This window comes from Nansenia antarctica (assembly GCF_963989245.1).
Source record: "Nansenia antarctica genome assembly, chromosome: 15".
NCBI lineage: Eukaryota > Metazoa > Chordata > Actinopteri > Argentiniformes > Microstomatidae > Nansenia > Nansenia antarctica.
In genome coordinates, this window is record NC_137685.1 from 31,177,822 (window position 1) to 31,231,097 (window position 53,276).

The 53,276-nt window shown below is 43.3% G+C and overlaps 1 protein-coding gene across 1 annotated transcript; it reads right to left on the reverse strand.

Annotated features, from left to right (window-relative positions):
• Positions 1–6,305: 6,305 nt before the first annotated feature.
• On the reverse strand, positions 6,306–17,115 carry LOC308171324 (neuronal acetylcholine receptor subunit alpha-2-like; the record flags this gene model as incomplete). Its single annotated transcript, XM_080546157.1, has 7 exons — positions 6,306–6,431; positions 7,403–7,633; positions 7,852–8,238; positions 8,556–8,772; positions 9,379–9,413; positions 10,687–10,838; positions 17,100–17,115. 7 exons carry the CDS (start codon positions 17,113–17,115, stop codon positions 6,306–6,308), a joined length of 1,164 nt encoding a protein of 387 aa, XP_080402283.1.
• Positions 17,116–53,276: the final 36,161 nt, after the last annotated feature.

The window sequence follows — 53,276 nt, forward strand, 5'->3', positions numbered from 1 at the left end:
CTAAAACTGCCATCCCCCCTTTCTATCCCTTATGTCATTTTATCAATGAACGTGGTGTTACTGCTATTTCAACATTTAGTTTTGCGCATATTGAGTAAAATACTGTGGGCGAGGGAGAGGGCACGCACACATGCAATGACATTTTTACCAAGTCACTGACACTGAAGTCACTGACGCTGTGGGGATGCTAAAATTGTCCCCATATGATCAAATCCACCTCCCCCCTGATTTTCTTTTACGACTTGAGTACTGAGTAAAGGAATGGAGCTTCTAGGGGGGCGCTTAGGTGGCATAGCGGGTTAAGCGTTGACCATGTAACTGCAGGGTCCCCGGTTCGATTCCGTCCGGGGACATATCCTGCATGTCATCCCTCCTCTCTCTCTCTCACCCATCCTTCCTGTCTAAATCTTCACTGTAACTGTCAATAAAAAAAAAAAAAAAATATGAGTGGGATATGAGCCACTCAGAAAAAAATAAAGGAATGGAGCTTCTAGATCAGTGGTACTCAACCATGTCCTAATCAGGAGCCACATTGACGAAAAAATATTTTTGCAAGAGCCACAATCCAAAAACGCTCCTTTCCTCCCTGAAACCATTACGCATTTGAGAATATGGATAATAGTAATATTGTTAGGCCTGAATCAAGCGGTCAAATGTGGCAGCACCCCAGAACAGACGGACACAGAGACTAGGGTAATAACAAAGGATATTTATTAAAGGGGTTAGGCAGAGAATGGTCGTAGGCGTAGGGCAAGCGGGGGTCAGGCAGGGGGAGTAGTCGGCAGGCAGGGGCTTAGGCAGGAGGAGTAGTCGTTAGGCAGGCAGGGGCTTAGGCAGGAGGAGTAGTCGTTAGGCAGGCAGGAGGGTAGGCAGGGCAGGCAGGCTGTCCAGGGGTTGTTCTGGTCCTTGTGAGCGTGGCCTCCCACACGGCCAGGCCGTGGACGGGCTGGTTCAGGTTCTTGTGCATGTAGAAGACCAGGGAGATGCGCGTGGGGTGGGAGCGGTCGGGCCTCTTCAGCGGCGTGGTGGCATGCAGCTCGCGCCGGGCAGGATGGAGCCATGGGCCGGGGCCACCGCCACGCCGCCGATGTTGGGGTCCAGGAAATTGTGTGTTTTGACGACCGCGGTTTTCTTCTCCGGCTCGGGGAGCTTGCGGACGGCGCGGCAGAAGTTGTCCAGCACCTGGATGGCGCCGGACTTCATCTTCTGCCGCTGGCCCTCCTCGCTGCCGTGCTCGTCGGTGAGCGAGACCTTGTAGAGGGGCAGCACATGGAGCTGCTCGTCCTCGGGGATCTCCCCCACCTTGCGGTTGTCTTCTTTTGTCAGGGTGCACACCTGGGAGAGAGGCGGTGGTGGGGGGGGGGGGAAGGGGAGAGGAGAGAAGAAGAAGAGACAAGGTTTAGTGTCTGCTGAGTCATCGTGGCGGTGACCGGGCAGGGGGACGTTGTACTGCGGACACACACAAGTCTCTCTGGCAACTACCCCCCTGAGAAACAGACGAACGACCTAAGAACAACATAGACATGCACAGATAGAGTGAGAAGGAGCGAGAGAGAAAGACAGACAGAGAGGCAGACAAACAGAGAGACAGATGGACAGAGAGAGCAGTGTTTCCTCTATATGCATTTATTGGTGATTCAGACAGTCCACTTTGATTCAGGCTGCGCAGAAAGGCAGCGAGTTATTATGACCGGAGAACTGAAAAAAAGCATGTGTCCCTGAACGCTCCGCCAATCACTGTGAGTAAACTGACTGAGAATGTCCTCACGTCACATTTTACCGTAATACCCTATATGTTGGTTGAAGTGCAACATCTCAGCTTTCAGTGACAGTTGGATTTTTTTCGATAGCACAAACCGTTTAGAAATTACGGTAATTACAGTCGGGTGCGGATTTGTGCCGGTACATTCGGCGCAGAAGTCGTATCTATACCAGATAAATAATAACCATTTGCTTACGTAATTTTTCGTTTGTTTACATAGTCTGAAACTACAGATGGTAAGCTTTCAAATGATGCGTCATACATTGAAATCGAAAAAAAAATCAAGACGACACAAGTATTTTAATGTTTGTTTGTATCATGTTTTGCTCAAGAATGGTGACTGCTAAACGCTGCTAGCCTAACGTTTCGTTCTAAAACGAAAGTATTGTAACGTCCCCACTTGGACAGTGGTTGAAATAATGACAGATAGCTTCTCTCATGTAATCTGTGCGTTTAATTGTAAACTCTCTCATACACAACTTTCTTAGTTCACCGGAGCTCTCTCTCCCAACGGTCTCAATAACACACACAGCATCACAGGGGTGCATTGGCACACAACACAGTAACAGTGCGAACATGAACATGAACTCAAGCATTAATGAACATTAATGAACAGGGTTGTTCTATCTAATTTATTATGTTTGTGTTATGCTAATAAATGTAGATCCACACAGGTATACAAACTGAGATCCGTTTACTGTCAAGTGCCATTCATTCTGACAACACACACACACAGTCGTAAAGCTCTAACAGAACGTGACGTCGTAAAGTGCAACAAAGTGCTGCAATGACATACTGTCGTACATAACAATATTGGTATTTGATCACCTTCTATATAAAATCACCTGCTCGGCTTTAATGACTTAACCGCTATTTTCTCCGCCAACTTGGAATGGATCTCTTATCCTTTAACACCCTAAGGAGAGACATGCACCATGCATGTCCATATGCAATGTTGGACCAATCAGACTTACAGGGGATTTTAAGTTAATTTTTATAAGTTTGGCCAGATTTTGCACCTTCAGAAAAATCCATCATGGCGGACCTTATCGGTTCTTGAGGCAAATATGTTCCCCATGAGGAAAGACACATACGTACCAAGTTTCATACATCCGGGGTGGAAATGCCAGCATTCTGAAGTGAATTATTTACTTTTGGTTATTATAGCGCCACCTATGGTTTAATCATGGTCATTCTTTCTGCCATAGTTACTGATGCTCTCTAGTTGTGGCATGCACATTTATAGCATTTTCGGTCAGGGACTGAGCTATTTGACCAAAGCGGGGAAAAAGAATAATAAGGAGTATACCACCAATAACAATACTGTTCCTACGTAGTAGTAGTAGGAACACTAATTAAGACAAGTATCCCAGTTCTAGTGGCAGCTGTCATGTGAAAAAGATAGGATACTACATGAAAACCATTGTCTTTTTCAACATATTTAAACATATGGACATTTGATTTTCATTTGAACAATATTGATGGATGGAGGTAATATAACTAATCAAATGAAACAGAAATTATTATTTTCTTAAATATTTAATCTATTTGTAAAATGGAATTAATGGAAATGCAATTTTCTTGTGAGCAAAAACAAGACACCCCCCACATGTATTGCTACTTTGTGTATTGCTACTCTGTGTGTAAATGATTAGAACATTGTTAGAGAGGATTTTGGAGGAGCCTGTCTTATTTAAACCTCAGACATTTAGTTTGGTTTGCTCTTGATTGTTGAAGTGAGTGGTGTCACCATGGAGAGATAAATCGAGCTCTCTGAGGCCTGCAGAAAGAGGGTTGTAGATGTGTATGATAGGGCTTTCACACCGGTTCGAAGTCTGGAACCGGCCGGCGCGTTCAGACCGAAGCTCAATTGGTTCGGAACCTGAAAAGTTGGTTCGCAGCGGGCACCCAAAAATTGTGGTTCTCAAGCGTGAACCAAAACGTAGAACAGTCACGTCGTCAGTGGGTGTCATATTCTAGGCTGCAGAGACCAGCAAGGAGGAAGTAGACAAAATGTAATCTAATGTAAATCTAATCATTGGTGATCAAAAACAATATCAAAAGTGTCATTATTCTCTCTATCTTCCTCACATGCTCAGCAAACACACACACGCACACGCGCGCGGACATGCGCGAAGGCGAATTTCGTAAGCCATTTCTATTCCAGTAACGGAGCAGCTGATTAGTAAAAGAACGCGTGTAGAAAGTGTCTTTTGTTTTGTTTCACAGAAAATTTTGTTTATTTCAGATACTGTAGTGGAAGATATTATCTTCATTTCCAGTGAAGTAGCTGCCATCTAGTTGTGAAATGTTTGTTTATCCCGCCCCTTCATCACCCAGCGTTGATAACGCGGATGGTTCAGGTTACACTGGTATGAACGCGGGCTCGTTCGCCAGACAGCACCAAGGTTCAGAGGTTTCCGAACGCGAACGCGAACCGGCACGGTTCTTTGCCGGTGTGAAAGCCCTATGAGTCTGGGAAGGGATTTTATATATATAAAAAAAATAAAATAATGAAATGAAAAATGAAAAAAAAGCTCAAAAAAGCGTATCAATTAATCGATAATTGATCGTTAATTCTTGCGATTATCGAAAAAGAAATGTTGATTGTTTGCCCAGCCCTAGTTGTGGAGTACCCTAGTGGTAAATGTCTCCACAACCCCCTGCCCTCGAATGGTTAATTGCTTTTCTACAAAAGCTACCACATATTATAAAAAATACACAGATGTAACATTATTAAAAAATACACAGTTGTAAGTTGTAACATTAAATTCATTTATTTACAATCATTAATCATTTCTTGACTTACTTGACTTAGGTCCTTTTTCTTCGGGTGTGAAGAGTAGGGCCTCCAACGAGTTGACGCCGCCGGTCTCTGTCCCTCGCCACAGCGGCCGCCACCTCCCGGGGTCTCAGACCCGGCATGTCCCGCTGCCTCTCGACGGCTCTCCTCCAGGTTTCTTTGGGGCGTCCCCCTTGTTCTTCGTCCATCAGGGGTCCATCTGAGGGCTGTGCGTTGATGGTCATCCGGGCTTTTCCTCAACACGTGGCCGATGTACTTCCATCTTCTCTTTCTGACCTGCGTGCTTACTTACCATCTCTATACCAGCACGTTCTCTCACTTCTTCGTTTGACGAAGACTGACTGCTGTTCCACAACTTCTATCATTTCAGAATACATATATCCTTCCGCCACAGAATATAGTCCCATAAAACAACATTAACGATTGCATTGTAGGCGTGGCCACATTCACTTGGCTTTGAGCCAACTTGGAATGATACTCCAGATTTGTCGACAGCTATTGGCTAAACAGTGGGCGGAGTCAGCACAGGTGTTCTTAATCAGATTGATTGGGAGGCGCATTGATACTGGAAATGCGGTCGGAGCTGAACTGAAGGGAGTTGGGGGTGTTTACCACTGTTGCTAGCCAATCAGAATCCAGTATCCAAACATGAATTCTATATTGTATCACAGGGTGCTTGAGGAAAATGTGAGACCATGCAAAACTGAAGCTAAAGCAGATGTGGACCATGCAACATGACAATGACCCAAAACATGCCAGTAAATCCACCAACGAACGGCTCAAAAGGAAGAAATGGAGAGTTCTGGAACGGCTGAAGTGAAAGCCCGGATCTGAATCCTATTGAGATGCTGTGGGGTGATTTGAAACGGGCTGTGCATGCAAGACAAGACACCCCTCAAACACCACACATCTGGAATAATTCTGCACGGAGGAATGGGAAAAACTGTGTCAGAGATTTAATTGAGGTTATTTCAGCCCAAAAGTGCAATACCAGCTATGAGGGCAAGTTATTTTATTTTTTTTTTGAACACATTTCACTTACTTTCAGAATGTCCTTTTGGCCATTTATTTGTTATTTATAGCTCATGGACCTCAATATATCCTGTGTATCAACAGCCAGTCCAGGTGCGTCCCAATGATCTAAAGCAGCAGCGTCCTCCTCTCTCTATCTACATATCCTAAATACAAAGGTTCCATCTCACAAAACATAATGGAATGTAACAACGTTGACGCTCAATATCTCTGAACTACCCTAAACAGAGATAGAACCTTATAATTCTAAGCTCACGATACTGACCTGGAAACACAGGACAGAAGAAGACAAGAGGGAGGACGACTTTCAGCTGATGGTTTTAATCTGTTCAGGTCTATAAGGTCAGTGCAGAAGAACAGTAGGAGACAAAGAGATAAGGAAAGGCAGCACTCAAGTTGAGGGGGGGTGGCATGGCCCCCCTGAAATAAAAACAGTCAAAATCATCCCCCTTCTAAAACTGCCCTCCCCCCTTTCTATCCCTTATGTCATTTTATCAATGAACGTGGTATTACTGCTATTTCAACATTTAGTTTTGCGCATATTGAGTAAAACACTGTGGGCGAGGGAGGGGGCACGCACACATGCAATGACATTTTTACCAAGTCACTGACGCTGTGGGGATGCTAAAATTGTCCCCATATGATAAAATCCACCATCCCCCCTGATTGTCTTTTACAACTTGAGTCCTGAGTAAAGAAATGGAGCTTCTAGATCATTCCAGCCAGCCAGGGAGGCAGGAAGAGGCCGACGGTCCCCAGGATGCACACCAAGATGAACACACAGAGGAAGATGCGGTCGATCACCATGGCGACATACTTCCACTCCTGCTTGACCTGGAAGGCAATGGACACAACAATACATCCGTGTCTCAGTCCAGTCAGAGAATTAGCAAGACAATGTTGATTATTAGTTCTGTTATTATGATCATAATGTTTCCTATTATGTGAACCGGTTTTAACTCTGTTGTAGTGGTCATGTGACCTTGAAAAAGGTAGCCACATCATGAACTCACTGGCATCATTTATGGTGTGTGTGTGTGTGTGTGTGTGTGTGTGACATAGATGGTCAATCATTAAATACACATTTCATACAGACAGTAAAAATGATTGGGCTCTATTTTTAGCCGGCATATAACGGAAGCAGGTCCAAGCGCAGGTGTATTGTTTAGTTTGCGTCGGCAGTAACAGGTGAAATTACCACAGTCCTAGGCTAGGGGGCGCTGTCTCGCATGCACTCAGGTGGGCTGAATAGCGGTCAGGTGAACACTGAACAATTCTGGCCTTAAAATGAGCACTAATATTACAGACACGCCCCCCCCTAACACCAGCTCCCACGTTCGCACTAGAACTAGTTTTTTAACGTAGAACAGCACAGAACCCATAAGGTTGTGAACTAATTGATTTCTCTTCCAAAGCATGTTAGCGTGCAACACAAAACATACACCATACTGTTATTAGTCAACCATATTCTTATTCAGTCACTCATCCACCTAATGTAAAAAGGGTAGGCGCATTAATATAGTTTTTTGTTTGGTACTTTTGAGTTTTCTGTTAAGATGCGTAAGTGAAATTTTGTTTATAAAAGTTGCAATGTTTTGATTATGTACTCATGGGGAAAAACCATACATGTAAAAAGGGTAGGCGCAATAAGCCATGGCTTCAGCCTACACCTTTTTGGTCCTGGTGTTACGCATTGTGACTGTGTAAATTTGTTATGTTTTTAATGTTTTTAATGTTTAATATCTGTATTATGAATTGACCAAAATAAACATTCTCAATCAATCAATCAATCAATCAAAACCTACAGAGAAGTCCATGTCCTCGGCTCGGAGGTGGTCAGCGATGTACTGCACCCCCTCCACAGCCTTCCACAGGGAGGGGGACAGGGAGAGGAGACCCTGGACGTCCCCGGAGTTGCTGGAGCCTCCAGCCTTGGTGACGTCTGCCTGGTATGGACCCCCGCCTCCACCTGTGTGACGCCTACACAGGACAGGACAGCTCTGCCTCCTCTCCTCCCCCAGGGGGTGGGGCTGGTTCTGGGAAAGAGGAGGCTGTGGCTTACTGAGGCTTTTACCATTCAAGCTCTGCGATGAAATACAATGAAAATAGAATTGAATAGAATAGAATGAGCATTTTCGATGTTTGGGGGGACAAGCTGATATTTGTCTTCTGCCTTTGCTGACCCTCCAACACATACGCACACACACTCATACACACACACACACACACACACACACACACACAGTGTGTGCACGTTGAGCACGAAGATGGTGATGATGATGGAGAGGGTGACGAAGATCATGTTGAAGAGGAGGTACTCGCCGATCAGCGGGATGACCAGCGAGGTGGAGGGGATGATCTCGGTGATGAGGAGGAGGAAGACGGTCAGGGAGAGGAGGACGGAGATGCACAGGGTGATCTTCTCCCCGCAGTCGGAGGGCAGGTAGAAGACCAGGACGGTCAGGCAGGAGATGAGGAGGCAGGGGACGATGAGGTTGATGGTGTAGAAGAGAGGGAGCCTCCGGATGAGGAAGGAGTAGGTGATGTCGGAGTAGACCTCGTGGCAACACTCGTACTTTTTGATGTTGTAGTTGGCCACGGCGCTGACGAGCACCCACTCTCCGCTCTCCCAGTAGTTCATCTGCAGGTCCGGAAAGAGGGCGGGGAGAGGGAGAGAGAGGAAGGGAGGGAGGGAAAGAGAGAGAGAGAACAAAAGAGAAAGAAAGCAAGAGAGAGAGAGAGATGAGAAATGAGAAAGGCATTCCGTTCATATTTACCCATAACAGACGATGTGTCCTCAACGTCACAGCCTGGTGTAGGCCCACTCACCTGGTCCACAGTGCTGGTCACTCACCTGGTCCACGATGCAGGCCCACTCACCTGGAACATGTTGCCTGGCCACTCACCTGGTCCACAGTGCAGGCCTACTCTCCTGGTACACATTGACTGGCCACTCACCTGGTCCACATTGCTGGCCATGCTGACCAGGTCGATCTTGGCTCTGTCGTAGGTCCACGAGCCGAACTTCATGGTGCAGTTCTGCTGGTCGAAGGGGAAGAAGGTGACGTCCATGCTGCAGGAGGACTTGTAGATAGCCGGGGGGACCCACTTGATCCAGCCGTCATGGAAGAGGTGGGCCTTGGTCAGGTGGGTGACAGTGAAGTCACCGTCGGCACTGAAGAGGAGAGAGAGGGGAGGAGCCAAACGAATCACACATTGTGACGTTAGAATTATAAGGTTCTATCTCCATTTTTGTCAAAATTGAGTTTTTTTACATTATCTGATCCATTAGGTGTTTATTAATGCCTGTGTGGTGTTATTTTTAAAATGTTGACATTTTTGAGTTAGTAATTCATAAAATACAAAGGTACCATCTCACAGAACATAATGGAATGTAAAAACTTTGACGCTCAATATCTCTGAACTACCCTAAACGGAGATAGAACCTGATAATTCTAAGCTCACGACATGTACTGTACATTCAAGCTACAAGCACGATTCGATTGGAGTGAGATTGTATGCAGATGGAGAGGTAGAGTATCTTAACTCCATGGTTAGTATGTGGATGGAATGTATATGTACAGCATTCTGTATTTAGGGTATTTGGATGGAGTTTATGTCTATTAGGGGAAGCTGGTTGAGGCATCAGCTACCTCCACCAGCCTTCCCTCATATGTATATACTGTATATACATATATGTATTTGAGGGTGGTGGGTAGCCTGGAAGTCGGGGGCTATAGTGGATCAATAATGACACTTTGGGGTGAAAACCTAAACGTACTTGTTGTACAGAACGATGTCCGGTCTCCAGATGAGCTGTGAGGGGATCCTCATGGAATTATAAGGTTCTATCTCCATTTTTGTCCAAATTTAGTTTTTTACATAATCTGATCCATTAGGTGTTTATTAATGCCTGTGTGGTGTTATTTTTAAAATGTTGACATTTTTGAGTTAGTAATTCATAAAATACAAAGGTTCCATCTCACAAAACATAATGGAATGTAAAAACTTTGACGCTCAGTATCTCTGAACTACCCTAAACGGAGATAGAACCTTATAATTCTAAGCTCACGAGTTGGCTGTTGGAAGGGGATATGTACTGTATGATCACGGTCTTAAATGACTGATAAAGTGCAAATTCACCCCTCGAAAAGAAAGGTCACATGTTTCAACTGTCATACTATACTATTAGCACCACACCAATTCATTATAGTAAGGGAACGTAGGATCCCTGAAGCAGGGGAGGCTGGTGGAGGTAGAAGTCGGAGGACGGGCTCATTGGAATGCATGGAACGGATTCAGGAACAGTATCAACACATGTTTCATGCATTACACTCACTGAGCACGTCCACCGATTTCTACCTCCACCAGTCTCCCCCTGTCTTAAAGTCATCTGTATCTCTAGTATGATGATCATGCATCATATCACATATCAATAAAAATAAAAATAAATAATAATAATATATATATATATATATATATATATATATACTGTATATAACCGCAAACGGCAATGGGGCGTGTTCCTACAGATATGCCTCCATAACCATAAATGGGGTGAGATTGACAGACAGGGGGGTAGACCACTCACCTAATATGGGCCAAGTTGAACACATGAAATACTAAGCTATGATATTACGAAGTACCCTAGGACCACGGGCCTGGAAGGTACCACCTAATTATAGCCTGATATACATAGGCTACTATGCTATGATGATAATATACACTAAGTGTGAATACGAAAATGCATTGTGGATTAACCTTCCCCAGTTATTGACCCTGTTGTATAGTTTATGTCAAGCATTTCATTACTTATAATGCGGTTACACTATATTCTGCAAGCCTAGCATAGTATGCCACCCCCATCTGACTGAATCAGATAAAGTGTGAGACAGAAAACATAGCTAGCTAATTGCGACCTGCGACCTCTGTCCTCGCATAGATTACTTTTTCTTGTGATGACTGATAGACGTTTCACTTACTTAGACAAATATATATTTGTTGTAAGTTGCTTTGAATAAAGGTGTCTGTCAAAAAAGTGTAAATGTCAATATCACAGGAGTGAAATCAATGGGTTATTGTCCCTCACCACGTCGATGAGCTGAGCGATGGACAGGCCGAAGCGTACGCTGACCACGTCAGTGGTGTTAGCCACGGGCCGCGCTAGATTGTTGTAGCGGCTGAAGAGAGTGTTCAGCAGCCTGTCCTCCGCCTGAGCCCTGGCCCCGGGGTGGGAACACTCTGGAGGAGGGGAGGGGGGGGGGAGGAGGGGAGGGGGGAGAGGGGAGAGAGGGTAGGAGGGGGAGTAGGGGAGAGGTGGGAGAGGGGAGGAGAGCAGTAGGGGAGGGGGGAGAGGTGGGAGAGGGGAGGAGGGGAGAAGGGGGAGTAGGGGGGGGGGAGGGGAGGAGGGGAGGAGGGTAGAAGGATGTTGTTTAGGATGAGTAGGATAATGATGAGAATTAGGGGGAGAAACAAAGGGGAGGAAGAGAGACAGAGAGACAGAGATCCAGTCGGAAATGAGAGGAAGATGGAAGATGGAGGGATGTGAAGAGGGGAAGGTAAAAGGAGTGGTTTTAGAGGGAGAGGGAAGAGGGAGAGAAGGACGAAAAACAAACATTATTTTACATACAATTACACATCACACGTAAACATACATTCTTCATTGTAAAGTGTATATGCACCTGCTTGGATTGTTTGACTAACAATACAGTACACGCTTCATGGTTCAATCCCATTTTATGTCCACCATTGATCAACCGCAACATCCAACATCCAATCTCCATCTGCTTCATATTCCTCCCCTAAAATATAATGGATCAATACCCGCACAATGGAGCTCTTCATCTTTTGAGTTTGCATGCAGGGAGCATACACTACCTTCTCATCTATCCTTCTCTGGCCCTCAATGTAATCCCTGTGTTCTCTACTAGAGTAATCCCATAATGGTAATACCAAGATGCCTTTCCCGTCAGTAAGATCTGTACATGAACTTGAATGACCTACAAAACGAAGTCATATAACCATAGCAGTGGAGGCTGGTGGAGGTAGACATCGGAGGATGGGGCTCATTGAAATGCATGGAACGGAATAGGGAACGGTTCCTTATTCCATCCCATCACATTACAATGAGCCCGTCCTCCGACGTCTACCTCCACCAGCCTCCCTGAGCCATACATCCAATTGCATGACGCAAGACGTGTGTTCTTTTGGCTACATCATGTGGCTTATACATTTGATCATGTGTGTATCATGACTTGGTTGTTTGAAAAGATCTCAAAAATAATATCATTGATGGTATAATTTGGGTTCATTCACAACTGAGACTACCTCTTCCCACTAGAGGGCACTGTTACAACATAGAGTCCAACAGTTTCTACTAACCTTATGTGTGCGTTCTGCAACGTAAGATTAGATCAGATTCAACTTTATTGTCATTGCATTGTACAGAGTACTGAGACAACAAAGTGTAGTTTGGCATCCAACCAGATAGTGGCATAGTGCAAAAGACATGATATTATAGACAGTGCATGATACTACAGTGAGTATAAATAAATGAGTATAATATATACATGAGATGAATATCAATATGATATGTACAGCTGAACAAGGGCAATAGGTATTGAGGTATGTTACATGTCATGTAAGTTGTATAATTGGAGACCAATAATTATGACCATAATAAATATGGTATGTGTAAACAAGCAGTAGTGCAACAAAAAGTTCAATTGAAGTCCTGAGTGTGCAGCCAGTAGAGGTATGGGGGGGGGGTACACTGATACTGGGAGATCATGTTCCTCTTGTTGGGGGGTGGAGGGAGGGTGGGGGGTTCAGCAGAGGAACAGTTGCAGGGAAGAAGAAGCTGTTCCTGAGCCTGCTAGTGTGGGAACGGAGACTCCCGTTCCTCCTCTCGGATGGTAAGACGCAGTGGCGGCTGGTGCTAAAATGTTTGGGTGGGGCACAGTCTTAATAACCAGGGTTCCCTTTAACACATTCAATCACCAATCATTCTGATCGTATTTTCTCTCTTCCCCTCCTAGACCCAAACTCACAGTGGTGGTTGTGAAGAAGCGGGCCAGTTCCAGGTTCTTTGCCCAAATTGGCGGCAAGATGGCCAACCCACCCCCTGGAACAGTCATCGACACTGAGGTCACCCGCCCAGAATGGTATCGATTCAATACGCAATTCAGAAAATATGTTGTTTTTTCAGAGATGTGCTATGTCTGCTTTATCCAGTCTTAAAACGGTGGCTACAGTTGCAATTTCCCATTTTCAGGTACGACTTCTTCATTGTCAGCCAAGCTGTTAGACAGGGAAGCGTCTCCCCAACCCACTACAATGTGGTGTATGACAGCAGTGGACTGAAGCCTGACCACATGCAGCGACTGACCTACAAACTCTGCCACATGTACTTCAACTGGCAGGTATGCTGGGTTGTCTTACCATTAGTAGTTTTAAAGGGGAGGTTTACCCGAACTTTCATTATTTCGTGTGCAGCTGCATCATAGCCATCAAAACGTGAGGTCTGTTGTGACGGGGAGAGAGGGGGGGATCTTGGGAGTTTGGAACATCAGGGCATTCAAAGCGAGATATAATTTTACTCAGAGATTGTTTTATAACATGATTCTTTGTGTGTGGATATGTCTACTTTAGAATAATGAAAACAACAAATGCACAAAATTACAGGGTAAAGGTCTGCTTAAACTATTCTCTTGGTCAGTAATTCAAATGCAGGCATGAACAGGGTGTAGTTCACATTGAAACACATCTTAAACCTACTGATGTATCCATATTGGTTATGAAATCAAACATACTGTATTTACATATGGTTTTCCCATTTCAGGCATGCAAGTAGTTTTTTGATGCATAAATTGTCGTTGATTTTGTCTCCCCCAATTATTTCAGGGGATCATCCGAGTGCCTGCACCCTGCCAGTATGCCCACAAGCTTGCTTTCCTGGTGGGACAGAGCATCCACAGAGAGCCCAACATGAACCTGGATGACTTCCTCTACTACCTGTGAGAGGGGAGCAGCTACCTGAAGAGCACTTTGGAGTGAACTTGCCTGCCCTCTCTGCCTGCACTGCCCTGCCCTGCCTGCCCTCTCTACCTACCTGCCCTGCTTGCTGACCCTCCTGATCTGCCTGCTTCACTATAGAAGCTCTGCCCCTATTCCCCGGAATCAATAAATACACCCAGCTTTGGGTTTTACTCTCCATCTGCCTCTTGTGTTCTGCACTAGTCTGGTTGTCACAAATAAAGAGAGTTGACTCAGTAGTAAGAGGGCATTGGCTGGCAACCATAGGTAACATATATGTAGTTTTACTGTCTAAACTTCCTTCCATTATCCTTATCAGCCAACATAGTGAATTCAAATCATATCTTTCATACAAGCACAACATTGACTTCAGAACATCAATTTCTGGGGCAAAGTAACCACACATTTCACTTTCCCCTTTGAACATCCAGAGGAAATTAGATGCAGTATGTCCATCCAGAATCCATGTTCAGCTCTGTTATGTGCTTTTCCACAAAAACAGGCATTTCCCATTGATCTTGGCTACATCAAAACAAATGATGTTGATGAGACGGACCAGAGAGGGACTACGGAATGCAATCATAAGCAGCATCAAAACATGTCTTCTAGTTTAATGCTACTGTACATCTTAATACATAATACATAATACATAATACATTGGTATCTTGTTTTTTCCATCCACTCTTGTTCTTGTGCCCGTTCCTCGCTTCTGTCTTGTCTGGGACTTTAAGCTGTTTGCTTCATAACAGTCCCACACCACATCCACTCTGTCAACACTTTCCAAGTAAGCTGCAACAACTGAAATACCTACATTCATAGCCTAATAGACAATTCTGGACTTAGAGAACTATAGTAAATAAATTATTATATGAAATATATTATGAAAATTGAATATGCATATTCTCAGATACTGCGATTTCATTTTAATCATTCTCAGTCACAACGTCACTGATTTCACCACTAACTATTCACCAGAACATTTTATGATGTTGTATATGGTATCATTGTAATCCTTGACCTTCAAAACATGGGGGTAGACATCATTTGTTCAGTGTTAAGTTATCATGTTTGGTTGAGGAGATATGAAGCAAAATACACAATTGGGCTATGGCGGAAAGGAAAATGCCCGCCATGGCCACTAGGAGGAGTTTTTGCGAGTGCTCCACGTCTGAAAATGTTCATGTTCAAGTTCAATGCCCAAACTGTACAAGTGTACCAAGTGTTGTGCTTTTATGAAAAAGTGAACTATTTTTTCACATATTAACCGGACTATACCAACTAGTGGACATATTTTAGATTGGAGCAAATCGCATGTGACTATTATGAAAAGGGGAGGTAGAGAGCTCTCCCCGAAATGTCCGTGGTCGTAGTGATTACTGCGCCATTACACTACCAAGATATAGTTCTCTCTCCTACCCAACTGTATAGCCTACTATATAACTATACAACGAGTATGTGTACAGTGTCTAGTAAGACATTTGTTTTACTTCCTTTGAGTCGAAAATGCTGCCCGTGTATTCAATAAATAACATATTTATAGAATTCAGTATTCTGTGAACCAATGAATGACACGAGAATTGTATGACGTGCGCAGTGATACTCAGGGGTGAGAAGCCCTACAAATGACCTGATACAATTCGTATCGCAGACAGTTGATCAGATTTGAAAGAAGTCACTTCTATGTAAGTACATCTAAGGCGTTCTGTGAGGAAATAGAGCTAGCTACACGATGTTTATGACCTTACATGCTGCCAGATAATCACTGTCAAAGTAATTAAAGAATATAAGCTTTTAATTGAGCCACATGAGATGGTTTCAAGTCCAGTTGCCACCAGTTGTGATTTTAGCGAGCTAGTTTAGACAGGCCGCCTGTTCTAACGCAATGTTTAAATGTTCAATAATATTAGCCAGTTAGTAATTAATACATCTAAAGCAATGCATTTTAACTGTAGACTACAGAAGCAACGATGACTCTATTAGCTAATGTATGAAGTACAAAGTGGTTGTTAGTTAGCTAGCTAAGGCTGGTCTCTTGCCTCGTGCAGCACTTTGCGCCAGTATGTGGTCACGACTGTGTAAGTAAGTAAAGTAAGTAAAGCTTTATTTATATAGCGCCTTTCGTACATGAAATGCAACTCAAAGCGCTGTGGTCACATAGACATGTGCTCGTGACTGTCTTTAACCATCTATGGCACCTTGTTGCCTCTAGCCATTATTGGCCTTTTACATTCACACAATGCATCCCCAGTTATGATGCAATACTTAGAAAAAGAGGCAGGGCCATAAGGAACCAATAGCAGTGTTTGAATTTGTCACTCTGGAGGCCATGCAGCATCCCTTTCTTCCAGACCTTCCCACAAGAATTAGCTTAGACATTTCTGTCCACAAAAATCGATTAAAAACATATTTTCCTGGCCTTTTTCAACTTTGAAAAAAATATATTCACAATAATAGGTAAGTAAAGCTTACTTTCTAATAGTTTAATAATTTACTTTATTTGCTAATTAAGTAATGGAAACAATCCTAGTCCCTAAAATTAACTACTCTGTCCATTTACCTCATAACCATAAAACCAGACTCAACAACCTAAACAACTCCATTGAGAAACTTAGCCACATCCCCCAAATCCCCCCACAGGACTTTCACACCTACCAAGATCTGATTCATTGGACACCCCTTACAGGAACTAACATTTGGACTCTCTGGCAGAAGTCTTTAAACTAGTGACCCTCTCTAGCGCAGACCAGCGGGAGAGCGGTACTAATCCCCATCACCTAGAAACGAGTGTCAAAAGCATCTTCAACCTCTCTAAGTCCTTCCGACCTACCCCAGCCCAAATTTCCCTACTCAAAAGGGGCCTCTCCTTTATCCCCACCCTCGACTTAACCAAGAGGTCTCGCACGCGATTACAAACGGAGGCTCTCTCCTACCACAGGCGTCTAGAATTAATAGCCTTCTTTGATAAAGACCCCGAAAACACAGTAGAGATCCCCCGGTTCCTACCCAAATCCACCTGGGAACCTTCCTACACCCAACTCCCCCATTTACTATCCTGTCTGAGGCAAGCGGATGACGAAGCCATCTCCTCCATGCCCCTTCTCCGGGAAACCCCCAACCTACTACCAGAAGAAGTCTCAGCCCTCAAATTACTCCAAAATGACCCACACATAATCATCAAACCGGCAGATAAAGGCTCAGTGGTCGTCGTTTTGGACAGAGACCAATACATCACTGAAGCCGAAAGACAATTAAATTTACCACAATATTACACAAAACTAGCGGCACCTATCTTCCCCAACACTGCCTTAGAAATCTTTGACATACTGTCAGAATTACACGGCACAGGCCACATTAATGACAAACAAATACGCTACCTGGCCGGTGAGGTAGATCCACAAGCCAGATGCTTTTACCTCCTCCCTAAAATCCATAAACCCCCTTCCTCGTGGCCTAAGCCCCTTGAGATACCAGCGGGCAGACCCATAGTCTCAGACTGCGGCAGCGAGACCTATGGTATTTCAGAATATATTGATCATTTCCTTAACCCCCTAGCTACTCTTCACTCTAGCTATGTTAAAGACACTTACGACTTCATAGCCAAAGTTAAATCAGCCCAGTTGGGCCCCAATGACCTACTCTTTTCAATGGACGTAGACAGCCTATATACTAACATCGAAACTGCACCAGGGTTAGAGTCAGTCCGCAAATGCCTATTGGAGAATCCGGTAGTGGGTCGACCGGACTTTCAAATTATGAGACTCCTGGAAATAGCACTTACCAAAAATGATTTCAACTTCAATGGCCAAACCTACTTGCAGATCAAGGGAGTAGCCATGGGCAAAAAATTTGCCCCAGCCCTGGCAGACATCTATATGGCAGAATGGGAAAGGACCATCCTCCCCCTCTGCCCCCTCAAACCATCTTACTACCTCCGGTACTTAGACGACATCTGGGGCATTTGGCCTTACTACAGGGAAGAATTCAAGGAATTCACTAATATACTAAATTCCCACCACAAATCCATTACCCTCAAACATAGCCTTGATTTTAACTCCATTGATTTCCTAGACACCACAACCTTCAAAGGAAATAATTTCCCCCTAACAGGTAAACTGGATATTAAAGTGTTTTTTAAGGACACTGATACCCATTCCCTCCTCCACCGAACTAGTTTCCATCCTCCCCACACCTTCAGAGGCCTAGTAAAGTCCCAATTACTTAGATTCCACCGATTCCAGACCTTCCCACAAGAATTAGCTTAGACATTTCTGTCCACAAAAATCAATTAAAAATATATTTTCCTGGCCTTTTTCAACCTTTAAAAAAATATATTCACAATAATAGGTAAGTAAAGCTTACTTTCTAATAGTTTAATTTACTTTATTTGCTAATTAAGTAATGGAAACAATCCTAGTCCCTAAAATTAACTACTCTGTCCATTTACCTCATAACCATAAAACCAGACTCAACAACCCAAACAACTCCATTGAGAAACTTAGCCACATCCCCCAAATCCCCCCACAGGACTTTCACACCTACCAAGATCTGATTCATTGGACAGTATGGACACCCCTTACAGGAACTAACATTTGGACTCTCTGGCAGAAGTCTTTAAACTAGTGACCCTCTCTAGCGCAGACCAGCGGGAGAGCGGTACTAATCCCCATCACCTAGAAACGAGTGTCAAAAGCATCTTCAACCTCTCTAAGTCCTTCCGACCTACCCCAGCCCAAATTTAGAAACAGAAAACATCAAAACACAGACATGCGTGATAGAAGCCTCTCCATGGTAGAGGCAAGCAACCATACTTTGATTAGAGTCAGTTTGAGGATAAATGTAGATATATTCTGACAGATTACATCTCCATGGTAACGCCATCGAGGTAACATCAACAGATGATAAGGAAGTGGTGGGCGTGGTCTCAGGGGGGCACAGGAAGTGCTCAGGGCATGGTGACATCACATCCTCTCTCCTCCGATAAACATTGGCTGTGTTCGGAATAGCGTACTAGCATACTCAATGAGTATATACTGCATACTACCTACTAAATTCATAATAATACTGTAGTATAGTAGTATCCGAAAACCAGCCGACCATTATGCATCCGCCGGGAGCGGCGAATTTAAACCTCCATTTTAAACCTCCATTAGCTAAAATATGTAATTTTGGCTTTACAAGTGTTAACATGTCATTTTATGAAGTTTTAATATGTTTTCAGGCGAGAAAGTAACCACATATATTCCCAAAATGTGTCCAGTTTACCAAAATAACACGTTTATATATCTGATCTGACGATTTTTTGCGCCTTCTGTTCGCTAGCTGCGTTCGTAAATTCGCCCTGGAAATATGATCAGCACTCATGGAATGCCTCTTGTCCAATCAAATGACCTGGTCCCTTTATGACGTTGCACCCAGTGTGCGCTCCGGCGCTCTCAGAGCGATTTTAACTTCTCCCTTCATCCAGGACACCTTGTGCATAGTCTACCCACAAATAGAGTGCTTATATAATAAAGTTCCATGAACAAGAGTGCTCCAGGCACAGGCATATGGATGCTTAGGGTCATGGTCCTGTTGCTCACGGCCATACTAGCCTGAATACGACCTGTCGTAGAGCGGGATAGCAGCGGGAGCGTTTTGAAAATGATTGTGTGCATGAGAGTTTGGTGTTTGAATATTTGCGTAGTTTGTGTGAGTGAAAGGAGAGTCAGTGTGTAAGAGTTTATTCCCCCAGCAGCTTGCTGTTAGGGGGGATATTTTTGTTTTTTCGTTTTGTTTGTACAAGGACGGCTCAAACATGGTAAAAGAACTCGGAACGACAGACGACACGACTAAGAAAACGGACACCGGCATGGCGAAAGAAGGAGAGAAAGAGAGAGGAGATGGAGAGACAGAGAGGGAGAGATGGAGAGAGAGAGGAGAGAGAGAGAATAGCGAGGAAGAAGCAGGCGGCGGAAGCGAGGGCGAATGCGGAGAGAGAGGAGAGAGAGGGAGAGAGGAGAGAGGAGAGAGAGGAGCCGGCCTACAGCAAGGAGTTGACGGTGGCGGTGGAGCTGGTCGGCGAGGAGAAGGTGACGATGATGGCGCTGCTCCGGGCGACGAAGGAGGTGTGCGGGCTCGTCGTGGGCTGTCGCTACATCAGATTAAACAAATACGAAGTCACGATGAGCCATCCAAAGGGGAAAGAGAGGCTGCTCGACGGCTTCAAGATCAAGGAGACGAGGGTCATGGCGAGGGAGCTGTGCGGGGACGAGATGGTGGTTTCCTTCATCGGGCTGCCGGTCTACACCAAAGACGGGGACATTTTACGGAAACTATCGGACTGGGGGGTGCAAGCGGTCTCCCCGATAAAGAGGAGGATGTGGCCGGGGACCAGCATTTGCGAAGGTACACGTTTTGTTAAGGTGAAATTCAATGATGTTGTTAAGTCACTGCCGTACTCGACCAAGTTCGAGACGGACAATGGGTCTGATTTCTTTCGGGTGATTCATGACAGACAGGTGAAGGTGTGTAGGATGTGTCTGCAGCCAGGGCACATCCTACGGGAATGTCCCGAGTTCAGGTGCAGAAGGTGTGGGCTCAGCGGGCATTATGCGAGGGAATGCGCGACTTTTGAAAACAAGTGCAGGGGGTGTGGGGACCTGGAATCCCAATGTAAGTGTAGGGAGGAAGAGGAAGTAGTGACGAGTCCATCCACTGTTTTTAGACAGAGGGAGGAAGAAGGGAAGGGGGGAAAGGGGGAAGAGGAAGAGAAGGGAGAGGGAGAGAAGGGAGAGGGAGAAGAGGAAGAGAAGAGCGAGGGAGAGGAGGAAGAGGGGATGGAGGAGGGAGTATCGTTGACAGCTCAGACTGTGTCAGAAACTCAGAGTACGAGGTGGTCGGGACTGACAGGAGAGAGTGGGGGGGGGGGGGCATGGGGTCGAGCCTCGACAGCTTTATGGGGGTAACCCAGGCATCGGAGTTGCAAGGGAGCGCACAGACGACCGGGGGGAGAGGTTCCCAACAAGAGCCTTTGCCCCCGAGAGTCGTGCGCCCGACAGAAGCACAAGAGGCAGGCAACAAATCAAAGGAGGGAACCCCCATGAACAACGAGTCGGAATGGCGAGGGGCCGTATCCGTAAGCCCCCCCCCGAAAACATCTGAAAAGATGTTAACAAGTGTCAGTGACGATGGGTGCGGGGAGCAAGACGAGTCTGAGCTGTTGACGATAGTGGGAGGGAGGAAGAGGGCGCTGTTAGAGGGGAAACTAAAGCGCAAGTCAAAGCAGCAGAAAGCGGAGGGAAACAAGAAATAAAAGTAAAATGGTAGTAAACATGTTTATCCTCCTACACTTGTTTTCAATGGTCACGCTTTCCTCCATAAACATCAATGGGCTCAACAATATGGAGAAGCTGGAGGAGGTGCTGGTGACTTTCACATCTGATTTTCTGATACTGCAGGAGACAAAGTGGACAGACACCAAAATGACAGAAATCAAGGGGAAATGGAGGGGTATGCTGTTTGCAAATAATGGGACAAACAAATCATGTGGGGTAGCAATATTAATTAAAGAGAATAGGGTAGAGAATGTAAGAGAGGTTTTGAATGACGGGAAGGGTAGAGTAATAGGGATAGAATTTAATATAAATAATGTTATGTTTAGATTAATCAATGTGTATGCACCAAATAGAGAGGTTGAAAAGAGGGATTTTTTTGTAGAACTGGGTTTGCACTGCACAGGGAATTGTATTTTGGTGGGTGACTTTAATGTATTTTGCACTAAGATGGATGTTTATAGAGTAGATAGTTTTAAGACAGATTCAGCTAGGAGGGGGTTATTAGAAATGATAGAGCAGAGAAATGTAATAGATGTGTGGAGAGTTAGGAACACAAGTAAGAGAGAGTTTTCGAGAAGACAGGTAGTTAGTGGGGTTTTGAAGCAGAGTAGAATTGATTTATGTTTAGTGTCAGAGGGGATAGAAAAGGAAATAGGGTATATACAACACAAATTCACGGGGTACAGCGATCTTGGGTTTTGGAGACAGTGCAGGAGTATTATGATAATTTATTCAAAAAAGGTAGTGTAGACAATGACAGTGTAGGAGAAGTTTTGGGGACAGTTGAGCATAGGTTAGCGGATAGTGACAGGGAAGGGTGTGATAGGGATTTATCAGAGGGGGAGGTCAACTTAGCCATTCAGAGCTCAAATAATGGCAAAAGCCCGGGCTCTGATGGCTTACCAGGTGAATTCTACAAGTGTTTTAGTGCAGTGCTTAGTAAGATTTTGTTGAGGGTTTATAAGGAAATGGAAAGGGTAGAGAAGGTTAGTGAGTCGATGGCAACAGGGTTAATTACTTTATTATACAAGAAGGGTAGTAAGTTACAGTTAGGGAATTACAGAGGGATTAGTTTATTGAATACAGATTACAAAGTGTTAGCGAAGATTTTAGCCAATAGGATTAAGTCAGTAGTAGGGTCCATAGTGTCATCGACTCAGGCGTATAGCATACCAGGGAGAGATATAGCGGATACAATAGGGTCAGTCAGGGATACAGTGAAACACATGAAGGAAGAGGGAGGGATAGTGTTGAGTGTAGATTTCAATAAAGCTTTTGATAGAGTAGAGCATGAGTTTATGTTTAGGACGTTAGAGAAGTTTGGTTTTGGGGAGAGGATAGTTCAGTGGATTAGGTTACTGTATAGTTGTGCAAAGAGTAGGGTAAAGTGTAGTGGAGTTTTGACAGATAGTTTTAGTTTAGAAAGATCAGTTAGGCAGGGTTGTCCGTTGTCCAGTCTGCTGTATAGCATTACAGCAGAGCCACTGGCGACGATGTTAAAATCAGACAGACACATTCAGGGTATACACATTCCAGGGGGTGGGAGGAGTTTAATATCAGTATGCAGACGACACAAACATAACAGTTAGGGACGTAGATAGTGTGAAGAGAGTAGTCAAGTTATTAGAAGTATATGGGAAAGCATCAGGGGCCAAAATGAATGTAGAGAAGTCAGAAATACTGTGTGTAGGGAGTGTAGACATGAGTGAATGCGATTTACCTTTGAAAGTGGCAAAAGGAATGATAAAAGTGCTAGGAGTGAATGTGGGTGTGAATGAAAAAGAAGCAAGGGATGTAACATGGACAGGGATTTTGAACAGGGTGAAACAAACACTGAATTCATGGAGAAGGAGAAAACTGAAACTAAGGGGGAAGGTGACGGTAATAAACTGCCTGATCCTATCAAAGGTGAACCATGTTTTAAGTGCACTAGATTTACCTTTGTGGGTCACGAAAGAATTGAATGGGGTGATAAATAGTTTTTTGTGGGATAGCAAGCAGGCACTAATTAGGCACAGGGTGTTAATAAATAGTTATAAGAATGGGGGGTTAAAATTGATAGATATAGAGGTGAAGAAAAGGGCACTTAGGGTCAAAATTGTGAAAAAGTTTTTGTATGGTAGGGATGAATATTGTTGGATGGGTTTCTTTGAGGATTATTTGCACAGGTATGGGGGGTGTGGTGTGAATGGTCTTTTAATGGTTTTTAATAAACCACGGTATGAGGGAATGTCACTGTTTTATAGAGAGGTGTTTGAGGCATGGGGGAAATATTTAGAGCAGGTAAGGTACAAGTGTGTAGGGAAAGATGAGGTTTTAAATCAGCCCATCTTTTTTAACCCGAAGATAAAGTATAATAGCAAGATGATAGTTAGTAAGCACTTTGAACAGGCAGGGTTTAGACAGGTAAAAGATTTAGGGCCGGTTTCAGAGACAAGGCTTAAGCCTAGTCCTGGACTAAATCACACTTTCAATGTAAAATCTCCATTGAAGATGTTTTTTAGTCTAGGACTAGGCTTAAGCCTTGTCTGTGAAACCGGCCCTTAGTGTCAGAGAACAATTTCAAAACAGAGCAGGAGATAGTGCAGGGAATAAGGGCAGTGAATAGGGATATAAGAATAGGTGGGATTGCAGGAGTGTATAATAGAATTAGGGACAGTATAAGCAGGGAATGGAAAACTTTAATGTTAGGACAGGGAGAGGCAGGTGAGGAAAAAAGGATGGTAGAATTAAGGGTAGAAAGGAAAGGTTTAGAGGTCAAGTTTGAGGATGTGAAAACAAAAGGGATATACATGGATTTACTGGGTGATTAGTATCTGTGTTTGGTTTTGAGTCAGTGTTTATGTTTGTTTTATGATTTTTCTGAGTTGACCAAGGGCTGCCAGGCATAGATAAGACCTGGTATGCTACTTGGTCTCATGTTGGTTTTGTCTATTCTGGTTTAGGTTTAGGTTTAGGGTTAGGGTTAGGGTTGTGTCTGTCCCACTTTTTGCGCTGTCTGTCATGAATCACAGTGTTTTTTATGTGTCGTATCTTTTGCTTTATCATTCTTTATTGTTTTATCATTTCTTTATTTGTTGCAGCATTCTTTATTGTTTCTTTGTTTGGATTATTTTGCGTATGGTTTATTTGTTATGTTGATTTTATGATTTTTATGATTTTACCAAGGGCTGCCAGGCATAGATAAGACCTGGTATGCTGCTTGGTCTTTTTTGTTGTCGTCTTTTGTCTATTCTATGTCTGTCCCACATTTTGTGTTGTGCTGTCTGTCATGTCTCACTGTGTTATTTACGTATCGTATCTGTATGTGTTTTGTGAATAATGTAAATAACCAACTGAAAAAATTATCTGTGAAATGTATTTTTGATAATAAAAGAAAAATAAATAAATAAATACGCCCGATCTCGTCCGACCTCGGAAGCTAAGCAGGGTTGGGCCGTGTTAGTACCTGGATGGGAGACCGCCTGGGAATACACGGTGCTGTAAGCTTTTCGTTCCTCCGCGTTACCGAGGAGAGGCGCGTGCAGCGGCCGAGGAGAGTGTACTCTTTCCGGATAGACATTTATGCATGCTCTCGGGGTTCGAAACATAACTTCCCGGGGTGCCAGCGGGGTGGTTGATGGCTCAAAATGACCGTATGGTGAAGTTAGCAAAGTAGTATTGTGTTTTTACCACCTTCCTAGCCGGTGTTATTCACGGACAAATACGGTGCCCGGGGCACACTCTTTGCGGGTTAATAACGTCGCTTTACCGGGGCTTACGGTGAAAATTCAAATGTGTCCGGACAGGAGAGAGGGGCGGGATCGTAAATCACTTCGATTGGAGACCCCCATCGATGTCGACACTGCTCGGCATACTGCTACTAGCTTACTAGCTTACTATATTGTTGTCTTAACAGTTGGTAAAATAACATGATTAAAATAAATATATATGAGCAATAACATATCGTGGGCAAGTGTAACGGAGTAGAAAGTACAGTTCAATTATAGCTAAAATAGAGCTAAACTGCGCCCTCTAGGGGTTTAATGTAAATACAGCTGTACAGTGCATAGCGCGGGACGCAACATGATCCTGCTCAGTTCATCTGAAAACATTGACTGGGTAGGTCACGTTTTCTACAGGGTCTGAGATCGAATATCGTTTGAGAGATTATCAATGTACCTATGTTTTATTTGAATGTTGATAAGTAAGATAGCTGTTTTGAGTTTCCCCATTTATAGTATTTTAGTTTGGAACATATCACAAGTTTGTTAATGTGAGTTTTCTGTTGTTAACAATGATGGCGCTAACGTGAATGTCCGTGTGTAACATCATTTTAGAATCTAGCCTGATGACCCTGCAACCGTGTCCACAAATTGATGCACTGTATGTTTTCTACAGGTAATATTATTATTGTTGTGCTATTGTATGTCTGTTGTTCTGCCAAAGTTAGTAGACCGTATTGTAGGAGGTTGGGTTTTCCATCTCGCTAGTTTGCACCACTCTCGCAGCTAACCTAGCAGTCAGGTTGCAGCCATGTGTTGCACGTGGTGTGCATGCGTGTATTCCAGTTGCGCTGTTTTTCTATGCATTGTATTGTTATTGTTAATATATATATAATTGATTGTTTGACTGTTCAAATACCACTATACGATCACACAAGTGAGGATTTATGTAGTCTACACATTTTGTATTTTTGTTTCATATTATTGTTATAATTTGTGTAGTATGAGTGACTACTGTATGCTCAGTTCATCTGAAAACACTGACTGGAATCTAGCCTGATGACCCTGCAACCGTGTCCACAAATTGATGCACTGTATGTTTTCTACAGAATAAATTAACGTGAGCCATCCAGCTGAGAGTGATTCATGCAAAGATACACCCCGTCACACAAGCACTACAACCAACTTGTCCGTCTGAAGCTACAATACTGGGATCATTCGTGATTGGGCTACAAACAGTCAAATACTAGGCGAACATGTGTGTAAGACACAAATAAACTTGGATTTCATGCATTTCAAGTGGCATATTTGTAATCATGACGATGTAGTCATGTCTAAGAATGCATTTCATCATGTTAATTCCAAGTATAGTGAAAATACCACCGCTCATCCGTGATCAGACTTAGCTGGGGTGCTGCAGCTGAAGAGTATCAAATAGAGTGCAAAAAAGCAGCATCTGCACACTCAAATATGTGCAAAAAACAATGTTTATTGCAAGCTTTCGGTCCCCAGGCTATCGGACGATGTAAACAATAGCTGTATGACAAGTTTGTATGACGCAGTTTGACGAGGCTGAAAGCGCACAGGGTTGCCAGATGGGATTGACAATTTACAGCCTAAACTTTCTATAACCTCAAAATCAAGTAGCCCATTCGGCGGTGACCCGCCCCATCTGGCAACCCTGGACGCAACTCTGCAATTCTGGACGCGAAATGCATTTAGGGAAATAGGAGACGAGATAGTGTCCATCAAAACCGACTTCAAATTTCCCGGAAATAACTGCTCGCCTACTAAATTTCTCGCATACTCAAATCTCGCATACTGTACGTTTGGAACGTACTACATACTCAAAATCTACGTCATATCTAGTATGAGTAGTATGCTAGTATGCTATTCCGAACACAGCCATTTATTTAATCACAGGAGCCACATGCAGACAGGTTCAACACTGTCACCAGTAGATGGCGCTCTACAGGAACGAACTTCAATCGATGTCAGAGAGGGACATGAAATAACAAGCAGACACAGTTAACTGTATAATTCTCAGCATTTTATTGTGCAAAGTACCAGACTCCACTGTTACCAAGACAAACTATTTTCTAGAAAGAAAAACTGAAGCTTCGCCAGGTAACTCAAGCCCAACACTTATGGTGGTACCCTACTGGTGTGGGGTGGTACTACAGGTAGTCTAACACAGGATATCAGTTTTCAAAGCAAAAAGAAAGAAATATTCAAGTATTAAAAAGTAATTCAGTGAAATTAAATGAATAATAATTAAGAAAAAGAGTACAAACAGATAGAACTGTTATAATATTATAATGTATGAACATTGTAAAATAGAGAGGAGGGGGGGAGGAAGGAGGGAGAGGAAGGGAGGGTAGGAGGAGAGGACGGGAGACATTGAGAGAAAATAATCTAGAAAAGGCTCATGTCATGACACAACCTTCTCCCTGATCCGATCAACAAGTACATATCCATACAGTATATGATGGTGCAGCCAGCAGACCCCCCCCTTCTTCTTTAGGGCTCCTGCCTCCTTTAAACTCCTCCCACACTGGGAGCAGTCGTGTTAACTAGTGTGTGTATTCTCTGGTGTCTCTTTAGGGATCCTGCCTGACTGAAACCCTGCCCACACTGGGAGCAGCAGAACGGCTTCTCTCCTGTGTGTATTCTCTGGTGTTTCTTTAGGGATCCTGCCTCACTGAAACCCTTCCCACACTGGGAGCAGCAGAACGGCTTCTCTCCTGTGTGTATTCTCTGATGGCTCTTTAAGTGTCCTGCCTGACTGAAACTCTGCCCACACTGGGAGCAGTAGAATGGCTTCTCTCCTGTGTGTATTCTCTGGTGACTCTTTAGTTCATCTGCCCGACTGAAACTCTTCCCACACTGGGAGCAGCAGAATGGCTTCTCTCCTGTGTGTATTCTCTGGTGACTCTTTAGGTTTCCTGCATGACTGAAACTCTGCCCACACTGGGAGCAGCAGAACGGCTTCTCTCCTGTGTGTATTCTCTGGTGACTCTTTAAGTGTCCTGCATGACTGAAACCCTGCCCACACTGGGAGCAGCAGAACGGCTTCTCTCCTGTGTGTATTCTCTGGTGTATCTTAAGGGATCCTGCCTCACTGAAACTCTTCCCACACTGGGAGCAGCAGAATGGCTTCTCTCCTGTGTGTATTCTCTGGTGTTTCTTTAGGGATCCTGCCTCACAGAAACTCTGCCCACACTGGGAGCAGTGATATGGCTTCTCTCCTGTGTGTATTCTCTGGTGTTTCTTTAGGTCACCTGCCCGACTGAAACCCTTCCCACACTGGGAGCAGCAGAACGGCTTCTCTCCTGTGTGTATTCTCTGGTGACTCTTTAGGTTTCCTGCATTACGGAAACTCTGCCCACACTGGGAGCAGTGATATGGCTTCTCTCCTGTGTGTATTCTCTGGTGTGTCTTTAGGTCTCCTGCCTGACTGAAACCCTTCCCACACTGGGAGCAGCAGAATGGCTTCTCTCCTGTGTGTGTTCTCTGGTGACTCTTTAGGTTTCCTGCCTTACTGAAACTCTGCCCACACTGGCAGCAGAATGGCTTCTCTCCTGTGTGTATTCTCTGGTGTCTCTTTAGTTTGCTCATATAACCAAATCTCTTTCCACACTGAAGACAAGAGTGAGTCTTCTGTCCTCCTTGAGTCTGTGGTTGTGATTTAAGGTGAGTTGGACAAATGAAACTCTCACTGCAATCTAAACAGTGGTGATTCTTCTGTCTTGAGCTCCTCCTCCTCCGTCTGTGTTGTTTATGGCTTCCTGATGCGGAGGAGCTGGGCTCCATGTCTGAGTCTGGGTTGGAGCTCTCTCCTGTAAGAATAGGAAAATATACAGGATTAGAAACAACATGAGAACAAGTGCTGCTTCCATAGACTCAGCAGTGCCAGAAGTAACACCACATCTCTGGAGTCTGCACACGCTGTGGGAACATAAGGTGTTCAGAGTGTTAGGATACCTGTAATGGAAAACTGTAATATTCCATCCTTGATAGAACTGTGTCATTTAAATTAGGGATGCACCCAATTGAAATTTCTTGGCCGAAGCTGAATTTAAGGAAACATTTGTCCGAATACCGAATGCGTACCGGCAGTTTTTCATTTCACTATTGATCACTTTTATTGAACACTCCAGCAGACATTAGGCTATACCAACAGCACAATAAGCACAATAACTGGAAATAAATAAATAAATAAGAACAGCATTGCACTGTTTGATCGCGTCATCAAAAACGTCTACTCAGGGTTTTTCCTGCCACAAAATGAGGTTATGACAGAGACGGTTTGTTAGTCCTTGTTAATGACAGTAGTACCATGTCATTCTCTCTCCCCCCCCCCCGCAAAGAGCCACTGCTTTTTGGTCAGGCTGCATTTGCAAATAAGAATTTGTTCTTACATGTTTGCCTGGTTAAATAAAGGTTAAATCTTTTAATAAAAAATTAATAAAAAATAAAATCCAAAACCTATTGTTGACTGTCTGATTAATACAACTTTTCAGCAATTGAAACCCCTGACAGACTTAAAAACTGATCATTTTGCAAATAATACATTAAAAGGAGCACTGACTAACGCTAGTATAGGCTCAACTTGTCATTCTGGATAATGGAACAGCAAGCCAACTAATGTGACTTTCAGGATTTTTGATATGAAATAACGTTTCGACCTAAGACTATTCTGACAGTTGACAAAGTGACGAGTGTGCAAGCCCAGGGCTCCACATGTTGCTGGCTGGTTCCTTGTTTTGTCTTCGCTAGCAAACACCAAAGCTAAGCTTATTTGCAGCACAGCGCCACCAGGGTTAAGGTTAAATAGCGCCCCTGCCACCACATGGGCGCAGTGCCGCAATTGCAGTTAGAAATGACAGAAATCCACCGAGTGCAACGCTTGTCGAAAATACGACCGTCAGAGTTTTGACGAGAGCTGGAGGCGGCAAGAAATATGACGGAGGCGGCCGCCTCATAATTCTCTATGCAGGAAAAACCCTGAAACCCTGCTACTATTCACCTGTTGATAGGATGTGTTTTTCCATTGTGCATAGGTAAATTCTAAATACTGTATCATTGGTAATTATAATCAAGTTGTAATATCTAAACTGTTGAGATAGAGCAAACCTCTCTCTGTCTCTGTCATGCACAAACTGACCATGCTTTTCTCTGTAACTGGACCGGAGCCAGATTTAGACCACGGCTAGTGGGGCCAGTATACCTTGCAGCAGGGAAACCTGACTAAGGGGCCAGGGGAGAGACTGGGTCAATAGGTCAGTATATTTAGGACCGGCCAGTCAGCTGACCAGAGTCAGGTAACTGAATTGCCATGACGACCAACCCGTTATGGGATGGAGACGAGCCGAACGTACATCTAACTTTAGTGTAAACAACATGTTTGACAGGAGAATAATGATTTGCAAGGTACAGCAGATTCCTGTGTCAGCAGGAATCTAGATTATAAGGAGGCACTGTGAATGTCATTCTGTGTGCGTTCTCTGTCTGTGCCTGCGACTGAACACACCCGGCGCCGTGAATAAACTTGTATCTTAATTGTCTACTTTGAGCAAGCTTTAATTAATTACTTTGGGGAATCAACAAATCTCGGCCTCCGCCCATCATCAGAGAATCTTCTATTATCACCTGTATAACCAGGGGTGCACATAACTTTTTGGGGCCAGTGCTCAGAGGAGCACCTAGTGATGCTGCTTGGTGCTCCCCGAGCTCGCGAGTCACGACCCGTCCCACAGGATGGATAAAAAAGGGATACATGGATAACTTATATTAGCAAAACGACATGTAGTCATAAATAAAGATGAACAAACAAATGATTGTGTGCAAAACAAAAGAAACAAATGCAAATTCAAATGACTGCTCTTTAAGCATGAAAGTCTGTCAGACTCCTTTAAATACAATGAAATCAACTGACATCACTTTAAGCACTAACTGAATGTCTGTTCTTTAAACACACTGAAATAAACGGACATCTCTTAAAGCACTGCTCTGTTCTGTAAACACTGAAATCAACTTTTCAACAAAAAGTTACAGCCTAAGCATTTATTTATGCTACAAGCTTAATCATCATCATCACTGCTCTCTTGACTGCTGTTATCACTGTCCTCAATTTCAACCATGGTAGAGGATGTTATAGGCCAGGGGTCGGCAACCTATGGCACGCGTGCCAGCAGTGGCACGCGACAGCTTAAACAGTGGCACGCAAGCAATAAGTGCGAGAATGGGAGAATGTTTTTATTTTATTTTATGTTGGCCGCGTTCGTAAATTCGCGCACACTGGGTTCAACGTCATAATGGGACCAAGTAATTTGATTGGACTAGAGTCTAGAGGCGGTCTCAGGGACGCTCCGGCGCTCTCAGGGCGAATTTACGAATGCAGCCCTAGTCTCTCTTCCACTCCACGAGAGCCGTATTTCTTGCGCCAATTTTCAAAGTAAAATTCTGAATTCGATTCGATACAAGTGTTACTGTTAAGCACACATAACAATATAATAATAATAATATATAATAAGAGTGGGGTTTTGTGTCCCAGAAAGACCGTGCTGTATGTGTCCTATGTCACGAGAATGTTGTTTGCCGAACTTCAAGCGTTAAACGGCATTAAGAGACCAAACATCAGAAGTCGTTCAAGGATGAAACAGACAAGGCCGAATCAATAAGACGTGCTGTGTCAAGGTATGGGAAGCAGGCCAGCACCTTTAAAGCATTTGCCACTGCTAAAAATCACGCAACTGAAGCAAGCTTTCGCATTGCTCATTGCATTGCGAAACGTGGAAAGCCATTCACTGATGGAGAATAATAGGAGGCTTTCCTCTGTAGCTCAGATGTTTTGTTTGAAGGCTTATCAAACAAAGACACAATAAAATCAAGAATAAAAGACATCCCAGTGTCAGCCAGAAGTGTGGAACGAAGAATAGGAGAAATGGCAGAAAACGTGAAAGCGCAGCAGACCGCTGGTTTGAAAGATGCGACGGTGTTTAGCCTCGCACTTGATGAGAGCGTAGATGTGAATGACATGCCATGTTAGTTAAAGTGACCAAGTACCACCCCCAGATAATGGAGTTGAGCAAAGGAAAACAGGGCCAGGGATCACATTGATTGTTAGGACTGTTTACATGGCTTTGCATACATAGCTCTTTGCAACCAAAAAAAAAAGTTTGTTGTGGTTGGAATAAAAGAATAAAATGTAAGTAACAACCACATAATTATATAAATATAAAGTATAATTCATACAAGTAAGACCCTTGTATAATCACCATCCAGTTAGGCCTACTTATTAAAATGATAACCATAGGGAGCGCAGTTAGCATTGCAACTTTGGTAGAAATTGAGCGCTCCAATTTGCTTAAAGTTGTGCTACGCATCACAAAGTTTAGTTGTCTTAGATGTTATGTTGGTCATTTTGTTCAAGTTTCAGTTAGTTGACTGTTAGGCCTGTTTATTTAGCATACATGGCTTTGCATACATAGCTCTTTGCTGAAAATTGTTGTTCATGCAGATCAGTTGGTCTGTTTGGTTTGGTTTGATGTCGAGTCATAATTAATGTTGATATTGTGGTTGGCACACTGACTAACAAGAACATTTTAAATGGCACTTCATATCAAAAAGGTTGCCTACCCCTGTTATAGGCTATCACTTTAAATAGCTCATTATTTTGATTGTGCAACAAAGTCTTTTTTTTCTTTTTTCTAATAGAATTCCCAACCATATTCCCTGGGTCAGGGGTCGAGGTGCGATAATGAAGCTGTAAAACAAACGTCTGAACGTTTGAAAGCTTCAGAGAAAAGAAACGTGAAGTCCCTTGGTGTTGTTTTTCCTTTTAGCGACGAGTCGTTCGGGACTGAATTTTCACGTGGCGGCGTGATAACCGTGCGATACGCGATACGCGGAATGAAAGTACGAGTTACGATACTTTCCGAATGTTTTTGTGAGGGGAGTCGCCGTGGTCGTCGTCGGTCGACTGTTGTGATGGATTACTCGTCAGGCCTTCGGCTGAGGTGACGGCAAATAGTTACTTAGTGGGGCTGGCTTCTTGGACATTTTGACGGCTCGTCGGGTGCCTCAGTGATGCAGCAGTCAGCAGTTGGATTTTGAGTAGTGTTGTTCCGATACCATTTTTTGATCCCGATACCGATACCGATACCTGACCGTGCAGTACTTGCCGATACCGAGTACCGATCCGATACCACGGCGTTTGAAAAAACAAAACAAAAAAACATGTTTTTTGAGCCGCATACTAACCTCGATGTAAAATTATTGCTAACACTTAGTCTGGCACTGCTCAAAACCTTTGTAAAACTCGTAAAGTTTTTGTAAAACTTAAGTAAAAAATAAATTAAAAAATATACGTTTTTGTAAAGTACTCGCCGATACCGATACCAGCATTTTTGTGCGTATCGGTGGCCATGCCGATACTAGTATCGGTATCGGAACAACACTAATTTTGAGGAAGTAAATTCCTCTCCCAGCGGTTCCAGCTGTTGGTGCGCAAGAGCGCCTTCGTGCGGCTGATCTGCCGTGCAGCATGCATTTTGGCGACGCATGCGCACTGGCGCACCAGTTGTGTGCACCCCTGTGTATAACCCTGCTACTATTCACCTGTATAACCCTGCTACTATTCACCTGTATAACCATGCTACTATTCACCTGTATAACCCTAACTCTTTGACTTCAATAAATGGAATGATAATTTAAAAACTGCATTTTCTATTTACTCAGGTTATCTTTGTGTAATAGTACAATTGGTTTGATGATCTGAAACATTTAAGTGTGACAAACATGCAAAAACACACGGAATTGGGAAGGGGACAAATACTTTTTCACAGCACTGTATATGCGACCTGCCTGCTGAGACCGCAGTAGACATGACACATATCAGATTCATATCTGATAGAGGCCGGCATGAGATTGAGGCCTGAATGGGATCTGAGAATATCAGAGTCAATGTGCTTGTTTACTGCTTACACCTGCATGTTACATAACCCATCTGTGCCACATGAGAAAAAACGTGAGAAAAAAATCTGAATTGTGTCACTTGGACCTGCGGTGTAAATGCAGCCTAAATATCTGCCAGCGCCCTTTGATCTACTCATTAACCTGGCCTGGCCTTTGCCAAATACATAGCATGAACTCACCATCTTCATCATCCTCACCAACTTCATCATCTTCACCATCCTTGTCCTCTTCATCCTCCTCTTCCATCACCACATCTTCCTCCTCTACTTCCTCTTCTTTCACCGTCACATCTTTCTTCTCTTCTTCCTCTCCTCCTTCTTCCTGTTCTTCTTTCACCATCACATCTTTCTTCTCTTCTTCCTCTCCCCTTTCTTCCTGTTCTTCTTTCACCATCACATCTTTCTTCTCTTCGTCCTCTCCTCCTTCTTCCTGTTCTTCTTTCACCATCACATCTTTCTTCTCTTCTCCTCCTTCCTCCTCCTCCTCCTCTTTAATTGCCACATTGAGTTTGAGTGTTTTCCTGCAGTCTTCCAGCTTCACTGCCACCATCCATCGGCCGTGTGTGCTTTCCAGGGCTGGAGAACCACAGCCAGAACCAGGGGACTGTGTGGACCTGGGGTCAGACATGGTAGCTGGGCTGTGAGGTGGATCTGTGCAGTGGAAACAAAGGAAGCATAAACAGTGAAGAGTATATTTCTCAAACAATACCAACAACAACAACCCCTAACCAGACACTTAACTCTCTACTCCCTCCACCTGTCATTCTAACCAGACACTTAACCCTTCTAACCAGACACAACCCTTCTAACCAGACACTTAACCCTTCTAACCAGACACTTAACCCTTCTAACCAGACACTTAACCCTTCTAACCAGACACCTAACCCTAACCAGACACTTAACCCTTCTAACCAGACACTTAACCCTTCTAACCAAACACCTAACCCTAACCAGACACTTAACACTTCTAACCAGACACTTAACCCTTCTAACCAGACACCTAACCCTTCTAACCAGACACTTAACCCTTCTAACCAGACACTTAACCCTTCTAACCAGACACCTAACCCTTCTAACCAGACACCTAACCCTTCTAACCAGACACTTAACCCTTCTAAGGGGGTGTTCACACTTGACGTCTTTTTTTAGAAAAAAGCGCCGCCTTCAGCGCCTTTTTACATACAACCCTATGGGAAAAAGGGAAAAAAATGCCGCTTTTTAAAAAAAGCAGCCGTCTTTTAAATACGTGAGAAAAGCGCAGCTGCCGCCGCCTTTTTCAGTTGAACTGAACTTGACTTCAAAAAGCACAGCCTTCACCGTCTTTTTACATACAACCCTATGGGAAAAGGAAAAAACATCCGCCTTTTAAAAAGCGTGAGAAAAGCGCAGCTGCCGCCGCCTTTTTCAGTTGAATTTATTTAACTTTTCAGAAAGGCGCTGTGTGTCGTCAAGCGCCTTTCTGACAGCTGACCAATCAGGACGAGGAGAGTAGGTACGCGTGTACCTTCCCTAGTAACCAACTTCCTAGCAACCGGTGCTCCAAGGCGTCAGACCCATCAAGATGGAGAAAAACAATGTATCAGTTGAGCAACTCGTGATTGCTGTTTCACATTACACCGAGTTGTATGACATGAGTCACAAGAGATACAGCAACATTCACATCAAAGACTCAATCTGGGAACAGATCGGTAGATCTTTGGGTTTTTCTGGTAAGTAATGACAATGGACTCATTCACTGACAGCTAGGTAGTTAACTGCTAAATTAACGCTAGATAGGAAAGGTATGCAGCAGCAAATGGAAATATCTCCGAGATAAATATAAGAGGGGGAAGAGAGAAGAGCAGGAGAAGGCCAGGAGTGGTGCTGAGGGTGGTGTCAAGGAGAGGAAGTGGAAGTACATGGACATCCTAGCATTCCTCGAGCCTTACAATCAGGATAGGGAGACCACCTCCAACTTTGAATCTCCAACAGAGATAGGAGAAGTAGTTAAGTAGGCTATTAGTAATGTGTCTTGCAGAAAAACTGTGTATGTGGGCTATGGACCAATGAAAAGACAAAGACCAGGGGCCTCATTTATAGAAAGTACTTTGAATCAAATTTGATCTTACCCGTGTCGTACGTGGAAACGATCGTAGCTCTACGTCAGGTATTGACTTGACGAACGCACATTACCTACTGGTTATGCGGAGTTATTACAGGCATGTGAGCTGCACTGCCTACTGTAATTCATGCGACGGCTCGTAATAAAATTAACGATGTTTTTATCAGCCGAGAAAATTAGTTTAATTCGAGATTTAAAGGGAACTGATGTTTATGATTGTATTTCAGTCTTCCTTTATATGCCAATAGGTTATTGTATGATGTAATCATTCTAGATTGAGGCGTGATAAAGGCGGTCGGGTATATCCCAGCCCTCCTTCATCCGCATGATGTGATCGGGGGAATTCGGGGGCGAGCGTTTGCAACCGCGCGTCTATTTCTGATAAAAGACTGTCGATCTCCTCCTCAGTAAAGTTTTTCTTCTTTCGTTTGTCTACCAACATGTGAACTCGTCAAAGGTGCTGCACAACACCTCAATTAAGCCTATTTATAGCACTTGGCTTAATTCAGCCGCTATAATTGAGCCGCTATCACAGGGCGTAAATACAAGGCTCATTCACCTGCGTTCAATTTCAAGTATATTTGTTATTTATAGAAGGAAGTACGTACGCAATTTTAAACAAGCGCGGTTTTATCAATAATGCAGGGCTCGACAGTGTGACTGTTTTGGTCGCATTTGCGAGTGAATATATTTCTGTACGACTTGGAAATACATTCAATCGCACCAGTGCGACTACTGCTGAACTACTGTCATGCGCAGTCAAACTTATGTGTATAAGCGATGAGGGAATGAAAACAGTGAACAGAAACGCGTGTCGCAGAAATGCTTCCTCTCGTAGCGCTGTGTGCTTCCGGTTTCATTACAAAGAGGTTAACCCTATATGTGCCTGACGTCTAACAACATTCAAATGACCAACTTCATATTTTTTCGGATTTCAATGTATGACGCATCATTTGAAAGCTTATGATCCGTAGTTCCAATCCACAACACGTCACATATGAAAGTGTTTATGTAATTTTTTTACATTTGAAAGTGTTTTTTGTTTATATATATTTATATTATACAATTTACCAGTCATATTATGGAATGTGTCTAAATGTGAAAGTTCCATAAGTATAAGCAAAATAAAGTAACAGTTTGTAAATAAATAGTAGCATTTAAAAAAATAAAAAACACGAACCGTGAACCGTGACCCAAAAACCGAGGTTCATACCGAACCGTGGGCCAACTGAAATTAATATTCTTACTTCCCCTTTACATTGTGTGAGTCTCCATTTTTATTACGGCCAAGAGCCGGTTATGATCATTTTGATATGTTATGATTATGATAATTTGTTGTCGTTGACGAAAATTGCACAATTTTCATTGTGCTACTGAAATTATTGGTGTGCTACTAAATTTTTCAACATGGTAGCACAGTGCTACCTGGGGAAAAGGTAAGCGTCAAGCCCTGCAATAATGCTTACGACCATTTAGAAAAATGTGCTTAGGTGCAAGTCAAAGATGACGTCCAAGTACATTTTTATAAATGAGGCCCCAGCCACTGACAGATAAACGTTCAGATTCACCAGCCACTCAATAGTAAATCATTATTTTGTGTCTGAAATAAATCTACCAGCCACTCTCATATTTTATCAGCATTTGGCCCTGTTATGGACGTATGATTAGGCGGGTGTTTAAGAAATGTATAAACTTGGAAAACGTAAATGTTCAAGTGCTGTGTTGGGTTTTTCCGTACAGGATCAAACTGAGGACTCCCTAGGCCTAGAGGATAGTCTACTTTCCACAGACCACATGCCTCCCTCAGTGACATCTACACATGCCTCCCTCAGTGACACCAGTCCTTGCCTGTAGGGCTGTCCCAAACGACTATTTTTCTAACGATTAATCTAGCGATTATTTTTTCGGTTAGTCGATTAGTCTACCGACTAATTTAACAATTAGTCTAACAATTATTTTTTTTACTGTTCGGTTAATGTATCACTTAATTTCCCCCAAAATAATGGCTGTATTGTCTCTCTCTGTTTAACAGTGTCTTTATAAAGCACTCTGGGTAATAGCTGCTGCTCTTATAAAACAAAGCAGCGTGTGACATGCACATTACTCAGACGGCCGCCCCTTTAAATGATCAGCTGATGTATGGGGGCTGTCTGTGGGCCCCCAATTAAACACAGACACCTTTAATTCGGCAACCTGCTACTACTACTACTACTACTACTACTACTACTACTACTACTACTACTACTACTACTACTACTACTACTACTGTAACTGCCCCTGTCAAACAGCCCCAGACACAGGGCAGACTCACTGCTATGTTTAGCCAACTTGAATGCCAACATGGCCATCAGGGTTTTTCCTGGCTCAAAATGAGGCGGAGGTGGTACCAGTGGTGTTTGACATCGGGGGGGACCCATAAAGCAGGGCTGTCTGGGGGTCCTTAAACATCAAACACTTAATTTCTTGCATTCTGGTGAATTGATATGCACCAATTTGTGCCCTTTCTGCATCAATTTATGGTGGAAATGTCATTATTTATGTAAAGGAAAACACAATATTCAGGCACCAGATGACCATTCAAAATATAATGTAATATAATGCAATATAAGGCTCTGTATGTATTAATATAAGGCATTCTGTACTTTCAAATATGTATTCTCCTTGAGCAGTCAACATACTATCAGCTATTTCGGTAGCAAAAACGAAAGCTAACTTATTTGCGAAACAGCGCCCCCGCCACCACGTCGGCGCAGTGCCGCAATTGTAGCTAGATTTTTTTTTTTGCGACGCACCAACGCACATTACGCAAGTCGACGTATTGACGTAGTCGATTACGTCGACTATGTCGACGCGTCGTCCCAGCCCTACTTGCCTGGTTCCTACAGACCCTACTACTAAGTCTAGTGGCTGGGGGAAAAGGAAGGCCTCTCCTCCAGAACCTCCAAGAGAGCTGACCCCATACCAGGCTCAAATTATACACAGATTAGACCAAGCACAGACCAAATACACCGAAAATGAACACTACCTCCTCAGTTTGGCACCCACATTAGATCGTCTTGACCCCCGAAAGCAAGCCATGGTGAGGCTTCGCTTCAAACAAGCCTTATTTGATATTGAATTTGGAGAGTAGTGAGTTCACTGATCAGGTAGTGTTCATTTTTGGTGTATGTTGGTGTGTGTGTGCTTGGTCTGATTTGTGTATAATTTGTTATTATACTGTACATTTGTATAGAATAGAATAGAATATAATAGACTTTATTGTCCTTGTACAGTTGCCTATACATATGTATATAGTACATTTGCCATGTTTTGTATATATTTTGTAGATTTGTATGTAGTCCTCTTCTTCCTGCTTCTGAGTAGATTAGACGTGTTTCTCCCTCGCTCCTCTCATACCACTGCTTTCCAGCTTTTTTCTTGCTTCTTTTTTATAGTTGTAACATTTTTTTTATATAGCTGTTATTCCTACCATGCCTGCTATCTGTCAAAGTTGTGTGGATCTTTCAAAGAGAGTAGACTCAGTAGGAATATACTCTCCAGGGGCGACTCTCCGCACTCGAGAATCGCTACGCTAATGGTTCTCCACCCACGCAAGCCTTTGAAGAGGATTTAAATCAAAATTCACACTTCCCAAAGCTAACGAGGCAGGTGACAGCTGCAAAATTCACTGGACAGATGAATTATCCCCCGAAACTACTGAAAAGCAGCCAACTGAAGTCCTCGTTAGCACCGTTAGCATCATTAGCAACAGGTAGTCCCGAGCCATGGGCTTGCATGACTAAACAGAGCCGAGATAGGAGTCTGAGACACCGGCCCGCGGAGCAGCGAGCTGGCATGACTCCCAAGGCCCGAGATAAGAACATCAGAGTCACGCCAAGATTTCCCAGGCCTGGGAATCACGTGACTCCCCGGCCCCCCCCGGCGACTCCCCGGCCCGCAGACACGAGCTCAAGGTCACCCCCTCCTTCTTCTACTTCTCTGTGTGACATGCAGCGGATGAAACAGACTTCACCTCCAAAAGATACTTTGTTGATTGGAGACTCGGCGATCAGAAACGTAAGAGGTAAAAAATTACATATCCACTGTCTTCCTAACCTAACGGTCTCAGAAATAACAAAAGATTTGGAAGAAACACTGTCTAAAAACCCAGACACAAAGCGTCTTGTATTACATGTGGGACAAACCGATTCACGTAAAATGGGCTCAGTAGACTTGAGACGTGATTTCATGGAACTTTTCAATAGACTTGACAAGCTTAAGATTGAGACATTCATCTGTGGACCGCTACCCACTGTTGACAGAGGTAACCTGGAATTCAGCCGGCTCCTAAGCCTTAACACGTGGCTCTCTGGTGCGTGCCAACTTAAAAGGCTGAAATTCATTGACCACTGGAACATATTCTGGAGGCAGAGAGACCTATTCAAAAGAGATGGCCTCCACTTAAACAGATCGGGAGAATACCATTTGATGAACAACATACTCTTCAACCTCATAAACTCTGCTCCCCCTTCCCTCGCTCTTGAACCAACTGAAAGGCCTACAGCGCAGGATTCTTCAGACTCAGCACAGGCAGCTGAACTGCTCACAGTGGATAAACTCTCCCCACAGTCCTGCGACTCATCACAGCCTACAGTAAAGGGCCCTCCAAACTCATCACAGCTGGCTGAAGTGCGTGCTGCAGATGACTTATCAATCTCCCCATCGCAACTGCCTAAACTGCGCTCCACAGTCGCCAGGGCAAAACTAATCATTAGCCAACTCGTTGAACCCCCACTAAGGCGACGGTCCAGCCCCTTTCCTCTCCCCCCACCCTCCCTCCATTTACATTTACATTTTTGGCATTTAGCAGACGCCTTATTCCAAAGCGACTTACAATCAATACATTTGAATACTAGGGATGCACGATATGCATTTTCCCCAACCGATACCGATGTTTACCCGCTTCTCGTGGCCGATAACCGATATGATAACCGATATATATATATATATATTTTTTTTCCTAGCACCAGGGGAACCCCCCCTCCCAAATTTCGTTGTTTGGTACCTGTACTATATCAATGACAATAAAGACCATTCATTCATTCATTCATTCAAACATGGACATGATATGATAACCGATATGAGAACAGATATAATTTCACAGTTGATAACCTGTAGTTCATGCACACCTGAAGGTAAGAAAGGCTATGTAGTGAGCAAAGATTGATGATTTAATATTCCATAGTGATCTCACCAAATCAAACTTACATCACTATTGTTAACACAACAAAGAGAACACTTCTGACTCTTCAAATGTTCATTTATTATTTCCTCTAACAAACAGAATCTGTTATAGACAGTGCACAATGCTTTTTTTAGCCAAGATCTGGCCTCCTTTTATGAAACAAAAAAGGCTCACCTTTGATTGATTGAAAACTTTATTAGAAGATTTGCAGAAGTAGGTACATGAAAGTACATATTACATACAAGGTCAACTAACAGGATAAAAACCCAAGAAAGCCACTGGCTTATTTCAATTGGGGTCCTTGATTCTCAATTCATCGTTACATGTAAGACAGACAAAAAAAACTAGTACTATCTACAAGATAATACAGACAAATAACTATTACTATCTACAAGATAAACATACATCCATCATGGGAAGAACAATACAACAAAACATAAGGTATGTACAGCGGGTAGGACAGGTGGGGACATACACCACAGGTGGGGGCGGGGGACAAAACACAAAGTATGTACAGTGGGTAGTTCGGGTCTTTTAATCTGATTTTTGATTTAGAGGGTCCAGTTACGGATTGCAGCCTCCTGTAAATGTTTTTTGAGAGTGGTTTTGAAGGTGGGCAGTGTTTTGCACTCCTTTAAGATTATAGGAAGGGCGTTCCACATTTTTACTGCATAGTTTGCAAACGAGTTTAACCCCTTGTTTGTGGTGCAACACGGTTGAACGTGGTTCGTGGAGCTTCCTCTGGTGTTGTATGTGTGGACGTTGTTCGCTTTTTGGAAGTATGTTGACAGGTACTTGGGTGTCTTTGTGGTGTAGCGTACCTAAGCCTTCTCCAAACATGGTTTCAAAAGCCCCGCGGATGGCTGTCGCAGTATGCGAACCGGAGAACTCCTGCGCATGCAGCAGTGTCTTCTTCATATTGAAGTCCTCATCCAGCCACTGGGCCGTCAAATTTAAGCATACTGACTGGACTAACGTCAGAAGTCCATATGTCCGTGGTAAAACGTATCTGGCTTACGCTAGTATCGATCAGACTATGGATGTGTGTGGCAACTGTATCATACAGAGCAGGCAGGCACACGTCTGCAAAATAGCGGCGACTTGGGAGTGTATACCGGGGCTCTAAATGTGAAATTAGCTGGCGAAATCCTTTATCTTCTACTACAGAGAAAGGCTGGTCGTCGAGGGCCACCAACTCCATTATTTTTTCATTGATTGCTTGAGCCTTTGAGCTGTCTGCTGTCTTCCTGCAGTTTTCAAATGCGTGTTCAATAGGCACCGCGGCTAGGCTACTGCTTCTGAAGGCTAGGCTACCACCGCGGCTAGGCTACTGCTTCTGAAGGCTAGGCTACCACCGCGGCTAGGCTACCTTCTGAAGGCTAGGCTACCACCACGGCTAGGCTACCTAGTGCTTGATATTCCTTCCATACAGCGTGCTTGCAATGGTGAATCTTAAGGTGACTTATGAGATTCGTTGTGTTGTAACTCGTAGACCTTTGCCCTCCTCTCCGAACTTTTGTCGAACATGTGTTGCAAATTGCAAACGCACTATCTGCCTCAGAAACTCTGCAGAATGTCCACACCGGGGAAGGCATGTTTCGCTCTCGTCTCGTCTATACACTGCGTGCCTGTACGCAGGCGCAGCAGCATGAGCGCGGAAACCGGAAGCAGAAATATTTCCGGCTTCATATTATCGGTTAAATATCGGCTAAAATTTTATAAAACCGATAAATACCGATAAACATTAATTTCCCATTATCGGGCCGATAAATATCGGTGCCGATAATATCGTGCATCCCTATTGAATACTAAGCATGTGAATCAGCAGTCCACCATTCGTTGCAGGAAGAGTACTCTAGCTCGGGCCCGGGGCCACTGATAGAAGGAAAAACCTTCTCCCTATTATCGCCTTCTACTATTTTATTTTTATTTTTTTTATATTACTGGAGAAACTGAGAAACAGTACAAGGGGGGCAATAGAAGTTCTTAGGGACACAGAAGAGGGGAAAGCGGGTGTCTTTAGGAGACGTAGTGGTGAGGGTCAGAAGATGTCTCAGGAGGAGCAGTTAAGATGTAACCTGAAGAGATGGGTCTTCAGTCTACGACGGAAGATGGGTAGTGACTCTGCCGTTCTGACAGCCGTGGGGAGCTCATTCCACCAGCGGGGAGCCAGTGTTGTGAAGAGACGTGATCGGGCAGCCCGACTGCTGTGTAGAGGAGGTGGGGCCAGTCGGCCAGCCGAGGTGGAGGAGCGGAGTGAGCGGGCAGGGGTTTGGGGGGTTACCATTTCCTTCAGGTAGGCAGGGGCTGTCCCTTTAGCTGCCTGGTATGCAAGCACCCTCCCTGCCCCCGACCCCCCAAACCACTCTGCCCCCGACCCCCCAAACCACTCTACCCCCAACTCCCAGAGACACTCATCCACTGAGTCCACTGAGCTCTCCTTCCTCCAACTCACGCCGTTCCTGCCTTTCTCAGCTAAGTTAGAGAAAATGGTGAAGACAGGAGTAGAGCTCACCCCGAAAGCTGCTCCATCTCAGGCAACTCTCCATTCTACAACACCTGGCCCCACACTCCCTGTGACGCCAGCCTCATCAACAATGCCAGCCTCATCAACAATACCCATCGCCCTACCCCGCCACAGGATGCTATCTACAACACCCATCCCCATCCCCCGGATGACACCCAGAATCAGTTGATGCTCTAACAGTCCCTGCTTCCATAGAGTTGATACCATTGACATTCCTGATATAAAGCTGGGACTCTCAACTCTTGCTATCCCTGTTCATATCAGTAACAGAACAGTTAATTGCAAGTCTGAATGCTTTATACACCCCTCAAATTTAATTTCTGTACCCTGCCACACACAGCCCACACAGAGACCAAACACAAAACCACTCAAGCTAGCACTTTTCAATGCCAGATCCTTAGCTAATAATTCTCTCTTAATCAACGACTTGATTAGCTCCTATGAACTAGATTTCTTATTTATCACTGAGACCTGGTTAGATAAAGATAACGAGACACCAATTCATATTGAGTCAGCACCCCCCAATTTTAGAACCTTAGATGTCGTTAGATCCCACAAAAAAGGTGGTGGAATCGCCTCTTTCTTCCGAGACAGTTTTAACTGCAAACAGAAATCCTTCGGGGAATTTTTATCATTTGAATATCTTTCAGTTGTTTTTAAATGTTCCACTCGAATTATTTTTAGAATTGTATACAGACCACCCCAATACTCTACTAGCTTCTTTAATGAACTTACAGAGCTTCTCTCCATCATTACTACTGAATTTAATGGTCTGATCATTGCTGGTGATTTCAATATTCATGTAGATAACTCAGAGGACAACAAAGCCAAAGAACTCTCTGTTCTGTTAGATGTTTTTGAACTTCAACAACATGTGAACCTCCCTACTCATAATCGAGGTCACACTCTGGACCTTATCATCACCAAAGGCCTAGATATTTCAAATGTTGTTGTAACTGACATTGCCCTGTCTGACCACTGTTGCATATTCTTTGACGTATCTATCTTTCCTGTTATTCAAACTATGTCTAAAACTATTTCAAAACGATATATCAATGAAAAGACCAGTGCACTGTTCACACAGGCCTTTTCCCTAGCCCCCCCCCCCCCCAAACTTCTATTCCAACCTCAGTAAATGACCTTCTACACGATTTGAACTTAAAAATCACAAAAACCATTGATGATATTGCACCCATTAGATCCAAATGCATCTCTGGTAAGCAAAAAGCTCCCTGGAGAACTGCCCCATCCGTAAAGACCCAAAAAAGAGAATGTCGTAAAGCAGAGCGCAGATGGAGAAAAACAAACCTTCAAGTCCACTATGATATCTATAAAGAGAATCTTCAGAACTATAACTTAGAAATAAGAAGTGCCAGGCAATCATTTTTCTCTAAGATCATAAACAATAACATCAATAATGCCCGCATCCTTTTCAGAACTGTTGACAGACTAACAAATCCCCCAACACCCATTGCTCAGGAATTTCACTCAACTAGTAAATGCAATGAGCTTGCATCCTTTTTTAACAATAAAATAGAAACCATTAGACAAGGCATTAGGTCTTTTGTGTCAGGCATGAAAAACATGTCCCCATTAACAACCCCAAATAGGGCGGACATAACAACCATGTCACAATTTAACACCATTGATTACAAGACCCTAGATAAAATCATGTCACGTCTTAAACCATCCACCTGTGCCCTTGATGTCCTGCCAACAAGCTTTTTAAAAAACATATTTAGCTGCATGGCAGGCGAACTAATACAAATAATTAACACCTCCCTTTCATCAGGAATCTTCCCTGAAGCCCTGAAAACTGCAGTTATTAAGCCTCTACTAAAAAAGAACGGCCTAGACCCATTTGTACTAAACAACTACAGACCCATATCAAACCTTCCCTGTACAGGAAAAATTATTGAAATGGTTGCCCACGAACAACTTAGCAATTATTTGACCCTAAATGATCTCTTTGATGACTTTCAATCAGGCTTTCGCCCCCTACATAGCACTGAAACGGCTCTTATTAAGGTCCTTAATGACATTCGCGTAAACACAGACTCCGGAAAAATCTCAGTTTTGGTACTACTAGATCTTAGTGCTGCCTTTGACACTGTAGACCATGACATTCTAATAGATAGACTAAAAACCTGGGTAGGACTTTCGGGCACTGCCCTAAACTGGTTTAGATCCTACCTACAGGACAGAAGCTACTATGTCTCCATTGGCAACTTTGTATCTGACCAAATTAAAATAACATGTGGGGTTCCCCAAGGGTCAATCCTTGGCCCCCTTCTATTCAATCTCTACATGCTTCCATTGGGACACATCATAAAAAAGAACAAAATTGCCTACCACAACTATGCGGATGACACTCAAATCTACATAGCCCTCTCACCGAACGACTATAGTCCCATTGACAATCTCTGTAATTGCATTGAGCAAATAAACGCCTGGATGACACAAAACTTCCTCCAACTAAACAAGGACAAAACAGAGATAATTGTATTCGGTGCACCTGACAAAAGATCGAAAGTCAGTGCAAAACTTGATTCTCTCTCTCTTCACAGTAAAAAACAGGTCAGAAATCTTGGTGTAATTCTAGACTCCGATCTAAACTTCAACAGCCACATAAACTCAATAACTAAATCAGCCTACTATCACCTGAAAAACATAACAAGAATGAGAGGTTTCATGTCCAAGCAAGACCTTGAAAAACTCATCCATGCATTTGTTTCGAGTAGACTTGATTATTGTAATGGTCTACTAACAGGCCTATCTAAAGGAGCTGTTCGTAAATTGCAGCTCATCCAAAACGCCGCTGCTAGGGTCATAACAAAAACAAAGAAATTTGAACACATTACACCAATCCTGAGATCCCTGCACTGGCTACCAGTCTCTCAGAGAATTGAATTCAAAATCCTCCTAATTACATACGAATCACAAAATGGTCTTGGACCAAAATACATCAGATCTCCTCCCACCCTATATTCCCGCAAGGTCCCTAAGGTCAGCTGAGACAAATCAGCTAATAATTCCAAGAGTAAAAACAAAACACGGTGCAGCAGCTTTCAGCCACGCTGCTGCATGCTCCTGGAACAAACTCCCTGAAGAAATCAAACAGGCCCAAACCCTTAAAATATTTAAATCTAAGCTCAAAACCTTCATGTTTTGCACCAGTTATGATTAAACAGAAATACTTCTATCAATGTCTTTTTTCCATTAACTATTGTCTTTTTAAATGTTTTATCTATTTACTTCTTATATTTGCTTTTATTCATTGTAATTTTTATTTTCTTATGCTCCTCTTGCTGTAATTTTAAATAATGCATGTAAAGCACTTTGAATTGCCCCTGTTGTATGAAATGTGCTATACAAATAAACTTGCCTTGCCTTGCCTTGCCTTTTGTATATGTTTTGTATGTATACATGTTTTGTATGTTAATTTGTTAATTGTTAATTGTTAATTTTATTTATAAAATAACAATAAACATAATATTATATGTATTGTATATTTGTATAGTTTATTTGTTCTTTAAATAATAACTCACAAGACCACACCTCAACTGAATTAGTTGGGAATGTGGGATGTAAATGTATTGGATACAGATCCAGTGACTGCGAAGAACACAAGAACTAAGAAGAACTCCAAGACGCCAGACCCATCAAGATGTAGCACAATGTAGCACATGTTGTAGAATGTTGTAGAATGAACTCGTGATTGCTACTGGTGTTTCATAACGTGGTTCCAGTGTTAGCAGCATTCGGCAGAAATCTTCATTTTCCGCAACACTGTTGCAAATATACCCAGTTCAACACAACACACCTTGTAAATATACCCAGCGATAGACTTGGTAATAGTCGTAGCCTCTGGGAGTAAAAGGGAAGCCTGGTCTGCCTCTTAGACATGACTACATCGTAATGATTACAAAGATGCCACTTGAAATGCATGAAATCCAAGTTTATTACATATCCGTAAGCAACTTCTCTGCTTTCAGAAACTGTTTGATTTTTTTAGATTGGGCATATAGTTCATGAATTACGATAGTTTGAAGGAACGCTGTAAAATCCTTTCTAGACACGAATCTATCGGCATTAGTCAAATACATGCTCACATCCAGTCATCCGCTCACTGCTCTCCATCAAAAATGGCACATCCAACAATAATATTACATAATAACAACTGCTCTGATTAGATTGCTTAGATTGTTTAATACATCAACGGGGGGAAAGCGAGATGAACTCGCGAGTATCATGCTTCCTCCATTGAACGGAAAGTCCTATCTATTCCATTCAAAATGTTTTAGCCTTCCCCCTTTCCACTGGTAATAAGGAATTGACAAGAATAGATCGATATAAATAGATCAACATAATGCAGCACTATCATGCACAGATCAGCCTTAAAACATGTAACGTTATATATATAACGGAGCGATGTATTTCTACGGAAAGGCTGACTGACGCGGGGCTCATACAATCTCCGTGTGTGAAAGAGGCTTGAATGTTGAAATAACAGTAATAGTATTACAATGTTCATTGATAAAATGACATAAGGGATGGAAAGGGGTTTTAGAAGGGGGATGACGAAGCGCGCTCGACTGAGGAACAGCATAGGCACAGGACATAGCATAGTCGTAGCCTCGGGGAGTTAAAGGGAAGCCTTGTCTGCCTCTTAGACATGACTACATCGTAATGATTACAAAGATGCCACTTGAAATGCATGAAATCCAAGTTTATTACATATTCACCTAGTATTTGACTGACTGTCAGTCACGAATGGTCCCAGTATTGTGGCTTCAGTTGGGTTGTAATTGTGCTTGCTGCAGAGCACAATGTTATTGCTGATATTTTTGTTTTAATCCTGTTCTTTTACCAACTGTTAAGACAACAATAAAGTAAACTAGTTGCTTTAGCTAGCTAAAGATATTGGCCCCCCAAATAATTTTACAACTTATAATTATGTTTAGGGATGCACGATATTATCGGCACCGATATTTATCGGCCCGATAATGGGAAATTAATGTTTATCGGTATTTATCGGTTTTATAAAATGTTAGCCGATATTTAACCGATAATATGAAGCCGGAAATATAAACATGCCTTCCCCGGTGGCGAATTTGCGGAACCTAGGATGGTAGGGGAAGGTAGGGCAATACCGCTACCTGATTGGTTGGCGAAGCAGGGAAGGCGAGTCGGCAGCCAATGAGGGGGCTCTTCACGAGTGCTTCGCCAACCAATCAGGTAGCGGTATTGCCCTACCTTCCCCTACCATCCTAGGTTCCGCAAATTCGCTCCCCGGTGTGGACATTCTTCACAGTTTCTGAGTGCGTTTGCAATTTGCAATACATGTTCGACAAAAGTTCGGAGAGGAGGGCAAAGGTCTACGAGTTACAACACAACGAATCTCACCTTAAGATTCACCATTGCAAGCACGCTGTATGGAAGGAATATCAACACTAGTAGCCTAGTAGCCTAGCCGCGAAAAAAAAAGCTGCTGTGCCTATTGAACACGCATTTGAAAACTGCAGGAAGTTCACTCGAGAGACAGCTCAAAGGCTCAAGCAATCAATGAAAAAATAATGGAGTTGATGGCCCTCGACGACCAGCCTTTCTCTGTAGTAGAAGATAAAGGATTTCGCCAGCTAATTTCACATTTAGAGCCCCGGTATACACTCCCAAGTCGCCGCTATTTTGCAGACGTGTGCCTGCCTGCTCTGTATGATACAGTCGCCACACACATCCATAGTCTGATCGATACTTGAGCCATCCGCGGGGCTTTTGAAACCATGTTTGGAGAAGGCTTAGGTGAGCCTTTTTTGTTTTTATAAAAGGAGGCCAGATCTTGGCTAAAAAAAGCATTGTGCACTGTCTATAACAGATTCTGTTTGTTAGAGGAAATAATAAATGAACATTTGAAGAGTCAGAAGTGTTCTCTTTGTTGTGTTAACAATAGTGATGTAAGTTAGATTTGGTGAGATCACTATGGAATATTAAATCATCAATCTTTGCTCACTACATAGCCTTTCTTACCTTCAGGTGTGCATGAACTACAGGTTATGAACTGTGAAATTATATCTGAATGGTCTTTATTGTCATTGATATAGTACAGGTACCAAACAACGAAATTTGGGAGGGGGGGCTCCCCTGGTGCTAGGAAAGATATTTTTTTAAATAAATATCGGTTATCATATCGGTTATCGGCCACGAGAAGCGGGTAAATATCGGTATCGGTATCGGTTGGGAAAAATGCATATCGTGCATCCCTAATTATGTTACGAAGTTTCTCCGCATTGAAGGTATATAAGCAACGCAGGGTGCGCTCGTAAATTCGCTCTGAGAGCGCAGGAGCGCACACTGGGTTCAACGTCATAAAGGGACCAGGTAATTTGATTGGACAAGAGGCATTCCATGAGTGCTGATCAGATTTCCAGGGCGAATTTACGAACGCAGCTAGCGAACAGAAGACGAAAAAAATGTCAGATCAGATATATAAACAGGTTATTTTGATAAACTGGACACATTTTGGGAATGTATATGGTTACTTTCACACCTGAAAACATATAAAAAATTCATAAAATGACACTTGTATTGCCAAAATTACAGCTTTTAGCCAATGGAAGTTAAAATGGACGATTTAAATTGCCCGCTGCTAGCCGGTGCGAAATGCATTCTGGGAAAAAGACGGTGGCTGCGCTTTTTTCCCATGGGTTGTATGTAAAAAGACGGTGAAAAGGCGCTGAAGGCGGCGCTTTTTTCTAAAAAAAGACGTCAAGTGTGAACGCCCCCTAACCAGACACTTAACCCTTCTAACCAGACACTTAACCCTTCTAACCAGACACCTAACCCTTCTAACCAGACACCTAACCCTTCTAACCAGACACCTAACCCTTCTAACCAGACACCTAACCCTTCTAACCAGACACCTAACCCTTCTAACCAGACACCTAACCCTTCTAACCAGACACCTAACCCTTCTAACCAGACACTAAACTCTCTACTCCCTCCACCTGTCATTCTAACCAGCCTGGGAGTAACTCTACCAACAACCTAACAGGGAGGACATGAACACACTCACTGTTACTAGGATAAAACACACACACATCAAGTATGTTGCTATATCATTTGATGTGTGACCAGAAAATGGGGCATAAAATAGTAAAATACATAAATATAATATGTATGTATAAATATAGGCATATATGGCTTTTTCTGATGCAGTTACATGTGTCAAGACAATGAAGGCTTGTTGCTTTATCCAGACCACAGGACATGGTTCCAGTAACTCATGTTCTTGGATTCATTGTCTTCAGCAAACTGTTTGGGGGCTTTCTTATGCATCGGTTTCAGAAGAGGCTTCTGTCTGGGGCGACGGCCATACAAACCGATTTGAGCACTGGGCACTGACAGGCTGACATCCCACTTCTGCAACCTCTGCAGCAATGCTGGAAGCACTCGCACGTCTATTTTTGGAAACCAACCTCTGGATATGACGCTGAGCACGTGGACTCAACTTCTTTGGTCGACCCTGGCGAGGCCTGTTCCGAGTGGAACCTGTCCTGGAAAACCGCTGTATGATCTTAGCCACTGTGCTGCAACTCATTTTCAGGGTGTTGGCAATCTTCTTATAGCCAAGGCCATCTTAGTGAAGCGCAATAATCATTTTTTTCAGCCACTCAGAGAGTTCCTTGCCATGAGGTGCCATGTTGTCCAGCATTCAGAGAGAATTGTGCCCAAAACACCAAATTTAACAGCCCTGCTTATCATTTAGACCTGAATCCTTGTAACACTAACGAGTCACATGACACCAGGGCGGGAAAACAACATCATTGGGCACAATTAGGACATGTTCACTATGGGGTGTACTCACTTTTGTTGCCAGCTGTTTAGACATTAAGAGCTGTGTACTGAGTAATTTTCAAAGGACAATAAATCTATACTGTTATTCATGCAGCACACTGACTACTTTAAGTTATATCAATATTTGTAAAAATCTAAAGGGTGTACTCACTTTTGAGATATACTGTATATTTATATATACAGCATATGGATGTTACGTGCCTGTTACCTGCCGCTTTCAGTTCTAATAGTTTAGATCTCTCACCAGGGAAACGCCTTAAAGGGAGCAAGACACGAATCTACCGGCATTTGACTGCCGCTGGACTGAGGAACAGCATAGGCACAGCACATCGCCATAATAGCGATTTTTTTGTTATGCTTGTTGTAAGAGCCATTTATGGTCCTGTCATATGTGTTGTAATTCACTGTGTGGGCATGGGGTGGCGCTGTCACAATACCTGAGGCAGGTCTTTATAAGGTAGTACATTTGTTGTTATCGTCAGGTGTTGACCCCGGAAGGGCAAATGACTACGGATCGTGTATAACCAACAGCACACATCAAACTAGAACGCACGGCGCGTCAACCAGAGTCCGCGGGTTAGCATCTCAGTAGCTCAGTATTAGACTGTGCTCCTTTAACATTGTCAAACCTATGCATCTATTGGAACATCGCTTGGAATATAACGGAGGCGTTTGGATACCGTACGTGTTAGGGATGCTCCGATTTATCGGCCACCGATTTAAATCGGCCGATTTCACTCCAAATGACTCGATCGGTGATCGGCAAAAATGGCCGATCACAAAAACCGATCTTTTTTTTTTTTTTTCCTGGGGAAGACAGATAACTGAACAGAAAACATAGGAGGACGTAAAAGTATGTCAACCATGAAGGCCACGTTTATGATGTCTTTTATACAGCCATATCGACTGACTTGGGCTTCAGGCCCTAACTGGGTGATAGGCCAGACCTTTACTATGCCATAAAAATGGGTCTGCGTTTGCTTGGTGCCTAATGGATCAAAACTTTTGTCTAAAAAGCAAAAAATATGTAGGCTATCCAGTCAGTAGGCCTACAGTTATGTATTTTTTTTTAAATCGGTATCGGTATCGGTTGATCTTGAGGAAAAAAATCGGTGATCGGTATCGGCCCCAAAAATCCAGATCGGAGCATCCCTAGTACGTGTTTGGATACGTGTGCAGCCGCAGGAGCTACGATTCTAAAGCCAGCTGTTTGTAGCATCGGACCACGAGACCACTACAATGGCGCCCACCGCACGGTATGAGTAGCGCTACATTGTTTAATGGCCATTTAATGTGTGCACACCGGTATTAAATCCAATGCATTGGTGACTGAAGCGAAGGGGACAATTATAGACGTTGCGTTGACTGTTGCATGCGGCGAACTGTTTTTACTGACTACCGATCATTCGTCATGGAGATGCGTGACGTGGAATTGGACACTAATGGGGATGAGACACTATCTGGTAAACGTGTGGTTAAGCTTACTGCTAAAGCGTTTGCGTTGAAGTTGGACTTGTTGCAAACGAGCAGAAAAGCTCAACTAAGCAAAGCTACCAGCATTAGAGGTGTTTTACAAGGGTTACTGTGTGTACTGATGATAAAACACAGGTACAGAATACTCTTGTTGAATTGATAACGGTGTGTGATGAAGCAAAAACCATGCATGAAAATATACTTGATTTGTTGCCATGTGTTGAAAAAGAAAAACATGAAACATGGTTTAAGGCAAAAATGTTGTTCAACAATGAATGTATTACAAATACAAAAATGTGGGTTTTATCATGCAAAGAAGGTTCTGTGCAGGTGGTCGAAAATGTTAATGAGGGGGATGATATTCGTGCACATGACAGTGCTTCCAATGTTAGCGACCACCCAAGTCGTGGGAGTGGTAAAAGTGGTAGATCAAGTGCTATATCCACTGCACAGGTAAAAGAGGAGGCAGCT